This window comes from Varroa destructor, unplaced genomic scaffold (genome assembly GCF_002443255.2).
Source record: "Varroa destructor unplaced genomic scaffold, Vdes_3.0 BEIS01000002.1, whole genome shotgun sequence".
Taxonomy (NCBI): domain Eukaryota; kingdom Metazoa; phylum Arthropoda; class Arachnida; order Mesostigmata; family Varroidae; genus Varroa; species Varroa destructor.
Window position 1 is genome coordinate 11,820,534 of NW_019211455.1, and position 72,089 is coordinate 11,892,622.

A 72,089-nucleotide genomic window follows, 5' to 3' on the forward strand; every position below is an offset into this window, starting at 1 on the left:
ATAAACAATGAATATTGCTTGATCTTGATATATATACAAAAGCGTTAATGAAAAACCGTTTGTGATTCCGGCAAGACTATGCTCGATTAATCAGTAGTTGGTAGTGGAAAATGAAACGGTTCGATGCCTACTACTTCCATAAACCTAATTGTGCTCGGCTAACCTAAAAAATCGTTTAAGCTGGTGCATATACGTATGAATCAATCACGTATACCTTTAGGGTATATTCTGAAGGGGAATTTAGACCTGTATATCATTTTCGGCCATAGCCGATCACTTTTGCATTCACGAAAAGCATTTAATCGTCTGCAAAGCTGGATTTTGTTTGATTTAACATTAACGAATTAGCATTGGCATGTCAGAAATACACCAGACACGCATACATACAAGGTTTTATGCACACACACACAACCTTAGATGTTCCTTGTGTGTGTATGTAGGCGTGCATTTATTTACAGTACATTTTAGCATTGTTCCCCCACGTACCCCTGTATTGTGCCCCGTCTTCGACCATCAAAGAAACGAACTGCCGATCACGGTGCGCGGGACTAAGCGTAATTGTTCATGAGCGTATCCTCCTCGTGCTCCAACACCTTTACGGCAACCGGTAGCAGCATTTAGACTTACCACTGGTCTGTTAACAATTGAGTCCATTGTCATATCATAATTCGCATCATTTTCTTCGGTCAGCACACGCACGAGACTACAGAAATATTAAAAAGGGGCCATATGAACGAAGTCGATCTTACGCTCGTATTGACGATAGTGATAGCATCGTATTGCTATAGCTGTCTCTTCTGAATGAAGTTGGCTAGCTTCGTTGACAGAATGGCTGAAATACATTCGTCCTCTCTTCAGCTTTAAATGACTTAGCCAGCCGTCGATGCCGACATAGCGAAGAAGAACGAACGAGATTTACGGCCTCAAAGAACGCTGGGGTGTTTGATTTCGATACAACGGGTGACCGGTATTATCCTATCGAAACGGTTGGTAGCCTTCCTATTTGTCTGTTGTGCCACTAATTGATTCGTATTCCGTGACTCACCTGATTCAGTGCATTGAATACGTGACCGACCTATTGAGTTCGATACACAATACCTCCCTGCATTCGGTGAAAGAGATAGTAATTGCGATAAAAAAAAAACAAGCCATTGCTTCTGTATCTCGCAAGCTCTCGCGTAAGCCTTTGTGGCAGTTACACGAAATGTTTTGACATTGAAAACCTGCATAGCAACAGAGCGTCGAACGGGATAAAACTAACACGAAGCGTTCGTAGTTCGATTCACTGCCGAATGAAAGCGACGCTTTATTGATAGTCGATTGAAGGAAACACGTAACCGCCAATCCTTCAAAAAGACAAAAACTACGATAGCAAACAATTTAGTGAAAACGGCGTTTTGGATGTCCTGTTTGAACAATACTTTGAAGCAAGTAATTAATACTATTCACCAATTTTTTTTCGCCAGTAATGCTAGAAGTATATTATACCACATATATAGGTAATATATACATATATAATAGGGATGTCATCGTTTGAACCATGATGACCACCGCGCCATTATCACCTGATCGAAGGATTATCCACTCAAGGATTCAAGGATAACTGTCAAATGCGTTCGAATGCCCATGTATGCAGCTAACATTTAGTTCTGCATCATCCGATCAACCCATTGAGGCGTGATGATACAACGCAACAGGACTAGTGCCTGCTGGGGTACAAATGTGTGATAGTGATAACGCTCATTTCATAATTAGACAGCAGTAACAGTAAATACATATATCGGAAACAGGAGGAAGGGCAGACCTTTGGGAGGATCCTGCGAATTAGACGTATGAACCTTGCTGCTGTAACCATTGACGCTACAATCATTCAACAACGGGGAGACCACGTGTGGTCGGTGGTCATTCGCATGGCGTCGTAGGACAATTGATGCCGTCAATCTCTGGCCTAACTAATCGCGATCATAAGGCTGCGTCTTCTGGATCCCCCTAGCTAACGGGGACCATGCACGGTATTACTTGACACACCCAGTTGTCGTTCGCTTATTACTAGCGCTAACTAGGCTGGCGCTCATCAGTTCCTTCATTTAAGTTTGTTATCCGTATCAGCCTGGCATTTCCCTTTACGTTCATTAACAGTACGAACCGTCGCAGCAATGCTGAGAAACGAGGAAAAAAGAAGAGTAAGAGCAAAAGCTTGACCAACAGAAGATTTCAGTGAGCATAAACATCTACGCGAGTACTACGTACGCTAGCAATACATGGTAAGTAGGCCTAGTTACTGGCCTGATTAAGCTGACATGCGTATTGCAGTGACGCTGTCAGCTGGCGGAGATTCCGCGTAGAGGGGGTAATAGGTATGACAAGTTGAACGTTATTCAAGGCAGCAAAGGGCAAAAAGACCTCGTACTCGAAGAAGGAAATACCGAGGCGCCCTACGACAAACAACGAATGGAAAGGGGCATTGTGCCGTTGCTGTAGCAGTAGAATGTTCGGACGTGGTAGTAGCTTAAAGCAGAACTCGGCCTTTGGTCGGACCGAACTTCTCGGTTTTTCGTTTCGGGATCCGTTCAGTCAACGATGGTCGGTCATTGAGGGAGTGGCCACGAGAGGCCGAATTCGGACGGACATCGTACTACAGCGAATGAACTACAGCTAGTCATCATACGGAACTTCATCTTGTCGAAAGGCGGCGATCGAGAATACACACGCTCGAAAAACAAAAGTGGCTTACAACCAACTGTTACCAAGAGGATAAATGGTGACAACAATAACTATAATAACAATAACAATTTGATTTGTCCAGTGGCGGCGGCATATGCTTCTGCCACTTGGCCCAGCTTGGGCTGACGTCTACTCAACTGTATATCGCTCTATAGTTACTATAACAATTAAACACTTCGTGTGTCTATGTCCTCCTCGAATTACTACGAAGTGTACATTACGACAAAGAGCATGATAAGTAAACGACTTTTTTCTGCTTAGTTAGTAATCGTCCATAGGAGTCTGAGCTCCGGATTCTGATGCTGGTGCTGCTACTATTGTTGCAACCGAATCTAACAGGACACGCTATCGCATCAGTCATTCTCTGTTTCTAGCAGACAGACTACATGTGCCTGTATGCCTGTCTGTCAGTTTATTGCAAACGAATTAGTGCCTCTTAACTCACCTGGCCACTTCCCCTGCTCATGCTGATTGCTGGACGTACTCTGGGTTTGGCATCCTCTTGAAGTTGACACGGGCACTGGCGCTTACCACGCATTCGGTCGATAACCGAATGAGGTTCTGTTGGCTGGGAGCCGACGGCGGCAAATCGCCGGATACGAGAAGGATGCGCAGTAAATGGTGATATAGTGATTCGAGTCTTTTTTTGTTTCTATCTTTTTTGTGACAAATCTCCGATCTTGTTTCGTTTTCTTCCTACGACGAGAAATTCGTACAATAGCAGCAACGCCAAGAGATATATATCAATGATAACGAGACCCCCACCAGGTTTTTGATCCGAGAGAGAAGGTAAACACGGCGACCAGAAAAAAAGTCCAGGAAACACTCGGTAAAGGGTCACTTGAATGTCAGCATAACAAAAGGAAAGACATTGCCAAAGGTTATGTTAACAAAAACCATTATTGTTAGTGCACTAGTGTCCTCTCGAATGATCGCTCAATTTCATCGCATCGATATATCCTGTTTTTGTTAGCCCATGTAAGAACCAGTACATTGATGTACAACGATGTCAATAGCAATAATGATCTAACGTAAGGTCGTCATAGTTGTAGATCGGAAGCAAAGTAAACAATAGGGTAGACAAGTTGGTATCTGTTGTTGATATTTTTTTTGGCTGAAATGTGTAATTTTTGTTGAGATCGATTAGAAAACTGACCTACTAAAAAAGCGTATTTTTTAATGTCCTGCTTGCTGGCACGGTATCTAACGAAAAAAATCTACCTACAGCGGCAATTTCCTTTTGTAGATTAGCTTAGAATAAACGATTCGATAAAGGGTAAAAATCTACAGAAGGAAAGCTGACGAAGAGACGCTAACACGGGTACGAATGAATTATATGGAACAACAGAATTACCATGTACACTGTTTTGTATAGTTTTTGACATAGGCATTGGATATTAATGGACAGATATTTAGCTCGTTTAGCAGTTCTGCACCGACGAGGTCATAATCTCCGACACAATCAACACATCTTCATTAGTTGACGATTCTTAAAAAGGGGTCAAAAGCGTTGTACGTTGCAAAAGTGACCAGGTATACTGGGTCGGATATTGCATGAGTGAGTAACTAAATTTTGCGGTAATATAAAAATACTTTTGTTTTGTTTCTACAGACAAATTAGTTCACTTCCTTTAGATAGCCTTAATAAATTAAGAGCATGGATTATAGCCATAGGCATCAGATCTTCAGGATAGTACGCAGGGATTGATGGGTGATAATACAACTATCAAATAAAGCGAAATTGGATAAAATCATTACTCAAGTCGGTGACTTTTATTGATCAGTTCAGCCTATCTTTACATCTATTCTGTTGGAAAGGCTTTCTGCTGACTGATAAGGCCATGTTTACTTTAGAAGCCTTATATCTGCACGTACCGGTAGCAAGTGAATTGAAACAGTGCTAACGTTATGTTAAGAGAAGAGGCGTTGAATTTCGAAGATGTTTCAAGGTCGTCCTATGTTATATTCTGTGAAAAGTTGAGCGGTGTCATTTCGACAGGTAGAAAATCAAGGTATCTTTGATTCCCGTACCCGTCCTTTTTGCATATTGCGCCAGGAACAGCGAGACGCGGAAAGAACGAAATTCTAAAAGTTCCTATTTACCGCGACCATCATTGACGAACGTTGTACATGAGAACGATCCAAGGAATTGTCGAACAGAGTTTGCCAACATGGCATAAGGTATGAATTACCTTACTAGCGTTAATAAGTTTATGTTATTGTTGAACAACGACGCACACGAATATTGGGTAGCAATCATGTTGCATATATAAAGTGTTCGATGCTTTCTTGTCGTTGAAAAATCCAGGTACCTTTTGTGCAACCGTTGAAATATATAGAGGAATTAGCTTTGGGCAGCCGCAAAAGTAACTTAATTGTTTCCTAACATCTGAATCCTAAGTAGGATCGTAAACTTTGTAGGAGTGACCTCCAATCCAGATGTATATATGCCTTCAAGTGTAGCTTATGCAGTTCAAACCTTTGACCCCCATCAATAGGCTGAATCGCAGCTACACACAGACATGCCTTACACGAATTAGCGGAAATCAAATGGAAATTTTTACACATAACAGTCACTCAACGCAATTTTCAAAGATTTATTGGGCTTCTTTATTCAAGCTGTTTTATACACGTCACTAGAATTACCAAACTTGTTCCCTTGACACCCAGTATAAGCAAAAATATAGATTTGATAAAATAAGTACGAAATCATTCTACTATTATTATCGATAAGATCGGTGGTGTGTAGTTCCACAACTCTGAATAAGCATACGTACGTAAAATACGTGGCTAACACTAATTTAACGATATGCCGTTAAAGCAGAAATTTTTTTTCTTAATACTTCGTTCATGACGTCAAAAAACCGCATTTTATAAACGGTTTCGAAATGAAATTGATGTCGGCTGGCGCTTTCTTCGGCATCAACTAAAAACAATAGATTTAGCATGCATCCAGACAGACGATTCGTGCCTATGCCTTTGGAAAGCTGCGTCGGTCAAACGGTATGTCAAAAGCCAAATTTAACGCGAGATGTTAGCCTGTTAAACATTTGAGAGCTTAATAATATCTTTAATCTATATGAAGGTGCCGTATAGAAGTTATTGACCAGGTCATGTAAGCTGCTTGCTGGCTGCGTCATGCAAATTCTGCCTGCCATGGCTATTATAAAATCATTAGCTGCTTTTTTATAAAGGCTGAAACTTCACAGCGCCGATAGGCTCGCAATAGGCAACATCGGCTATGGTAAAACGAAATAAATCGATTAAAAGTTGGGAGTGTCATGATATTTAGCATGGTCAAATACGGTGACTCGGTAAGCTGAAAGCTAGGAGTTATGAAATTTGGAAAAAAAATCACTGATTAGTGGCCGAGGATCGACCTCAAGCCTTCGCTATTGAAAGCCCAGGGACTGAGTCCACCCACAACGAGAAGATCCCGGACTTCGTGATATGCGCTTGTCGGTGTGCTTGGTTAATGAAGACATTGTATTTATATATTTATTAGTAGACGATAATCCACTAGTAAAGCATGGCTGATTGCCGAGCTGACGAGGATTACTATTCTCAGCTTCATCGAGACCACGTGGTTTCTATAAATTATTTAATTGAATATCCGTCCACAGCCACTTTTGGCCGCAGCAAGTATGAATTAGACTCTTTATCTCTACGTGCCCTCTCGTATGTGTATACTTCTTAGCTATCGAAATCTCGCCACAGGGAGCAGATCTCTCATGGGGTATTAGGGCAAAAAGTATTAAATAGTGCTCCATAAGATCGATAAAAGTAAAACGCACTTCTGCAGGCCTACTAGTTTTTTTTTTCTTTGTATAAGAGCAGTAAGCAACTGCAACGAGTGTCAAATCGTTTTACGAAATAAATTACGATCTTTTTGAGATTAGAATCTGAGTTTTGAGCGGCCTTCTTTTGGAAAAATCAAGTGTTGTTTTTTGCTGGGCCGGCATGCGTCTTGGTCAGGAATACAGTATATAATATGTACACTGAGACCGTTCAACAGTTGCGTCAATGAGCCTGCACAGACACACCCATGGATGTATGTATGCACATACATATATGTATATAGGTGTGTGTATATGTATGTAAAGCGGGTTTTGCACCCTACGGCAACATATGCAATGCGCATATTCGTTTTATATTTTGCTTATTATTCGAATAACTTCTGCTTTTTGCTTGTATCCTTTTTCAGCCATTCCCCCGTAATTAACTGATAGGTCCTTTGCAAGCAGGATCACAGATGTTTCTATCAGAGTCATCTCACAAGGTCTGATGGTAACAGGGCGAGAATTCAATCCAAACCCAATAGCCGCTGTAGTGACTATCAATTTAGCGCGTTCACCTAACTTGCCACGTAACGCAAGGCTGATTGTCGGCGGCGGTGGCAACCCGCGAAGAGAAGCCAAAAATTTCTATCCATTTTAAAGACTGCGACGTAACGTATTCTGGTGGCTGCAGAATACTCCACTCCTTCATTTCTGCTTCTTCTCTGGTTCGACTCTGTTCTGTTATCGGCCGGATTGTGCCTACTATTTTATTGGGAGCCACAGAAGACAGAGAGATACACAAATAAAGAAAGGAATTGATAGGGTCAGAGGGAGAGCAAAGAGTGGTCCGTTAGATACGATGGTGACCGGATCACTAACGTACAGTTTGTCATTGCCCGCCCGACGTTCTGGCTGCACCAGCTTCGCTGCTGCTGCTGCCGCCATCGTTGCCCATTGTTGTGTTTTCGTGGTTGCTGTCGTCTGCTACGTTGTCGCCGCGCAATGTCCTTTCTTCGTTAGCAATCAACTGAGTGAATGTCGCGAGTCTTTTCGTTCTACCACGAACGAACAAATGAGCCAGCGCACGCACAGGTAACGATGCCAAAAGCCCGTTACCGGCAAATGTAATGTGTGACTTTGCATCAGCCATAGTTTAGTGGGTATTTCGAGTGCATCACACATTTATCAGTGGTTTTGAAATAGATGCGGGTGTCATAACAGCGGCACCTGCAGTAGCCGCTGCCATGTCCAACTACATCTTCGCGCATCATTCATCGAAGAAATAGCGTCAACGCGGCGGCGATATCCTTCCTGTGGATTCCGGAATAACGTCAGCTCGCGTTGACTTTTGTTACTTCGTTTATACATACGACGTTGTGCAGTCGCGGGCTAAGCAAATGCACAGGCCAAAAGCGATCCAGACGCAGCACGCGCAGCGGAGCTCGGGCCAAGTCGTTGGAGGATCACCGTTACCAATACAGACACCGTCTCTACTGCAGGTGGGAGAATGGAGTTGCGATCTCTCGAATCTCGAGTAGAAAGTTTGTGGTTTGAAACAAGATGAATGATACCGAATCGTTAGGTAGGCGACACGCAAAGGAAGATGGCCTAAAGACTCAAGAAAAATACCTGACCTAGATAAGGCAGAGCGAAATAGTGCTGATTCGATTTTCTCGAGCCATAACCTCGGACGTGAACGCGTCCTAACAACGTCGTGGCTTAAAGGAGGGCTCAGTCTGCAAAGACTCTAGGACCGCTGAACGGCGTGGGCTAAGTGGTGTTGCACAAGTGTCGAATAGCTTTCTAATGGTATGATGACATGGGGCGAGTATGTAGGGATTCCATGTTGCTTCGGGACATGTAGTTAGTTAACTGGTGCTGCTAAGGCAATGTTAGAAAATATGCTGCCAAACGTTCGAACTGTATTTGGCTTTTGTTGGGATATATAGTTCGTTTCTGTAATGCTGACAAAAAGAGTGATTCAAGATTGTGTTTTCTATGTCGAGGGTGACAAATGATTGCCTTCAAAGAACGCTTTCTTAAGAAATGCAGCGCATAGCAACGTCTTGTAAAATTGGCTAACGATCGCATTGGATAAATATCACACAGTCATTGACTGTGGCCATTTTGTTCGATTCAATTTAGCAGCACTCGCTGCCTTTTGGCGCCATTATATATTAGCTCTGTGACATTTGCGAGCTGTTTCTTTTCTTATGTTTCACTGACTATACTACCTGCTTTTCTTCGTTGTGGTAACATTTGATAGTTTTCAAGTTATTACTGTTATTTAGCTATGCTATCTTCTGGTGATTCCTATCTTAGCGATGATGCTGATGCCAATTATTATAACGACTATGTTGGAGGAAAGCACGTTCAGCATTGTTTTTTCCGTGCCTGCCGATTCGTTCTAGTGCACAAATAATTACACCGTCACTCGCTCGCGTTTCGATCACAACATTTCTCAGCGTCCTCTTTTCGACTACAGACCACTCGATTTCTGCCATTGTCTCCAGTTAATAACGACTGTGGCCACTGCTCCTGCCGTTTTCGCTTCTCGTTATGTATGCATACAAGCGCGTCATCTATAGCGGAGCCCGCACGCGCCTGATGCGGCTTCGTCGACCTGTCGGTTCATCCGTACGTACTGTGGCCATCGCTACTGCTATCATAGCTACTATCATACTGTCTGAAGTTGGCGTACGTCAAAAAGGAAACAGAACGCTAATAGCGACAAACTTCGAAGCGGCCAAAGGTATGGCGGCAATAGCAGCAATCCGACGAACCGGTCAAATGCTCTGCACCACGATCTGATGAGCTGACACGTCTCGGTGATGGTGGCGATCGCGACCGTCTTCGGCAGCTATGGTGGTGGTCTGTGCGAATTTCTCGTGGCACGAGCCACGCTACAGACAAACATGGATACACAGACAGACAGGTAGGCAGGCAGGCAGGCAGGCAGGCACACATGTTCAAAAGCCTCCGAATGAAATCGAAGTAAAACGCGGACGAACATAAGAAAAAAGATGCTTTCGTTTCGAACTGCTAAAGCCGAAGTCTATGTAGTCCCCGACAGAGCTGTCTGTGTTGTCCATAATGTTCTATGTAGTCGATGTATAAAAACGTTTGACCAGATCACCGAAAGTTAGCAGGCCGAGGCAGAATGAAGCGAGAAATGAGCGAGAGTTCGCGTCAGTTTTTTTTTGGAGGGGGATAAATAGATAGAACGGCGTCGATAAATGACGTTGAGAGAGGGGGAAATTAGAAAAAGTAAGGGAGAGAACGGGAGTGACAGAGTGGTTTCGGGGAGCGAGAGAATGAAAGAATAAGGGTCTGTCTCAGACGGCCGCAAGTGTAAATTGATTTATTGTGCTACAAGTTCATTGAAATTTTCCGTGAATGGAAGATCGTTTATCTCATTGGTATTTATGCATAGAAGACGATGAGACGTTACGATGTCGGCGTACGGCGTGAAGGCGGAAAACGCAATCGAAATGTATAACATCGACTGGTTCATTTATAAGCATTCCTCTGACAGAAATACGCATACACTGAGTCAGGCACGGATGAGTATCACATGATAATCAAAATAATAATAATAACACACCTACTAATGCTACAGACAGAACGTTTGGCGCTTTACATTTCTATGATACCAATAGTTACCGCCACAAAACGAAGTGTCTCTGTGCCCGGGTTCGAACCCAGACCACCATATGTCCCTCGAAAAATTCGTGAAAACGTTTTTAGGTTCGCCGTCAGCAGTCAGGTCAGTTATCTTCCTTACAAAGAAAAGTACATTTTCGTCAAAGCTCGACTAATATCATGCATGTACTGACTAAGAAAAAAAAAAAAAATAGGAGAAGATATGTCGATTAATAGAGGTCAATTATAAGATGGAAGGAGACTATTGTCTTTTAGCGGTCACTGGAAGGACGTCATGGAATGATCTCAGGCTGTAAATTATTATTAACTTTCTTTATTAATTATTAACTTTCAAATGCTAGCTTTGCCCTCTGAAAAGAGTGTTACGTATATAACAGAATAACAAGCTACGTTAAGCATGTACGAAGATTAAAATTCCGATACGCTAAGTATTGAGACTTTATAGTTTTCTTAGCAGGTTGTTGACACTCTCAGTAGGTCAGGAAGATGACACACCTTATTCTGCCGTTTCCGGCTGCCTTCGGTCTCGCCTGACGAAAACCAATTGCCCTAATTTCCCGTTCATTCCCAGTAAAATTTAAAGTCATATATGTAATTGTGGATCGCTGAAATGTATGATGATATTAAATTTCACCTTAATAGTATTAAAGGAAAAAATGAGGACGTTTCTTAAGATCAGTCTTCGCCCCCCAGACGAGAGACTCCACCGCATATAATAAAGTACCTAAGTTGGGATCAAGCTGATTTGTAGAGCGCGATACCCACTCTGGTTATAACGATGATTCGTTCAGGGGCATAGCATATCAATGGTAGGCGAGTTTCTCAAAAATTATGTTACATGGACTAAAGAGGGTTTCGAAACGGCATTACCTGTTTTGAAAAGCAGCGTTTGCTACAGTGGAGGCTTCAGGAAACCTGAGTGCATTAAAAGTCAAAAGGTTTGCTTGTGGAGGGCTCTAAGTTACGCTGCGATGACGAACTTAGAACAGTTCATAGAAAAATCTGTATTCGACAAAGAAGCTGAGATCTAACCGCATGCAATGGTAAAAAATTGTATGAGACACCTATGATTAGAACAGTTTAACAACTATTACGGTTCATTTAGATATTGTTGGCGGTGGCAACATTTAGCAGTCAAAAGCCCTTATATTAGTCGCTTTTATATATTAACTTTTTAAAAGTAATCTATGGATTTACAAAATCTTTACTTGTTTATTACTTGAAATAATATAGCTATATACGTTGTATACGCATAGATAAAATCTGAGAGTACAGTGGCTGGTGATGTTGCTCTCGTGCTAGATATGTAAGTTAAGTATATTTTATATAGCCGATTGTAGAAATTTGCATAGTAATCAAATCCACCGCTAAATATCACCATTGGTTTAACGAAACGCTTGAGTTTCTATTTCAAGTTTGCAGTTTCGTTTTGCGTACGGAACCCTTATACAATGCCCTTTGGATTCAAATGTTGGCTGTGGCTTTGAGCTCATTCGGATAAGAATTAATTATAGCAATTCGATTTCGGCATGGATTTTATAAAAAAAAATATGGCTGGAAGTTTTAGCGGCTCATCTAGTTTCCAGGTACAGATAATACTCTTCCAGGTACGGATAATAATCCGGTCTATTATTGTATCTACTGGCAAAGATATATTAAGTCTCAGTCTCGTTTTTTGCTCCATAGGTAGAGCATGTCAAAGCAATTCTGACATACCGCTATTATTCGCTACGATCCACATGTTTTGTGGATGTGTGTGTGTTTTTTGCTTGCTCTGTAATCTAGCCGAGTTTACCTGTAAGGCATGGTCTATTACAATTTTTCCCCAGAACCGTCTCCACATCAGGCAAATTGGCCTCTTAAGCAACGAATGCAAGTCGGAACCGAAGTTTTCCTAGGCAGAAATATTTCTGCATTACAATATTATAATAACCGGATTAAGCCTACTTTGCACCATTTGCTTGTAGCCTGCGCGGAAACTCACAGGAAACCGCGTAGACACGAGGTCTTTTGACAGCGTGATGACATAGCATTAAGAGTCTTGTACTGTACAAGCGACATTTGCCATAATTGAAACCCCAGCAGTAGAGTCGCTTCGATGAATAAACAACCTATAAGCCCTAGATTCTTTGTTCTGTCGTTTCTGAAATACCTCTAGAGTGGCATCGTGGTTTTTGTACAAACACGCAATCACTGCGACATGCAATTGATGACCCGTGAGGAGGTTAGCAGGGTAGACATCCACCTTATTAGTATGTAATAAAGCATATAATTGTGTGGATAGGCAGTATTCTCGTCAATATCTGTCAGTAATGATGTTATCTGGCCACCTAGGTTAAAACCGGAATGGCATATGGATTTTTTTTATAATCCTTGATTTTTGCTATACCATTTATTTCGAGAAGCGTGTCTTTCTGAAGCTTTTCCTGGTAAATCTAAATGCGAGGTGTCCTTAAATAATCTACGGGTGATTATTACTTTTCTTATTCCACTAGAATAAGTTGTAACACATTTTGAAGCAACATTGGCTCAAAAGACAAGAGAGTTCCCTTTAGACCCTTCTGAGCTACGCTTCTGCAACAGACTAAGTCTAAGTAAAAGATCGTGTTCGTTTTCAGATATTTAGAAAAAGAAATTTTTTACAATTATACTGAAGCGCGTTCGTTGTCTTCATACGTCCTCGTTCAAAATGCTTCGCACGACTCCGTAGATCGATATATTGAATTATTTCGGTCCTTACAAAGAAACAGTTTCTTATAAAAGGCAACAGTGGCTAAACATAGTGTAAAAAACGAAGTTACATTTTCTTAGAGTTTCGGCACAAAATCGAACCAGGGCGGTTGCTTCGTAAACTCAAAGTGCCATTAGTTGACATGCATTTTTATTGCATAGATTAGAAACTATTAAGATTTTCAAGTAATTATCAGTGTTGGCATAAGTTTTGTCATAAATGTAAATGTACTTGACGCTTGAAAACGTATCGTGTTGGTCAGAGAGTTTGTTCATGTCAGTCATATGTGGCCTTGCTTGTTTAAACTGGAACTATATTCGCGGCACTAAGTTAAGTTTTATTTCAAAGCAAACCAGTTAGCAGTAACTAACGCGAAGTACGCAATTCTGGTTGCCTGTAGAGTACCTCCGTAATGTAATTCGATATGTTAACTTTTGAGTAAGCAGTTTGCCTAACATGCTTTTGAAAACTTGAAGACATCAAGAAGCTGCCACGTAAATGAAAAATAATCTACCTGTTTTTCCTTTTCTACAGTTTAGGAGACGTTTGATAAATCGAAAGAAAGCTCACCTTTTGAAAACGGTATGTAATTACTTTAACTGAATGATCAGAACAATGTGTATATATATATATATATATATATATACAAACAACAGATACATTTCCAAGTATTTGGTTTTAAAAGTAACGTTGCCACGAGGACATGTAGACTAGTAATCCTTCACTTGATTATGATCGGTAATAGTTATGGTAATAATATTAAACTAGGAATAATTGTTTCGTGCATTACTTCGACTATTTGCCAAACAAGAAGCAGAACTAGCATCACCAGAAGCAGCATTTATTTTTGAGGATAGATAAATATACTCTAATAGTATATTGTTAGTTTATATGATCATAATATCTAGAACGAAAGCCGTCGACATACTGGCTGACGTCTAATAAGTTGCATTTTTCAGTGTACTATTAAAGAACTGAAACGAACGCTTAAGTACACATCGGACAGATAAGAACAAATACGAGTCAATAACAACAAGTTGTAATAATATTCACGTCAAACAATCAATAGTCTACCGATCGCAATCTACCTACCGGCGAAAATACGTGTCTTCTGTGTCTCAAGCGCTTCATAAAGTCCTTCGACCCAACAGCCTTCAACCAGGCAAATAGATGAACACAATAGTTAGCTAGCGACGAACTAGACTTTTTTTTTGTGCTCTTATGATGCGTTACTGTTTGAAGGGCAGAACCTTTTTCGGACCCGAAATCTGACAGCAAAGAAATTATACATGTACTACGTGTATTATGCAACTATATACAATATTGTTTCAAGTAATACCTAAGTGCTATGAAATATCACAGTTATAGGGTGTCAATGTGAATGAATGAATGAATGAATGACAATCAACCCCTCCTCCTTGGCAGAAAATGCGCCCCAGTCTGAAAAAAGCATCATGCCAATAACAGCATCGTGTTGTTTCGCCATACATTCATCGACAACTACTGGGGTATGAACAGTTCTGATCTTGGATCCCCAGCCTTAAATTGCTTGCAGGAATTTTGTCGTTATAGGCCCTAGTCCTCCCAGAGTCTCGAACGCCACTGATAGAAGACGTACTTATTTTATTTAATTTGATTTGTCCCGCTAGGATGCTGGCGTACCCTAGCACTGTAGCGCCGCTGTCGGCATACGAAAAAACTAAAATGCTTACCACGGTGGCATGGTAATTAATCCAACGGCCTCATTCTGTGGTAACTGATAGATCAAGGCCGTCTCGATTCCCGCCCATAACTTCTATGCGAACCGAATAACCGACCCTCTCACGCAAAAAATCTGCTCGAATCTGAGGCTCAGGTGAGAACACCTATTTTACTGTTCTGCGGCAGGGAGTTTAACCTTCATGGCTCCGATTAACCTCGTTTTCGCTGCATGTAAGCTTAATGAACAGCTCTGGCAGCACCAAAATTGTTAGTTTCCCCAAGCCTCTGGATGCGAATTTGCGCAGTGGCTTCTTTGAAAATGAAGGCTCTGGTAGGAAGGCTTCGCCGAGAAAAGTGAAGCGATATTTCAACCTACTGCTGATACGGTAAACCGCAGCCTTAAAATGGAACTTCTGGGGAATCTTCATAAGAAATACGAATGCGAATCAAATGTACAATTTTGGGACACTATACGTTGCAGTGTTTCCGTGGAGGAGGAGGACAGACTACGTCAGTCGGAGGTGGACGGCGCAGTAGTTCATGTGTCATTAATTAGACTTTGAACTAGCAACTGCCTGCGCTAATTTTCACCACTTAACTTCACTTATTCTAAACCAATCAGCTTGCTGACTAAAGTAGAAATTCCCCATTAGTGATTGTTAATTTTATTAGGGTACTTTGGCAATACAAAGGGCTATTTACTTTTGCTCTTTGCAACACTTAAGACTAGGAAGCTCGAATACGTCTCGACCTGGACGGGTTACGTCAAAAGCGCCGCTAACAAGACGAGACTATGGACGCGAATAACAAACACCACCTGACTGATAATAACCTTATGATAATAGAACTTATAAGTAAGTTACCCCGCTGAGTTTAAACTTCTGATCTTTGTTGCTATAGCTTGTTACTGTAATGATAAAAAAAGATGAAGTTCAGCTAATTGATCGAGAAAGCTTGCTGCGTTTAAATAGTTCAGATATTGATCGTCATGTTTAATGGGGTTGAACCGGAAACCCAACAAAGACCATTTCAGAGAGCAAAAAGCCAATCCATCCGGTGTAAAATTGGTTCATATTTTCGACCTAGTATATTTTTTCAACGTGTGTATCGATCCGTTTTTACATTTTCATTAACTTTAGTCAATCGTCTCACGTAAACTGACAGGGATGAGTATATGTATTTCATGTGAATCTCCAAAGATCTTCTTGCAAAAAATTGTTTTACCAACTTAAGTATTGTTGATCACTGTCGCTTTATGTTTACTTGAAATAGATAACAGAGACAGTCTCGCTAATGATCGATGCTTTATCCATACGTAGACGTAATGTTCCCGCTTCGTTACTAACCAGAAGGGCGAAGAAGTAATTCGTAATAGAAATTTAGAATGCTCTGTTACTCAACTGTGAAGTTCTAACAGGCACCAATATTTCGAAAGTTCTTTAAACTAATGTGTATATAATACAAAGCTGCACAATTTATATGATTGATCCGCTGACATGATTTGCGCATTTGTAATGAAGCCTATCTCCACAGAACTGGAATCATGAACTAAGTCTGATTAGAATACACTGTTTTGATATTTTGTAAAAATAGTTTGTTTGTTTTTTTTTTAATAGAAAAAACACTGCTCCTTTAGCCCTGTTAATCTGGATGCCACTGTATCACAAAATAGAGAAGCAAACAGCATCGCATAATAAAAGGTCAATTTCAGTGGGAGAAGATAGAACTCTGTTAGAAGTATCTAGATAGGACGCGTTTCACGATGATATTTACGTAACATCGCTGCGTTTCTTGTAGCTGACATAGATGTTAAAAAAAATCGAAATTTCCTTTACTATCATATTATGCTTTGAACACTAGACTAACTCTAACAAAAAACGATGTCTAATTGAAAAATATATTGGCTTCTTGAAACTGGGTACATCGTGTAGTCGTTATTCCTTTATGGCATTTAGCTGAACTCTAAGGAAGTCCAAAGCGGTAATCCATAAATACTTGACGTAAAGATTGAAGGGGACATGTGTAGTTCTTTAAAGAAATATCACAGAACTGTTATAAGTGAAGTGTTTGGATCCGCATTGAAAGAAGACGTGCGTTGACAAGATAGTGAAAGCATCACACGGCTCCAGTGCAACCGCAAAATAAAAATTTGTAGATAGCGGCATAACAGCGATGCGTCCACGATCACGGAGCACTTGATACGAAAATGAAGAACAGCTTTCCCGCAGCTCGGAACGAACAGAATTGACACATGAGTGAGTGACACGATGTGTCATTCCTTTCACGAAACAACCAGGTAACTAGTCGGACATGAAATGTTCGTTTATTTTGAAAAGTTGCTATTCTGACAGCGATCAGCCGTGCTGGTACATTGGCATAGGATGCTTATTTAGGGCCTCGACGACTATCAGCACCTTCCAGCGATATCATTATACGGTGAATTTAACAATTTCGAAAAAGCTAAGGACTAGCTTAGGAAGAAATTCGAAAAACAGTAAAAGCCTTCTGCTCTCCCATAAATTAAGTGTTTCCAGTCTTACGTGCGACACTGCTGTCTATGGCCAATGTGAAGCTTAGACAACGTGTTTCTAAGATTAGTAGGCAAACCCGCTACCTTCGAACCTATCACATATGAACTTAGAAAGGTATTATAGTATTAAAAACGAATCTCAGTAGTAGAGAGACTAGGCTGGAACGTGTGTGTCTAGCAGACTTGAAGGCACTTCGTAAGGAGGTAGGATGTTGAAACCGGGTGCGGATTTACTTCGCTTCTCGCTGGGATGTACCAGCCGTCCGAAAGGTCGAAGTGAATTCGGATCATCAGCTGGACCTGCTTCGCGATCTATTTACCTTATGGTGTTCGTTATCGATAGAGTAAGGCGTTTCGATGGAACTTTTCTTGAATGTTCTGGTGCCAGTTGGTGAAAACAGATTCTAAAGAATTTTCTCGTCCATACGGAATTAAATAACACTAAAACTGATAAAGTTCAATAAATAAGCAATACGATACTAGGGCGGCTTACAATCATTAGTTTAGGACTTGTATGCCTAGATGCCCTTAGTCATTGCCTGTAAATTTCTTCCGGTGAGGCTTACCTGGAGTAACGTTGCTATATCGTCGACTTAATTATGCGCCAGCGGTGGTCGCAGATCTTTTGCGCACTACCGGCCGCATGATAATCACACTTGAATAATGATTATGCGCGCACTTGAGCTTGGCGTGGATATATCGCAGTTACAGGTCTGTCTGTAACGGCCGTTGCGTCTTCAGTGTTCCAATGAAATGAGATCACCATCGAGACGAAGCCACCCATTGTGTGCGTGTCTATGCGCAGGATCGTGATTCGACTATTTATTGATTGAACACATGTATATTCCTGCGGTCAGGTGAAGATGTGTGAAGCACTCCAACGCACCAATGGCCATCTAGTTAGACGCTCTTGGAAACCTTGTAGCGTATGTATGTCACATCTAATTGCCGCTACAATGGTCTGTTGGAGGAGGTTGTTGTGCGCTTGTGCATATCATAGAAATCTGTCGAATATACACATTGGCAATTTAATTAATTATCCTAGTAACGAGTAACTGGTATGAAAAATTTCATCGGGGGGTATTTTTTATTTGTGCCTAGTTGTCCAGATCGTGACAAGAATTATAGGTGTCTGTTGTAGCCCAACTAATTAAACTGTATCAGCATAATACTTGTTCAATCGGCGACGTACGTATGGTGAAGTGGGCCATAATAGCCAACATCAAAGCATTCCGAAGCTACAGCGAGATCAGTAGGTCATTGTAATTCCTGTTCCAATCCGATGTGGATAGGAGAGCAAGACTCTTTTATCTTAGGCTTAGTTATCATGTTTTTTTCAGTACAAGACAGCCCGTTAGAAATTTCGAATACAGTTGACATCTGCGAAACGAGAGGCGCTATCTCTCTAATTTACGCTGAAAGACGTGTTTGGAATTGTTACATCGGTTACTATTCTAGCTAAGCACTGTTTCAAGCGGTTGATGGCCCCCTGGCAACAAATAGATAGGCAAATTTTGCCCATCCTCGCTTTCGAGCCTACGTCGTTTCACAGACCCACATATTACTACTGCACAGTTGGGGAAACTTGTTACTATACCATGAGGAGCGTCTTGAATTCAACAAAAAAAACTAGCATATTGATAGGGGCTACCATTTCACCAGATTTTAATTAATCGAAATGTTATCTCGTAAAGTTATTGCCGTTCGTAGGATTCTATCTGTGGCTCAATCACTTTCAGTCCGGAGCTCTTTATTTTTAAACAGCAATATCTAAGCTTGTTTGATTTGTTGAAGCTGACCGTTCTATGTTGTTGTCTTCATCGATGACACTATATGTCCACGTACGAAACACGACAGTACGTTCTGTTTGTACATTTTCTAATAGTTAATGTATCAAATTATGCTTGAAAATTGGCCACATTTGGTTCCGTTCCTAATGAGATGCCTTGTCAATATACCCCCGTCTTAATTCTCGTCAGCTTCTTTAGTTAACAGTTTGAGTTTCCTTATTCCGTCTGGGTTTGACCTCTAATCCCTAAATCGAAAACATTGGATAGATCAGACCTCTTCCCCTTGTTTCTTTTCCTGAAGCGTTTTAAATCGTTTTTCTAAAAAAGAAGCGTTCATTAATTTGAGGCCGTTTAAATCGGACGTTTTTACGTTATAACAGTACAATATTTTCGTCGCGTCGCTGTTCATAACTGTGTTTTACGTGTGATTTTGATAAGCCGGTATCGTCGCTAATAAGATAAGGAAAAATAAACCTTCTGCAACCTAGTAATTTCCTGCAAATGCCCTGCTGTTCTGCCGTTTTGGCGAAATCAAGTGGAAATCAAAGTTATGCTGATTATGAACTTTAATCAGCACTTTCAACTTACTAACTAAAGTCGATATTCGTGTATGCCACTTTTCGAATATCTCAGTGATTAATTGATTGTTATTAACTATTTCGTTACATCCGCATTATTTATCTATGTTTTCTATTTAATTGCATATGCATATTTAGTATTGGGCCTGAGGAAGAAATCACCCTCCACGTTGCTTGCTCTTCTGCTGTTCCCGTAAATTACGTAAAGGCATGTTGCATCCAATAGATGCGTGCGAGTTCCCCTGTCAGCCTATATAATGCCAATAGCCAAAACACTGTAACATGGATTGTCATGCCCACGTAAGCCTATTGCTGTCACGTGTCTGGGCACCACGTCGATTGTTAATTACCCGCATAAAAATCTTCGCACGCTGACATGATGTATTTTCAGTCTGCACCGAAACGGAGAAATGCACCAACGTATACCAATAAACGAAAATCTGTAAAAATGTATGATTTAGGATCCAATGATTTGGTGCAATCTAGCCGAATAAAAATTAACTGGAGGGAAAAAATCAGGTAGGTTTATGGAGTTCCGCTGTGGCTAATATGTTTACTTGCCAAATGACCCTGATTCGAAGCCGGATGTATACATACGTCCCTTGGCGATGGGAGCCAGCCGCCTGAAGAAGTGCCTAACGACCTGAGTATCGCACGCAAAACACGAAAAATAGGCAGGTTTATGGGTGCCTTTAAAATGGGTGCCTACTTAAACTGGTCGTAATCTAAGTAAATTGTCGTATCCTCTCGACTAAAGGGTATAAAGCTTTCGAAGAATCTGCTTTTTAAGAATCACGTTTTCCAGCATTTATGCCTATAGTTCGCTTCAAAGCGACAAGGAACCATTTACATGTTCTGTCAGATAGAAGCATAGGGAAGCAAGGCCTAGTCACAATTTTATATATGTAAACTCCGACTAGACAGAAACTAGTCGGCGGTACCATTATCGACAGAAACAACTGTAATAATAATAGAATTTAACCAAAATGTATTACGTAAACAAAGCGAACAGTTGTCTTCGTAGACAACCGTAATGGCAACGTCAATCTAAAAGAGATCGGCACTGGCGCTGCGAAGGAGTTGCCGCGGACTCACTAATGCATACGTTCAAACCAATAACAACAAGTGGATAACTATAGCAGCACTATCAAGAACAGAGATATCAACAAGATCCAATATCCGTCTGCAAATTTCAGACTGATATAGTCTACGACCCTGTCAGTCCTGCCAGGGCCCTCATATTGGTGATTCTTATAGCTGCAGCTGCGAGCGACCATTGAACAACAGACACAGCGTAGATGAAGTATTAATTTTATCGCAAAACCGTCCAAATCTTACTATTATTTATAACAATGCATATTACAATATCGGCTGCAGATACCAATACTACTTACTACTAAGTCTCTTATCAGTCCGCACTGTCCTGGATCAGGACATCACTCGCTTCCAATCTGCCTATCGATAGTTGTCGAATCGTTGAAGTGGCCCATAATAATGCCGACAGGTCGCTATCGGATTGACGGCTAACGATGCATCGATGAATGAACTACTCATTGTATTTGTATTGTAATTGAATGGACGAGTTAAACGCTTGAGGGTATAATATATGTATGTGTATATGGGTGCACGTATGTGCACGGCTTATGCACTAAATAGCTCAACATGTGATACATTATCGGTGGTAAATAGAAGAGTCATGCTTCGTGCGTGGTCATTGTAGTTTCGAGTCGATGGTGTGTCTGGGGCAAAGATGTACGTGCACAGCGTCTCGGTTGCATTGCGGATGACCTGTTTCACGCCAAGTGTACGCAACGCGTATCACTAGCGTCTTTAGAAAATTTCGGGAAACCTGGTGGTCGTGTGATTTCCGTTGATAAATAGCCACTGCTGCATTGCGAAGAAACACTTTAATATAATACAAGCGAATACTAAATATGAAACGTTTAATAATTACTGCATAGGCGCGTGTTTTGTTTTGCTTGTTTACATGTAAAAATTTTCAATACCATCATAAGATCGCGAGTAAAACGAAGAGCGCGAGCAGTTCATTTATGCCACGCATGTGCTAACGAATTTCCGTATCAGCCAAAGAAAGAAACGGCGCCCTAACATATTAGATCACTAGTCCTCAAACGGCCTATACTCCGTAGATAGCAGGCCCTCGGCAACCTCTATCTAGCTCTGGATAGCTTTATAGGTAGTCAGTGAAACGCTTTATACCAGATATACCAGCACCGTAGTGCAACAGAAATTAGTACTTTATTTAAATGTAATTTTTGTGCTTATTTAAATTTTTTGTTCATTCATTGTCCGAACATACCAAATGACAATGGCAGTTATGAGCTCCTAGGTGAAGTATGCTGTGCATGAACAGTGAGATTCTGTAGTTATCGGCAATACGAACACAATGCAAAAGACCTAACTTTAAGGAACCGCAGCCCATAAAAAGTCTGCACCGTAACGTGCAAGGGAACTCTTGCACGTTGTTTTCATGAAAGCATCTCCGTTGCGTTGCAATAGTCGTCGTCATACCGTAACGGACGCTATCGAGTTGTGCGTGAAAGGCCTGTGAGCGAGAAAAAGAGATGTTGCCACTTTTGTCCAAACAACTACTAATTACCCTGGCCGTCATCCCTTAATAAGGGACCGCTACACAGGGAAAGCTATTATCGCTGCAGTGCCGAATACCCAAACAGCAGCCGATGGCTAAATCGCAGTGTGTCTCCGTATAGGGGGACCTATCAATGAAGACGAACGGCTGAACTCAGATGTCAATGATTGACCATTACGTCACAGCGGCGGCAGTGGCGACACGTGTGAGTGTTCAGCAAATCTCTCTATGGGGGAACAGCATCAAGACGCTGATGGCAGATATAGTAGACGGGCAAACCGGGCAAGTAAGCCGTAATTATCATGTATCACCGCGACACCGAAAATATCCCGTACAGTAGATATTCTAGCGAACATTAGTGGTAGACAGAAGCGATGGACACGAAGTCTTCTAATGATGATAAAACCTACTCAAATCTTTGTAGAATCTGTTATTAGTCGTGTCATCACTTGGTCGCCATAAACTTGTTTTTCATCACCTCCTCGACAAAAAAACGGCGCGCACGATCCGGTGGATGGGCCTGTGTTTGCTTTTTTAGCACCTTATGGGTACAGCAACGTGTCTGTAGGAGACGAACTTGCCGGATTTCCTATGCTTCCTTGTTTTCCAACAGTATACATACAAAACGATGACGATTATTTATAGCCTAATAGTTAAATGCTATGAACGTTGACAAAATTCTCGACATACACAATGTCCATAATCGAGTACCGAATAAAACAGGTGTGTGGAAGCATACCTAATTGTCTTCAATTTGACTAAAACGACTAATTGTTTTTTATTAACGTCCGAAACCGTTATTTAGAGTTTTCTTTTGTCGACAGGGCACTATTTAGTTGACGGCGGTATATCTTATTATTGCATTTAACGCCTATATGTATGTATATATATATATATATATACATATAAAAAATGTGTGTGCGTCTGTGTGGCTGTTTCGTTAATACGTGTGTTGTTCATTGCTTGGTCTGTAAATATGCGATCTACGCGTTTTGCCAGCTGATGCAATTATTTCGAACGCAGTACGATCCCGCCCCCCCCCAGTGAAGCCAGTATTTATATAATTAAATGGAGTAGCTAGTCGATGCTACGCACAGGAAAAACTACAAGGAACAGAATCAGACCGCTGTCGCAGTGGGATATCGTTCATGGCTAATTACAAACCGCAGACAAACCACAATCTATAATCTAGTAATAAGCACATTCTTGCTCTGTCTTTATTCTAGAGACAAACACTTGCTGTAACTATTCTTCTACGCTGCCAGTTGCTCCTAACCTGTCTCGTCGCTCAAATTTCGCCGCGGAGGGTCAAAAATCATTGATCTCATCTCCCCCCACCCCTCACCCCAGTGAGCAATGTGGCTGTACCATCGTCCTCTGATGTTAATCCGTATTAAACTATACAAGGCTATAAGTTACACTTCCGTCGTTGTAGGAAGTGTATAGGATCCACCTAGCAACTGATAGGGTGTGATTTCTCTGTAAATATGAAAATAATTGCGGTGATAATGGTTGATTTTGTATGATTTGGCTATAAACAAGTAGGTTGCAGATGATCGGTATCGTACAAGTGTTTTGGTGCTAACAGAAAGCAGTGGCGAACGCTCACATCGGCATTAGCTGGATCTTCTTGTCGAATCTTCGTTACATCTGTGTCACATGCGTGTACGAAGCATGTCTTCGGGTGTGGCTGTCGCTGCTAAATTGCCTCCGTATGGTCCACACAATCGGCTTGCTGATACTATACGCCTGCTCAAGCTAGTTATATATCTTGGGTCCACCCTGCCGAGTACCGAGACGGTAACCAGCGTTCTTGTCGACTTAAGAGTTGATGGGTTCATGGCGCGATCCACTGACCGTTCGTCTAGCCAGAATACTGCCGCGTAACGTGTATGGACAAAATCGAAGTTAGGGGCCTCTCTCCGATGCCCCAAGAATAGCAACGAAATATAAGGCCTCCTCCAAAGCTAGCTAATGTTGGTGCCAGCCATTTGGATTTTTGGCATGTTGAACGCTGAGAATGTACTTTCTTTGCTAAATGTGCGGTTAAAATAATTTCATTCGGCCCACTCTGTTCGGTGAGCGCTCATGCTTACCTGAAAAAAAAATACTATACATTCAGCTCGTGCTATAATGCCCATTAACTGTTAGCAACTAAGGGGACCTGTCGCAGACGTCCGCTCGCAACAACCCTGTTGTTGACTATTGCTACGTAGACGTTATCGTTCACTATCACGTCGAACTAATGCTGTTCCATGTGCTTTCTCCTCATGCGTGCTGTGCACTCATAGTTTGATTAACTCTCTCCGAGTGACGAGTTTGCGACCCCCTGATCAGGAACATACGACATTGATAGGCATTTAGTAAATCATTGATACTGTTTGGTAGGTCTGCTGGCCGATGGCCGAAGCTCGATGTTCGATTGAAGAGTCTGAGTGGTACCTTCAGCTGTTCCAACAGCCGACCAATCGCTTCGATTATCGTCTACGTTGCCGAGATGCCACGACTACCAAAGAATGGACGGAATCGACGTTAAGTGACGTCAGCGGTGCGAGGGCGAGGACCCCAGCGATCAACTGCGCAGCCTCAGGGCGAAATAACGGCGAAGCCAGAAGAGCACAGGTGCATACGGAATGTGGGGCACCACGACGCCGACGTCGGCAACGATACCCGCTGCAGCAGCAGCAGCAGCAGCGTCAGCGCTTTATGAAGGCGATGGGCAGCGGCGCTGTAAAGCGTCGAATGAGCAACGAAACCAGAGCGGATTGGGACATATCAGTAGATGAACATGCGTTTGTCTGTGTGGTATGTATGCGTAAATACTGTTAGGTGACGGCGCTTACTGGCCTTTGAATTTGATGAAGTTCTGGGCTGGGGAGAACGGCGTCTGGCCAGAACTACGTATAGCATAATAGCAATGTCCCACACGTCGTTCCTGACGTCTTTGAACCCCAATCTGCAGTTCGCGTCGAGCATACGCTTTCCGCCCTCAAAAGCGTCAATGTACACGGGTGCACGCCTCTACAAAGCTAACGGATTTACGAACTGTTAGGCAGCGAATGCACATAGCGAGGAGTGTGTTTCCTTGCAAAGTACTAGATAGACACTAACGGACAATAATAATAACTATGATGGACAAATATGAGATTCTGGAGATTATCCATTATCTCCAGAATCTCATAATTTGCTCTCATGAATCCTAGGCGCTGGGAATATGAGTCAAATAACAGACCACTTACCTACCATCTATTGTAGGAATAGTACACATTTATAAAGCAAGCGATTTATGAAGGCCCACTAAATATAGAAACTTAACAAATATTTGATGGTGTTGACATGGTATCTACCTCAGATGATAGCCACCGGAGAGTTATTGATCGAAGGAAAGGGAAGGAGATGGTGTAAAGGTCGTAACAAAAAAACCGGACCTGACGGGTCGATAGAGTCCTGAAGTTTTAGCGAAAAAATCTTTTTTGACTAACCCTCAAAAAACATGTGATATACCTAATTATAATTGTAAAGTTATATATATATAACTTTATTTTGTAATGAAAAACGCTTTTCCCCGTACACTCTTTTCGCTTCAATTAATTAAGCTTGCAGCGTACGCCAGAATTTTTCGTATAATAAAGAACGGAATCTCTCTGTATTAAATTACAAGTCAGGCAACCCTTCGATTGGCCGTTAACGGTCATCATTTTTTTACTGACGAATTTTTCATGATGCCACACATTAATTGATTCGAACTGCTTAAGTAAAAATTAATTAGAATTAAATTGACTTTTATTATGTTGCTGTACGCCACTGCTGGGTTGTCACGGAAGCATGGCCACGATGACAACGATAATGGCTCGGATTCACCCAATATAATACTTCAGTTACTAGAGGTAAGGCTGAACCAACTTACTCCGAATTTCCCCCATTTAACGACACGTCTTCTGCTCGAAATGAATCATTGACACTCTATGAGTCAAAACATAAGCGTACGCTGACAAGATTGGGTTCCTGGTGACTGGGTGTCGCTGTATCCTTTTATCAACACCCTTTACAATTTGGCAATCTATGAAAATAAATGATTCCGATGATTACATAATATTATTAGCGTCGCCTCATTATCATCGTCGGCGTTATGGAGGATGATTATGGAGCTAGAATCCATTTTCTTTTTGTATTTTTGTCTCGAGCATTCTTTTTGAATGAAGGAGACCTTCATCAATCAGAAACTTGCTTCTTGAGATATTTTTCTAGACTTGAAATTTCTACGGAGGACGCCGTATACACGGAGACAAAAAATCACCATGTGCCATTAGTTCCATCAGTATGACTGAGTGATTCTATCACATTTTATATTCAGGAACAGAACACGTTATCAATGGATGCTGGCCGCTTATTCAAACCGCATCAGGGAACCTTTTGAATGGATGATTACAACGTCGACCTGAAATTCAAAATAAAGTGGAGTTCTGGCTTGAAGAATCGTAAGACCATTGGTTTTACTTCAAATTGCAATGTTATTGTGTTTTATTGAGACACAACAGCCTTTCTCATTCCGCTGTTTTAGAGGATTCCGGAGGAATGATGTTTAGTCAACATGAACATACTTACATTACCTATAAATTTCAGAGCTATCAGCAAATTTATAATATTTTAATTGTTGTTCACTATATTTTTCGTTTACACTAACGTGAGATTGAACTGCAGTAAGTTTCGCACGAATTTGTGTCATTTTCTAACTTTTTCTATTATATTGAGTAGACCTAGCGGGCGAATTGCTTGGAGACCGCGTTGTGGAAGGTAGCTCGCACGAAAACGACCTTAACGTAACCGTGGCATGGACCAGCAGATCGGTATAATGAAGACCCATCGATGAATGTGTCAATATGGCGTCTCTGTGCGCACTTGTCGAATGTCTGCCTTTTGGCCGTGTGCTTTGCGCATGGAAAATGTTTAGAATAATAGTACAATGATAATTGCTACTTAAAAGTAATCATGTTTAGCAATCAAGGAGAACTTGGGTGGAGCAACGAGCCGGCACAGAAGCGAGAAAAGGGTAAGGACAAGCCGATCGATAGCGCGACCGTAAAAAGTTTGCAGTGCAAATTGCCTTCGAACTATTCCGGCCCCTTGAGCACGGCGCCAAGTACTAGTAGAGTGGCATGCCAATAGAATCTCTGCTACTACTAGAGAAGGTTCTGTTACGGAAGAAAATAATGCAGCGTGCATCGCTATTCCCCATATTGACGAGAACCTATCCGACTGGAAACGGTTATAGAAAGGAAGAAGGGATCAAGCAAAAACATCCAGAGTGTGGTTAATGCACAGCCTGCAGGAACTGCTGCTAACGGTTAAATGGTAAACGTTGGAGTCGGGAACTCGCGTCTTCCTTCGGTTAGCTCTCGTTCTATCCATACGTGGACACCATGCCCGTGTCAGCTGGACAATATCCGAGTCCCACCGCCGTCAAGGGAATCTATGAACAAGCTAGAGTAGTCTTACTACTTTTGTATCGGTTACAGAATAACTTACAGAAGCACAATGAACGCTACAGAAATTGTCGCGGCAGAACTATTATGATAGGGTAAAATCTGTGAGAGTTCATACATAAGTGAGAATGGTTAAAATTTGGATGAGGGTTATGTGCATGAACACTGGACCACGAAAGCAGTGGAAACACAAGAGTTTGCAGAAAAGCAGTCTTATTTTTTAAGACGTTAGACAATTTCTGTGATATGGTCGTCCAAGAATCTTAAGATACTTTGGGAAATACAATGAAGTGTGGTAGTGAATTTAATGAATTTTTGCTAAGGTCTGTCGGTCATCTGTAGGACGGTACGTTATATTCTAGCCGTTCATCTCACCAGAGCTGAAGGTTGAACCTGAAAAGTTCAATTTTGTGAATCCATAAAAGTACACACATATACATTCAAATATCGTTGTATTGTATATGTTGAAATATCGTTGTCCATTGAGTGATCGTCATTCAAGCGATTATCGTTACCATTCAACAAAACAAGCAGCACTAAACAAGTATTAGATTGAGGAATGCATTTAGTGTTAAAACTTTTATTTAATGCTAAACTTGAATTCCGACACTCAATGAATTCCTGCAACATATATGTCCTAAACTTCCATACATAATGTTCCTAAACTTGTGGAAGTTTTTAAATTCTAGAGGCCTATTATTCGTAACTCGGTGGTCTGTGTACAAGCTACAAGGACAATGATACTTGCTGACAAGTATCATTGCCAGGCACCATCAAGCCGGATGCAGCTAATTCAACTAGAGCGGGCCTTACTGGGCTAATCGGCCAAAATGCGTACGATGTCCGAATAAGCACGCTAATGTTTGCTTCTATTCGCACGTCTGTGTCGGTGCAATGTTTGTGATGCATTCGATGAGCCCAATTGCAGCTTCATCCAATCGGGTTCCCTTCACAGTAACCGTTTCTCTTTTAATTAACGATATCTTACGATTTCGTCTGCTTGGTCGTCTGCTACGATGCAGTGATCTATCTTCTTGCATTTCACTATTTATCCGGCTTTCTTGTACTTCCAAAGCAGCGAGTATTCCATTGAGTGAGCGCACACTATCGGTTATCCTGGAGCATTCGAACGCCACAGCTGCGGCATCAAAGTGGCGGAACTATGCAGAAAGGACGAAAAAAAAACGAAGAGCAGTTAAAATGTCTCCGTTTCTATTTTTCGTCCTTTTCGTCTCCTTTATCGGTCTGCTAGTGGGGAAGGCGCCCAGGCGTCAAAACGACGACCGTGACCGGCAGGAGTAGTTTTTGGCTTTCGTCGACCTGGATGTCGGATCGGCGATCCGACTTTGATCGTTGGCGTAATGATTCTGCGAACGAAAATGACGACCCAAGAAACGAAAAAGTCTGTATGACAGACATAACTGATACTGTTGTTGTTTATGATGCCAAGTATAATCTCAACACAAAAATGAGAACCCCGAATGAGTAACAAAAAGAGACTAAAGAAGAAAGAGTAATAAAGAGACTAAAAAGATATGCAGTATAAACATGGCCGAAAACAGAGTACTAATCATAGTAATGAGGATTGTTGACATCATAGGCTGCATCAAATCGATGACGTGTTTCGATCATTGATTTTGTCGCTATTTTTGCTGTTTTGCCGCTGACCTAGTGAGGTATGTAGACAGAACACGAAGTGTGTAGTATACGCCGATCGAATACCTTTGTCGACGACGTTCTCTAACGTTGACTTTTAGCTTCAAAGGAAATGTCAGTGAAGGTCGATGGCGATTCGGTCGAGTGACAGAGCTCTCTCGGCGAACGAGAAACTTTTAGAATTAATAAATTATCGCAAGAGGCAAAAAACGAACAACTCAAGTTAGAATCGAAGTATCGATTGCAAACAGGATAAAAAAAAGTATTAATTGGTCCGCAGCATAAGTAGATTTTGTTTTGGGACGTTTACGAACATACATCTTCGGGGTGGATCTGTAGATATTCGGTGATCTCTGACAGCTAATTGTAAAATATGTAACATTCTGTTTACGGATCCTTTAATAACAGAGGTGCTAGACTGTTTTTCGGAAGAAGTTCGAAACGAAGATAGGGATGTCTTACAGAGGTCAATGATTTCGATACGCGCTATTTTGAAAAGAGACGTGCGTAACACCGGGTGTAAATTCTGCCCGATTGAACTGCCGGCGACGCACCAACGTTCAAGGCGTCAAAGAGGCCTTCGTAAAATGTAGTGAACAACAAGTTTATGTTGAAGCGGTGGCAAAAATTAATTATTCTGAGTTACTTAACTAAGAATTTGAAGTTAAAAATCTCAATCGGTATTCCGTCGTTTTTTGACCAGCTAACGGTTCCATAAACAGATATGCGGACGCTTGATACCTTAATTGTACGACGATAACTAGAATCGTCTATTATAGTATGGGATTCAGCCCAGCTTGTGTACTCTGCTGCTTCGCAACAGCAACAAGAATCTTATTAAGCCACTGAGTTCATAACTGAAACTTTTATTATTATTATTATTAAATGCAGATTTTTCTAGCAACATGTGGAAATGAAGGAATCTGAATACGGGGGCATTTATATGAATGTCCGTGTTACAGTTGCATCATCGTGGTTTCAATTGTCTGCTCAATAGTCTATGATGAGAGATGAAAATCTACGGTAATCGATCTGTATGTGGTGTAGACCCACGACGTAGGCTTACTTGTGTAATAAATATTAGGTTGTCTGAGGCTGCCAAGGTTGTTGGGAATGTCTTAACCTTTGATGACGCGTCTCGTACCCTTAAACGCTTTGTAAATGTTTATCAGATTTTGTTTGTTATAGTTGAAAAGTTATTAATAGAACCCGTTAAATAGCCTCGAGCAGCCTGTATATACACAATGTACTCCAAAACGTAACCTGGGTTGGGTAATAACCGTTGACCATGTTAGATATTGATCTGATATGTCGAAAGGTTAACAATCTGAGCCCGCTGAATTTGATATTGTAGGATTCTCACACACCGAGACGCTTTGCTATTGATGGCCTTATCGAGAAAGTTACTATATTTTATATTCGCTCTGTATCAGTAGATATTTAGAGTAAATAGTTTAATGTTTGTACCAGGTTTTTCTATGGTGATATTGCCAATGTAGCGTCATCTGTAACTCGCATTTAATTTGTACTTACTAGCTAATATTTACAATAGTGCCACTGCTGTGGTCCATCTTGTATTCGCTATGATACTGTCTTACGCCATTGTATATCTTGTCCATCTTCTTTTTCGCACATGTATCACGCATAGAGGCGACCACAGTAAACTATCACCGAAAAGCTGTTTGTTTTTTTTTGTTGCTGCAGTACAATGATATGACAAATCCCTGCTTGGATTTACCTTGGTTAGTATCGTCGTTTCGTCCGTCTGGGAATGCTGCTATAAAACACCTGTGATAGCCATAGTGATTTCTGCCGTTTTATTCTGTGTATGTTATGCTTCTTGTTATTGTTTTGTTGTTTTTGCTATTGCGTCGTTATTACTGCTGTCGATAGAATCGCTCGAGCTGGTCCTCGCTTGTTGTTATTGTTGCCTGGTGCTGTTGCCTGTTATATATTGTAGCCACTCCTTATTTGTGCTTCATCGATCCATTTCTACGTTGACGGAGATCTTCACTGGCGTTCCCCTCTCTCCAACCAGTGGCCTATGGCGGTCGTTTGGTTCGAAGTCGTTCCACATCATCACCGTTACCAGTACAATCAATCTCCACCACCATCACTCCGATCATTACCATTTAGCCAAGATCACTTCAGCGTGCGCGAGTTAGCATTTGCCGCTGTCTGCCTGATTGCATGTGCGTGTGAGTCCATTTGGCCGATGTGCTGCTATACGCGATCAGCAGCCGATTCATGACGGAGCGCTTGTTCTCCGACACCCGTCACTGTCGGACATTGCTTGAACTCGCGACATTGGCTCCGCCACGCGTTTTTTACGTACGGTTACAGGCCATAGCAACAGCTGCACTAACGGCAGATATCGACCGCATTGGTTGTATGAATCGCTCCTATGTCGTCCGTCAAACACACGCGCGTTGACAGAACGCCAGCCAACCCTGATACGCTGTAGTAGATCGTCGATCTCAGTAAGTTGACCTTACTTTAGTGACGATCCCGTTTGGCAGCCAGTTCTCGTGGCACGAGCATTAGCAGAAGCAGCAACAGTCACAGTGACAACGCTAGTCAAGGAATTGGGCTGCCATTGCACAAAGTGGTCCTACTTCACACATGCTTGGCCGGGGCTAGGTCACTGAAATGCTAGCAATAGCCGCTGTAGTGTAATCCACCCTGGCCGGACGCGCATCCTAAACATCGGGGTCATTTTTACCTACAGCCGTTGCTACTACAATGACGTTTTTATAAAGTTTGCCTAGCTGAAAGGGCGGGACAGAGGTGGACGAAGGCAGTTCTTAAGTCCAGTAAGTCGCTAGTCGCAAGAAAGTGACTAATGGCCGAAAGGCGCGTGTCTGCATATTGTAAAGACCTTCTAGTCCTTTCGTGCCGAAGGCACACAATAGCTGTTCAGTGTGGCGTATGGTTGGTACCGCATGCTATAACAGCATAAACGTGAGTACAATATAGCAAAATGATGTATAACTTAGCTTCAAGATCAATGGGCACTGTTATATTAATTAGCATCGCACTTCGAACGGTGATAGTGGTTAAAGCTGTTTTAAGTTGGACGTTATTAAGTACTTATAAACTTGACTAATCAAGTAAATTAAGAAGTGTGTTTACCTTGAATGCTTTAAGCGGTTGCCATTGAATATCAGTATGATTAAGCTTAATTCTGTTGTACGTTCGATAAAGTGGGCCGGCCCAGTTGCATTTTAGTAAACCTTTAGCAAATTATAATGTGCATTTAATTAGTATATTTATTAAATTCAATATAAATTTCAATGTTACAGAATTTGTGTATATTGCGCAAATAAAACCACCGGCCGCTTCATTTCGCAACCGTCGAACGGGATAGCCGGAATAATAAGCTTTGACAGTATAGATACTAACGCGATTGTTGCAAATCACAAATATCTTCGTGCCGTTGACCGCTAATAAGAAATCCATAATAAAATACACTGAAATAACGTATAAAATGCACGTTGTAAGGTTTTTCAAAAAAAAAAAAAACAAAAATCATTCGTAACCACTCGGTGCACCGTAAACCGCATTTATCGCTTCACTGAATGATGGCCTGGCTGCATTCCTTTTCGTTCACAGCTGTACGTAGCACGGTCTCGTAGGCACACTATCGCACGCACGTCCAGCAACGAGATTGTCAATACTAGAGCCGTCTGCATCCAGTCAGTTAGCAGCTTGGCTTTATCTGATTTCTAGTAATATAAATTTTTTGCCCCGTCATGCCAGTTACTGCACTGGCAAAAAATCTAACTTCTGCTCAACTCATATAGAAGTTTCACTACATAAATTTTCAGTATAGGTTCATATGCAAAACTATATATAGAGCCAACAGCTAACAAAGCTACCCTAAGCGAAACTGGCCCCCTCTATAGCAGATAAGGATCCATATATAATGACTGGTTTAACGAATGCATCATTCGCATAATGAGCGATTGACTAAACGTTTCGATAAACTATTTCCATACATGCCCCACCCACCCACCCCTCGAGCCCCATAAAAAACGCTGAAATGCCCAAGAGATTTGTTCAGTCATTTATATTTATATACATATATCTGCAATCGATATTTGAGTTAGTACAGCATCAATTGGAATTAGACGTAGCCATATCGGCGGTCGTGTAAACGTTGTGATCTCGCTTCGTTTAAGCATTTCTACGTTAAGTAACACCCGGAAGACACTTTATAGAAGATAGTGAGCTCGTTTCTGTAAACGGAGATTTAACGAGCAAGTCTGCCTTCCTCATTGATTATTGTCGCCGAACTGATTCAGACGTAATCGCCTAGTTTCAATTTATCAAGTGTTGGGTTTATTACATGCTACCCTGGCAGACGCCTCGAAGACAGCTGAAGACCGTATTAATCAATTTAATCTAAAAAAACTCAACCTCTGAATGGGATAAAAGGGTAGTTTTAGAGAAAAAGAAAACTGTCTATTGGCCCCTCGTTTCGATTCAGCACTCCGAACTAATAATAGTCGCCCTTATGGGTTCGATAGTGCTCTCTATGTCGAAACTAGACGAGAACGAGCCACGTTCTTGAGTTATTTCCGTTTCGGCCAGTCTTACGACATTCGCCGTACTTCTTACGTTACGATTACAATTTATAGAGAACTCTCTATCTATTATCTATATTACAGTCACTCATGATGTGACAATTATCATTTAGTTTCGATTTCGAAAACAATGGCTATGTTTTACTAGTAACACTATGGCGCGAGCCGTCTAATCGACAGCCGCTACGTGAGAAATGGCTAAGGGTACATTTCATCGAAAGGTTCGTTGCGTGACGTTCCTTTCTGGATCAACCACCTATTAGATGCCTCTACTATACCTCACTATAACATGATAGCAATACTAATAACATGTATCATGGTCGTTACCGGCATTAATACCACAGACCGCGAAGTACATACACGCACGCGTATATGAGTCGAATAGTAGAGAAGTATATGGTTTTTGCGGAACACCCCACATAACATAATCATAATAACAATGAGCTACCAAAGACAAGGCAAAGATGACAAAACATCAAAGGACAACGTTGATGTCATGCTTCAGTAGTGCTAACGATTGGTATCAACCGTACTACCTATCTTGGTGCTATCGTAAACGCCGTACGCGCCCGAAGGCCCCGGTCGCCATCATTGACACCGAGCCCCGTTCTCTTTGTACTTCTCGTCTGTGGCTGATACTTCGTACGACAGTGCACAAAGCTGGCATCGATAATCCGATCGAACAATGCATATTCTGATATTCAATACAAATAGCTGTTAAATGCAGCCCTGCACCGGGCCGTATCATATCGTATAAAAGGTGTTTATGTAGAACGCTTAATATCTGTCCACACCGAACCGTTCTTGTTATACAGCGACGGTGCCACGTGCACCGTGTGGCCAATGTTCACCCGCTGTCGTTCTTCTGAATTGAAGCTTCCTTTCCAGACATTTATATCGACTTAACATTGGTGTACCTCGTGTGTTCCGCCAATAGTAACCTCATGTTGCCTAGTGATGATATCGTCGTTGATTGGTTATCGATTGTATCGCTCTAAACCGTCGCTGCCACTCAAATCTTCGCTGGTCGAAGACAACAGCGCATAACTCAGATGGACCGCGTAGATAGCTACCTCTAGCAAGAAAGTACTGCCCACTTTCTCCATTCGTCGAAGACGAGGGAACCCCAGCGGCGGAGATGGGCAGGCGTGTGAACAATGGACAGTTAGCGGCTGCAACAACAAAAGAGAATGTTACTGCAACCCTTTTCCCGTTCCTGTTTACTTCTACCGACGTTGCTCGCCTTTCCGTATTTAGCCTGCGATCTGTCTCGATCAGCGGGACGGCCCTACGTTTTGCCTTGGGATACGGCCCGTAGGAGCAGGCATGTCTCTGGATAAACTAATTATGTATGTTCGTATATATGTTTTCGAAATCGGGTTTTGCTCGAGTGAATTGGATAGAATGAAGTTCGGGGTACTTTCTCTATAGGGGCAAGCTAGTTAGATGTAACATCCAAGTAAGGTGATGCACGGTGCACTGAATAGTGTCAGATAGAAATTTCAATTACGGAAAATTCGATCTAGGAGCATGCAGTGTAACAGTACCTAATTAAAGCTGAATTTCAATTCCTACATCGGTACTTATAGTGGTACATTATAAAATTTACAAGGCATGCATTTATATATTTTTTTTTATCTTTCTCAAGCTTGAAAAGATTCATTAAACACAGTCGGCCAGTCAATCAAACGGTCGCATTTTCAGTCAGCTAAAATACAAAATGTCGATTCCAGGTCTGGAGAGTTATATATTCCATCTTACCATATATATATATATATATATATATCAATAAATCTTTGTGAGGACTCTTCTGTTCTCTAAAGGCAGCGCTGTCTCGCCTGCCTCATGCAGGTCAGGAACGGTTTGGTTTTTCGAGAACTCTTTATACGACTCGCAGTTAAATTGAGTCCCTGGAAAATGTCCTTTAGGTTTAAAAAATTCTTACGAAGGTTTTTGTTTAGTATTGCAGCTAAGCGAGATAAGCAAGGTCTAGCTAGGATACATGTAAACACTCCTTCCAATAATTGCAGTGGCGGAGATGACTTAACGCACTGTGATTTTGTGCATTTGTGGTTTCTGTACAATATGAACCTATTTGAAAGTGCATCTAGCCCGTCGATGGTTAGTGAGGCACAAAATAAAGCGAACTACAATACGATGGGTTATAATGAAGCCTTACAACATTCTTCAACAACTGCTATCTAACCCTAATTATAGCTTTTGTTAAGCAAAGCAGTTCGCTTAGATCGTCACTTTTCCTTATTTTCATGATTCGAAATTGACCGGCTCCATTTCCGCGCCTCTTTAAGCGCGCTCTGCAATAGCAGTAGCCAGCTTGTCTAGCAGAAGCTGTCGCTGACATCTGCATCCGTGCACGGTATACAGTGTGATATGATCCATAAGTAAGTTGATTTCCTTTAATTAGCCGCACGATAGGCAGGTGCATGTAGGACATAATGGGTACCTGTTCCAGTAGCTTTTGCTGCTGCTCCTGTTGCTACTGCCATCACCATTTCAAGTCGCAAACTACTGCGCTAGGACGGGGTCGAGCGTCGTGCATGCGTGTACGACGGTCTCTCGTCGTAGTCGCCTGTTGCGCTCGATTACGTATTCAACTAGCGGTAACATCGATATGTACATCTGCACTTGTAGCACGATCAGCGTTCCCGCCGTTACCGTCGGGTTGTTAATGACTTGAATGAGCAATGAATAACGAGGTGGTTCCCCGTCCCCGGAACGGCACACCCCTCTCAGCGCCAGAGAGAGAGAGATATAGAGAAATAGCGCGAATATAAAAGCATTAAATGGCCGAATCGTGTCTCGTGGTTGTCGAAGTTGCTAGCGTTCGTCAAGAGCACACTTCTCGATGCAGTCTAATGAATCGCAGTTGTGATCCCGCTGAAAAGAGTGCGTGTGTGCGTCTGTCAATGTGTGCCAGGTCTGGTTCGAGATGCCTGGATCTGATGGGGCTTTGCGCTGTAAGCGTATGAACATTATTGTGCACGTACGCTAGAAGGAGACTGCGACCGAAGTCATGTAGTACCGAGTGTAATGGTAAGCGATGTACTGTTACTGTACGATGCATGAGCGAGTATGATAACGTGTGTGTCAGTTGGAACAGGTGAAGATGCAGAAACCGACAAAATAATGAAGTCGTTGAACTTCATTGATAATAAACGAATCAATACAACCTATTACATCGCTTGGTAACTTTAGGTATTGTGCTGCGATCACAATGAATAATGTTCGTACGTCTGAGATATTGTTAGCGTGTGCATATATTAAGAGTAAATACAGTGTGTATTTATTTCCGCGTTTAGAAATTGCCAGCCTTCATCTTATATCACATGTACATACATTACGGAAGAGTATGGCTATGTGAGCTATGATAAAGCAGTTCCTAGCTTGTTTTAGCTTCTATGAACATACATTTACTCGAAGCCAATTGGGATCGTTTCCAAAACTTGACATTTTGTTTGGCATCAAATTCGGCCACGTGTGTCGGGAGCTGAAGTCAACAGGATACTTCAATCGCTTATGTCAGCTACGCGTTTTTAGGTGCATACTCGTCCTAAATTAATACTAAGCATATATGGACATAAACTAAAATAGAAATGGTTTAAAGGGAGATCCTGTGGCCTGACAATGAATGCTTTTGTATAGTAAGCATACCTGAGTTCACTTTTGTTTTTTTTTTTTGCTTTCTGTCACAAATTATGAAGTGTTTATTAGGTCGTCAGCTAGGCGGTCCAAGGCACTATGTGGTTATCAGGTTTCGTTTAGATGACCCTAAAACAACCAGTACCTAGTTAAAAGAATTAGTTTCAATTATACAAACCAGACTGACGTTCTCGGAAAAAGCACATGTACTAGATATCACTCCAGAACCAGTTTTATTAATTTCGTACGTCTTTTAATTGCGCCAAACGATAGCAACTTTCAAAGCTAGTATGGCTGTATGATATTCCTACAATTAGTGCCGCTGTTTCCTGGTCCGCTTTCCCTTTTCTCGGGATTTTGTGTAGTACCAATCGTCGTCTATAACGCTGACACGTCATTTTTTTCTAGAAATGCATCTAGCTCATAACGTTTCTTCCCATTACAGCTTGGCTCGCTTGAATTCAAAGACGGTGTCTCGAAGAATCCACTCAGCGAAGCTCGCCCTTCGTCCTAGCCGGGTCGAGTTTACCTATTAGAGTATCTAAGGGGCCCGTCGCACCCTCGACGAATCGAAAGGTGTCCTCGAAGTGGCCTTGACCTCGTCACCTCTTTTTCTAATTTGATAATTCCCATAGAATAAACGAGGTCGAAGGGGCAGCAATCTACATTCTTGAGTCGCATGCCTAAATTCACCCGAGTGAGTAACGCTTGCGGCAGCATTAGAAGAGCTCTAACGAATAAGCGGACAACGAAAAAAGCTCTGCGAGTCTCGTCTTGTGAGGTTCAAGGTCTTGACCTATATAGCTATTGAACTCTATGCGAAATATAATTGAGAACCCGCCAAAGAGCTGTATATCAGACAAAAATAAAATTAAAAAGTTGCAATAAATAATTTGTAAATTTAGTTTACGTTGGTCTGTCATCTCGTATTAGTTGCCTAAGTCGCGTTTACCTTTACCGCATATTTTCTATATTATACAGTTATATATATATATATATATATATATATATTATCATCTAATCTTACTGGAATAGAAAAAATTCGCTCATGAATTCCCACTGGGTGTACAAAGGTCAAACCGAGCGCACACTGGATCACTTGCTTATATATATATATATAACTGAACCAAAAAAGAATGCTGGTTTGGCTTTAAGCAAGTGATCCAGTGTGTGCTCGGTTTGACCTTTGTACACACAGTGGGAATTCATGAGTGAATTTTTTTCTATTCCAGTAAGATTAGATGATAATTAACATCACTGCAACTAGTATTGTAATAGCCGTTATTTGACGGCAAGGAAAAATAAGATCGTCCTTGAAAAAGTTGGGGCAGCTTTTCTCAACAAGCACCCCTCCCCTCTCTCAAAACAAAAAGTATCGGCAGAATAATTTCATCGCCCAAATACCACCCTCTCAAAATCCTCTAGGGGTTTTGGATGCTTCAATAGATTCCCCTATAAATCAGCGTACTTATTTAGCTGTCTTATCTTACCCACTCTTCATTAGAGTATAAATATTCTTTAACCACCTATTTTTTTTCGTGCTTCGGTTAATTCGTGATGTCTGCGGCACAATTGTCGCCATAATATTCTATTCTTCGCATAGAATAGCATAGAACTTGATCATCACACTAGCGATTATTATGATGCTGGCCTAGACCAATCCCTCTAATGCGTAAAGTTCGTGGTAGTTTTTCCGGCCTTATGTCTCACGTACTTCGCCACTTCGTGGCCATTACCTCCATAATGATATTGCTGCAATTAACTGAATATATTATACGATCTATTTGACCGGCGTACGAATTACGGTGGATTGAAAAATTAAAAGGATCAGCACACAACGAGAGAGAATTAGAGAGCGCAATGTAGCGGTGACTCTATTTTGACATGACTCGTGGATGGCGCTCACAGGCGATGATCGCCACCCCGATAAAAAACAACGAAGTGCAACTGCTGCTGCTGCTGCTGCTGCTGCGGCTGCCGCTTTTCTAGCTTCAGGAGGCGTCACCGCACTTTACAATTTAACGGACTTCGCTGTTCATCGGGCCACTGTCCCGGACATTTTGCGTTCCGTCGCCATTATCACCGTACGTCTACGCTGCGCCAATGAGAGGAGAGGCCGCCGAAGTGCACCGTGGCGCCCTCTAGGTATCCGCTGGAGAAACTTCTGGGCCGTTTTTTACAATGTAATATTTATGTGATTGGATTCGACACGCGCGCAGGCAGAGGTAGTGAATGCACATTGGTTGCTTCAGGTGAAGCGGCGATTGTACATACAGTATTTTACTATGCAATTAGTATAGGTGTCATTGAATAATTTAGATCCGTACATGATATGCGAGCGTTAGCGGGTAAGATGGTTAGGTATGCAGATAGAGTTTGGTAGCGGTCAGATAGTTGGTATAGAACGCCAATAGATGCGTATCCGTTAGGTTTCCCCGAAATTTCGCTCAGAGACTCCTCGTTGTCGTTGGTTGAGCACTCACTCCTTCAGGCACCCCAGAACAAAACAAATTCCGAGTTTACTGGGCAAACACTCCACCGCTGAGTTCTATCATTGGGATGGATTACTGGAAATTCTACAGGTTTGACTAGAATTATGGAATCAATCACGCCATGGATGTCAAAGGAAGAACTACTATTATTCGTATGTCTATAGAAAAATTTTCCAAGTTAGAGAAATTTTATCGTAACATAGTCACGGAAATCAGCCTACTCTGTTTTATTTTCCGTTGTCGTTACCTGTTACACAATCTAGATTTCTTAATCGAGCAATTTATCTCATCCGTTCGCTAAACCGAAACAGACTGCAAGTGTGCACCCTAACTTTGCCAGTATCGAGCACGTTTCACCTAACCTTCCATTTTGCCTTAGCAAATCGGTTGAGCTATAAACCAATGTACAGTAAAACTTGTGCGAGCGTATTACGTTCACAACGCTAAATACCATTTTGTGTTTTATTTGTGAGTCCGTCGGCGAACATTGGTTGGACTTTTCATGCGAGCACAATGTTTCATTGGTTTAGTGGTGGTGGCTCGGTATTTTTGACACGTTGTTACCAGCGTGCATGGACGATCTGGTCAAAATTTTAGAAACGCGCTCCACTGTCTGTAGATGATTCGAGACCAGTCAATTCCAGTTAAAAGCTTTTTCCTCTATAGTATCTGGGCGCTCGTTGTTGCTTACCCATAAAGTCAAGATCACAAAAAAAGAACGCACACAGATCACTAAGCGTACGATAAGATGCTAAAAACGCCGAAATAAAGAACATAGGAGACTATGTTTAATACGTAGCAGTTAAAAACAATAGTTCTAGTTCAGAAGTTATTTAATTATAGAATCCAACGGCTTCGCCTAAAGCATCCCAACAGATTTCTATTCATGGCAAAATATGTACATATTTATATCATTGCCTTATGATGGTTTTTCCTTCTTATTCCAAGGTCACTCTTGCTATTGTTAGTCGACTAAAAAGTACGCTATACTGATAGACTTCTCTATATCGTTGATAATTATCATGTACAATACGAAAAGCACTCTTTCGTCCGGCTTCACCGATATTCGATGCTTTTCGCGAGTGGTCGTACGGTGTTCAGCTGGGTGTCGCGCAATGCGCTACGACATTACCACCCACGCCCTATCTTTTTGGGTACGGCCAAGATTAGGACAAAATTCTGGCATTCCGACTTCAAGCTACAATGTTATCAAGATCCCATCGCTGGCTAAAAATTGCACGCTTTAAGAATCTTTTATATGGAAATTGGCTATCGACACTGTGATCAAAGCTTGGACGAAAACTCCCTCGCCAGTAGCCAATTTTAAGGGCTATCTCATGTGTTAGCTGGTGTCGTATGTGGACATTTATTATGTACATGGTAATAATGAAGCTAGAAATCAATGGAAAACCAATTCTGATTAGAGCATCGCATATGTATATTGCGCCCATCCCCGCTACAGTTTTTGTCAGCTCTCTAGACACATAAACTTTGCCTCAGACTGTCTTCAAATAGTCTTATTTTATAGATCATCCGTCTGTTAATTATCTCAGGGATCGCGCTTATTGCTATAATCTAATCTTCCTGTATGCCCCATGAGCTGCATCTGATTGGCAAGCGTGACGATCAAGTGCGCAAGAACTACTAACCCTTTAATCTCCAATTTGGATACGGCTTTTGTTTCGCCAGTCCCTTTCCAGCTGATGATTCGGTCTACATCATTAACCAATGTCCCGTTTTTCTTCGGCACTCTGTCGCTTGAAGTCATTGTCACTGGATGTCTTACTCAAACCGAGTTCATCACCAGATCGTCATTGTCGTACATCAGACACATCGATGTAGGGCTTTTGTCCGCCGCGGGCTGCCAGCTGATTCTGTCGCTTGATGAGGTCGCAGGATCGTCAACAAAAGCGTTGACGGCGACATACATTTGAAGTCTGCAAAGTTATCTAGTGGGTCTATCGGGTCGGACCCAGTAACCGCAGATTGTCATCGAGTCGACGAAGTCCAGTCAGCTGCTGTTCCCGCTGCTATTGCAAACAATAGCTGGCCATTACCGCCCCTTAGCCCCGTGTTCTACCGACATCTTGAAACCGTTTCATGCTCCGACCGTTTGATCTTAGCATTTGTATCATCGGCACCACGCATACAAATAACCACGGTTGAGCTCTGCTCGTCTTTCACATTGAAGTCGATAGCTCTAGTCAAGAAGCTAACAGGTATAAACTTCTACTTGCGAACTGTAACATTTGATGTTCTGACCACGGACGCCATGGAGCTGTTGGTAGTACAATGATTTATCTGCTCTGCGCTTGTATGTCTGTGTTTGTTTGAACGTGTGGCTATCCGCTTGTCTTTAGTTGATCCGACTGCAATTGTGTATTATCATACAAGTAGATAGCGCTATACTAAACACGCACGCACGCGGTCCAGGTCGTCGTCGTCGTCAATAGCGAATTGGCCTCTTTGAACGGAACCGAACGCGACAAAATGGTGATTTAGATATCAATTTGTGGGCCAGCGGTTAACTATAGTATCTGCCTAGTTGTTTGAAGACCGCCTCGTAGCTTCAACTTGGAGTCGCTTTTCATGAAATGCTTTCGCGGCGGTTCTGGATACACCACGTCCTGCGTAACCAGCCGTTTTTTCGGCTGAGTCGCGGGTCCTCAACGGGTCGCTTTATAGCGGCGGCGCGTCGTCGAAGTGGCGGCTTACCACAGCTGATTTAGCGCTTGTTTGGATGGGGCTGCGCCCTCGTCATTCCAAATCCGTTGGAGTAAACGTACAATCGTCTCAGCGCCACGAATCGACAGCTAACCAACATGGACATATTGTCGAAGGCTGGCAGACACACTCACGAGGCGGCTGAAGAAAAGCGACACAAAGTGACCCATAGCTATAACAAAGCTTCATTTCACTATCTTAAGCCCTGAGCACCTTTTTTTAAGCGAGCACGCGTAGACGACGCGCTTTGAAACGCAACCGTCAATGTGACCTTTAAACGCGTTCGATGGCATTCCTAAACGACGAACATAATACAACTTACAGTTGATTACAATGCACAGGCTAAAACGCTGGTAGAACTTATCTCTTTCACAAGTTCAGTTATCAAGCAGAATCATATTTGAACTGCTCTTGTCAATAAGTTTCTGCCCAGTGTTTGTGGAATTAGCAATATAAGAAGTCTACATTAAATCTTTTATTAACCAGCTAAATGTTATAATCTGAGTAAAATATGGAAAAAAAAAATTTGTCCTATAGATGCGTTTGAGGTACCGTTCGTACTGACCATGCGCGCACAACAGGAATGCACTTCATCAACCATCAGCAAATTTGGTACTTTTACAACAATAGCTTGGTTGTGCATGAGAACCCCAGGGATATCGAATATTCCCCGAGGGCGTCTGTGCGGCTCCATTATAATTTCAATATGGGTTGACACGGGATGCAGACATTGTTCATCACAGCCTATGATAGCCTGCTATTGTTTCTTCCGAGGTATTCGGTAGACGCTTTAGCCATAAACGCCGCTCGAGTCAGGGCCTGACCAATGATTAGCCCATATTCAATCGACCGGATCGAGACGGCGTCAAATTGGCCAACGTCGAAAGCAGACCCCATTGTCGGATCAAGGGGTGGATGAATATCGTCCGAGCTAGAGCCGATTGAAATAATATAACATTACCCAAGAAAAATAAAGCCTCTTGACATTAGATTAACCTGGAATAAAGTCTAGAAGTTAATGACATCTCCTTATTATTATTGCCATAATTAATGTATAGATTCATTTGACTTTTAGCAATTTTCGGCTAGGACAGTTGCGTATTTGTTGTCCTAGTGTCGTTGTTTTGTGGCGATTTGTATGGTTGCGAACACGTACCGTTTACCGCGTTTCTTCGCTATCTATCTAAAATCAGGGGGTATCTGTGCGCGCGTACGATCGAGACCCCACTTTGGAAATAATAACGTTCTTTTTGCGATTCAGTAGAAACAAAGACGTTTATAATTTGCTTCCAACCGAATAGCTCGTATCAATCTAACTTGCGTTCGTGTTCGGAGACGAAAAGGTACACACAGGCCAGTGGTAATCATTATGGTTCCACTGTAGTATTGATTGTATCATTATGAAATGGCTAGAGAAGACATGTCTGACCAGACAGACAGGTTTCTTTAGCCATTGAGGTGAATGCCTCAGACATTTACTGGTTTAAGATGTACAATTTGTAAAGTTACGCCGTCTGCGAAATGTTAACTCATAATAGTGGTATTTTAGTTTTTCTTGTGTCGCACCCACAAGTAGCTCTGGAAGTAGACATAGTCCAAGGAAAATTCCCTTGCGATGTGGCAGATTCTCAAATATACAGTATCAAAGGATAGATGAGGGTTCTTACTTCACAGCTTTATACCTTGGCCCTTCGATTTAGAGCGTTCACTGCAGTTACACAAAAACCATTTTAGCATCTGCTTTTGTATATGCACAGAGTAATTTAAAAGGTAAGGTCGGCTATTTCGTGGCTGTGTTCCGACCGGAGTTCTACTCCGCATGTGTAAAGGACAATCTACTAGTTAACATCCTATCTTCTCTATAATACTCCTATTTGTCTTCTCATGCACATACAAACAACAGATTGTATAGGAAGAAAAACAGAAACTATTTCTGTGATTGCTATCTGCCTAATGGTATCGTCTTTCGTATGTAAACTACACTTCTGCGCCATGAGCTGAATAAGGGTTGCATTAATTACATGGTATAAACGTTTACCTATTTAAGCTCAAAATTAAAGCTAGTAACCTGAATGACGTAGACCTCTTTAAAGTTCCTTTTGGTACGATTAGAATATCATGTTCGCTTATCATAAGTGAAAATGTTAGTTGAAGACTAAGGCTAACACAGCCTGCAAAATTTCGCGTGTCAAAAAAAAAGGACAAAGGGTACATTGACTATTTCAAACGCACCCTTCAGACCAGCATATTAATCTTCACTGCTACACTCATCGAATTTTTTCCGCGCCGAACAGTCCAGCTTTCTTCCGTTGATCGAACATAATATGTGACGAATTTAGAAAGCCGTTATTTGCCCACGTGCATATTAGCCGGTTATATCGTGTAAGCTAAATACTGTTCGTCGTAAACTTTTTCTATTTCGCCATATTTCCAAATATGTTTTGTAAATCTTCTTACAAGAGGGTTTATTTACCAGAGTGTAAATGTTTTTGTGTGCGGGCCCACTATATCCTATGAAGATTATGGTTTACTTGCAGTAGCTACTTACTTTATTAGGAATAATAATAACTATTCTTACAAAAATCAATGATAATACTGCTTACTATGGCGATGGTCGTATAAACAAACATTGTATGCTCTTTCAACTCGTATTTTCACTGGAAACAACGCAACGAAACACTGCAGTGTTTTTTTTTTTGCATCCTGTGGCATTGCGACGTGGGCAGCGAGAAAAAATTTACTGTCCTTGATGTGCGGTAACTTTGACCGCCATCAAATTCATCTAGGCGCTACAAATTGTGTTGCCCTTGTTTCTTCATCCATCAGCTTGTCCGTCTATTTTTCTAGACAAGATTCGTGCCAAACATCCACGTGAAAGAGAAGGACGCATGCTCGAAGTGATGAAAAAAGAAGTGGATCGATGTCATGCGTCTATACTTGCCGTTAAGTTACCTCTGCTCGTTTGTGTTACGAGCAACAATCTCGTGCTGGCTGCCGTTGTTTTGGTTATTTAATTTTGCTCTGTCATGGAACGTATCTCGTAGACAGGCGACGCAGTCCCTGGTAACTTCCACCGCCGCGCTTTACGTGTATTTAACTTTGCCAGCGTGCACCTAACTCAGCTACAGGAACCGGTAATTGACGTTGTTACCGCTGTTGACGCCGCTGTAGATACACGGCTGTACGTCAACACGTTTCCAACGGATTTTTTTCTCCTTTCGGCTATATTATGACGTAACTGCATGGACAACAACGCAAGAAAATTCTAGCAAGTATATGTGACAATAGCAATCCACTGCTAATCGGTAGCTTGCGACCTCACTGTTTCACGGTCGATAGCTTTCTAAGACTGGTCGCATGCGGCATGTACATGCATGATCTTTCAACATACAAAATGTGTATGTGACTGCAACGGGGGACTAAGGAAGCCGTGCGTGCGGATGTGACGCTTACGTGATGAATGCACAGACTGTATTTTCATCGATTGAAGGAACGTCCCGATCGGCGTCAGTAATAACGAGCGATACAGGTTGGTAGTTGTGTATTGCCTATATATGTGCCTGTACTGCTGCTATCACTATTGTTCTAATACGGCGTTCATATAAATCATGTTGTGGATCTGATTAAGCGCCTCAGTAAGCTGGTAAAGGGGACCACGGTTGCATCAATTGATCGCGTAATGGCGTTTGTGCCTTGTGGCGAATTCGAGGTCTGGTTGTTGACGGCGCCGTGCGTTGTAGAACCGCGACGAGATCGACTGATGGCCGATCGTAACGAAGCGGAGATAAGTCATGGAGACGCGAGATTGTCTCCGTACTTCGGTGATAAACACCTGCGAAATGAATCAAGGATAAGTACATAAGATCAACCTGAGGAGTACCGTAGTCAGGTGCAGTATGTTGCAGATATAATACGCTAGATGATAACGGTCGTTGATATCTTGGCAGACCTTCAGTCTTCGGGAACATTGGTGGTCATTTTCTATCATCGGTGTTTCATTATTAATTAACAAAGGTTAAGATTAATACGTAGATATCATAATACTTCCTGTATTCAGCGAAAATGAAGATACATACACAATCTAACAAAATTTTAAAAAACTATACACTGCCACGCCAAAATCTGACATTAAACAACAAAGTAAAAAAGTGGGGATCCATCTGTTTAGAACAAAAAAATCTAGCTGAGGTGCCTCTTTTAAAGAGAAATTTACATGAAGACAATTTCACTATGGTTTTCAGAGATAACCGCTGTGTCTCTAAGTGCGAGCGTCGTACACAGAACGAAAGCATTGGGGCTGAAGAGCCGATTCGGTGCATCGGCGACATTACGTCTAGTGCGTATTGATTTTTTGATGCCAATTTTTTGGTATCTGCACTATTTCACAACTTTGAGCTCTCGGGGTATTTTTCGACTTCATTATTATTATTATTGTTATTATGGAAGCAGCTAGGCCTATGCATAGAACTTGAAAACCACTCCACTTTCAGCATTTGCCCCAAGCCCATCGTTGATGTAAATCCTTTAGAGCTATGCAAAGGTTACCCGTTCGCACTCGTCATCGGTAATTCAAAATGGCGATATATGAGCAATTAATCCTTTACAATATGCGTCGCACTAATGAACAAACATGTATTTGTTGAAGATACGAGCGACAACGGCTATTTTACCACTGTATCATACTAAACGCAAAAAATATATACGTCATCGCAATCTCCGTGCATGCTGATGCACCCCTCTAGGCTAGTCCTAATTCTCACTGATCACATAAAACGAAGTAAAATTCGCAATACGTACCGTTAGATCCATATTTCGATGAGATTCTGGTACGCGGCATCTCCATTTGACGTTTACTATAGGTACATAATACATTGTACATATAATAGGTAGATCAAGCAGTTTAACGGCGTAATTGCAGAGCTCGTTTTGATAGAGGTCGACTTCACGTTGTCCTAGTAAAGAAGCGTGCTTGCTAAGATAGGAGGAAGCAAAGGCTTCGTGATGGTTCGGTGTTTCTATGTTCACAAACATATATGTATCAGAATCAGGTATTGCTTTCACTACAGAGTAAAAAAAAAAAATCTAGACAAGGAATTCGTAAAGAGTGAATGAGCTCGATGACTAATTGTAATGATTGTCAGTACCCTGACGTGATGAATTTCACGTTTGAAAATTTCGCGAACGTGCCTTCTACTGAGAGGTTTTCGAATATGCGCTTGTTCTGTCGAGGTCGCAGGCGCGGCCGTTGCCACCGCTCCCTTCTGAGGACACATCTGAAAAGGTAACTGGCAAGACTGTTCATTTCTGATGACTGAGCGAGCATCTTTCATGGGCGGGAAAATTGTCCACTCGACCCAATTTAGTTGCTCTAGTCAATCGTATAGAAACGAAACCCATTCTTGCTTGTAGAATACCACACTATCAACTACGTTTAGAGTCGTATGCTACTGCTGCTGTATTGCAATGACTACATCGAATTCTCTCTCTTGCGCATCTGCTCTCGTTTCGATACACAGGCGAACGCTACATACTGACACGGAATAAATGGCTCGTGAGATCATGGTCCGGCTTTGTCCACTGCGGTGGTACGTTACTATCGAGATATTATTTATACGTTGGCAATTACAGTCGTTGCTATATGTACGTACATCGTGCGCTGAATGGCCAGTGGAAACCACAATGCAGAGACCCTCTGATCAGACGCCGGATAACAGAACAGAGAACGTTGCTTCCACCGAACGAAATAGGGGTACGGGACCAACTGTAGCTCGTTCGCTGCATATCATCATTTGTCGTTTAAATGCGGGTAGACACTTATGCAGTAATAGTCATTCGATTTCTTCGACGTGTCCATATCTCACCGTTCCTCTATGGCCGTGTTACGCGTCTGAGCTCCGTATGGTAAGGAATGACAGGCTACGTATTGCCATGGTTTTTACCGCCGATAATGTTGATCGATTTAATTCGATCGGTCAGGCCATTTTAATTAACTCTCGCTGGTTAGTTGCAACGCTGTTATTGTTTATAGCTTACGCATATATTATAAAACCCGTTTGCCTAATGCTGGCGCAACGTAACGTCTGCTACACGTATATATGTACGGAGGAAGAGAGATAGCTACCTGCAGGTAATCCGTTTCAGCAATGACTGATAACGAGCGATTCGTCGTCATTGGTTTATTGAGCTAATGCGTATGGGGCAGCAGCAGTGATTACGAAAATTAAATTATCGCTGACAATAATTATTTGTACTTTTTTCCACATGAGCGTTCTATCGTTATTGAGATTACCGCTACTGCTATGGCTTCGTTCCTTACCGCTTTTCTGAAATTGGTCGCTTTCGTTATCGTTGTGGGCGTCCGAGCCGAGTGACGACAGGGAAGGTGGACTATATACAAACCGGGTGAAATCAGACTTGCTGATGATTCTGTCGAGTCCGCTGCCGTCAACCTGCCAGACAGCCACGGGCGGATCAAGCAATCTAATTGTGCCACCAAGATAGTCGGTGATGGTTTTCGTCTGAGGTTCGTGATCGCCACGCCCCAATATAAAGCATTACAAAACGCATTTCGTAGCCGCGTCACATTACACGCGAAAAGACCCGGCTGAACAACCCTAGCTAACCGTTGGCCACAGGTGAGTCGATCGGTACGGTGGGATGCGATTAGCGGGTTTTCAACGGGGACTGAACTTCAGTGGACGCTAGTAGACGAATTGTATCAGATCTTCTTAGGAGATTTATTTACGCCAACTTCCTTCGATAATTACGTGCAAACCTTGCTGCTAGTCAGAAAAAGAAGTTGCGTACTGCGCCACGCGCTGAGAAAAACTCGGTCCTCTACGATTTCAAATAAGGGAATGAACGGTAAGAAAGCTTTCGCGAGGACTCTCTAGTCGTCTATTGTTGCGGTGCACTGCTATGATACTAGGCATCGAAATTCACTATGAGCTGCCAATCCAGCTGCGGGAAAAAGTTATCTGATCGTATTTGGGAGCGTGGGAAAGGTAGACACCTGAAGTTGCAATTACATAGAATAGCCGACAAGTATCTTTCGGACGGCTAAATAACTGGCAATATTTTACTGTAAACTGTGTCACAATATGAAACGTCGATAACGTTTCGCGCGTCTTGTTCAAGAGGCAACCCATGGCCTAGATTAGGAACGGTCCGATCGGTATGAATAAGGGTAACCCATATTGATTGTACGTTCAAACCGTTCCCGCTTTTCAATTCGCGTTAGTAATTGTTTAGCGACGAAGAACAAGCTGCCATATTGGATTAATCGACTGAAAAAAATATTGCTTTAAATTGAAAATTTCAGCAGCTGCGTACGTTAAGGACGTCACTACCTTATTTCTCGATTACGCTGATCTAGGAACACGTATTAATAAGGTACGCTAAAAGTCGATGAAAAGATCATACGCTCCTCCTTGTCCTTGACTTTCTTTCAACTAGCTCCAACATCGACAAAGTAATGTTGTCCTCTGGTAAACTTTTCTGACTCATTAAGCTATGTACTAGGTATACATATATTGCAAGAAAAAGTTTAACTTGGAAAACATTATTTTAAGCACTTCTTTGAACTCTTGTCCTTCCAGCGAGCCAGCGGCTGAGATGGCCCAGCATAGTATATACTGGTTTTAGTCCTTAACGCCCGTCTAATCGATCTAATCTAGCGCACTTCGGCCTTAGCGGCCCGCGTAGTATATATATATATATATATATATATATATAGTAACGTATAGACAGTGTCCATGAACATGGCATCCAAGACAGATCACCTTGTATTCCTCGCTCATTTACGAGACGTGCATCTAACACGTACGTGCAAGTTGATTAGGTTTGTCACGATTTCTGACATGATTGAACGGTGTACAACAATTTCCCGATTCTGCATTGTAGCAAGCATACATCTATATGGCGTTAAGCATCGAAGCAAGGCCTTGAATACTAGGAATACGCTGCAACTGCATCCTTTATCTAAACGCGCACCCTCCAATAGGCTGACCAAATAGTTTAATGCAAATTCAGGTAAAACTTTTTTCTATAACACTTCACTATTTCACGAGCGTTATAAGAATATCGGGAATACTTGAGTTTTATTCGAATAATAGGTTAATAATAATAATAATAATAAAAACCAATTATAAGTACAATATAGAAAAATAAGAACATTATTAGGTCTTGTACCGAGATCGCACATCGGCGACCCTATTATATTTTCATCGCTACAGACAGAGCTGGATAAGTGCCATAAAATTTTAACTTGGACCTCAGAGTTCAGTTCTTCATCATGCTGGTTCTCGGTGAGGAATTCATCGCTCGCCTGTAGACTACTTCTTAGTAATGTGAAGTAAGCAACCAGATATGATAGTGCGGTGTGAATAGTATACTAGAATATTGGGTTAATTATATATAATTCACTGCTACATTAACCCAGGAGTGGCCTGGTGGTGGAACGACGCTATATTTTGATCTTAATTGGGTCTGATCCATCCAAATACTTAATCCCTGACGTCCAAGGACTTTTCCAAGAAGCGCTTAGTGATCAAAGTAGGTGAACTTTCATGATGCAAAGTTACCATAGAACTTTGTTGTAGGCACACTAAGCCGGACTCTTTTTTAACAGGCTTAGGAAGTCTTTCAAAACGGTTCAAATAGATTCCACTAGAAACATCGCAATGCAGTACGAAACTGGTTCTCTCTGGAATATTTGTTCGATACCGCGGATTCGTACAGGCCTCACATTTTTTTTTAAGGTCCAGCCATCATACATATGTTCCAACCTACAGAAAGGTGATCTTAGAAGGAGAGCGAGTACATTATGTCTGAGCAACGCATGTCCACCTAGTACGAGACAGTCCTAGATGGACATTACCTGGACGAATTGTATAGTACAATCGTATTCGTTCATTTAAAAATCTAGCTAATATCTCGAAAAAGCTTCTTAAAATTCACAGGAACTGCCAAAAAGTACACTTGCATACGGTAAATAGTTTACTGTTGGTTTTATGGGATCGCCGAAGTGATTTATATCGAGTCTTTAGCGTGTACCCTGATGAATTTGTAGTGTTTCCTAAGACCGTACTGGGTATCACCTCGGGTTCGGTGTTACGAAAGCGTTTTTCCACCTGACTTTCAACAGCAAATGATATAATTGGCACATGAAGATATATATAACTGACAGATTCATTACAGGGTTTTGTCCAGTGTAGACGAAATCAGAGCCCACGATCTAGGGCAACATACCCAGACGCCGTAAGATCTATAACACTACAGGGACCAATTTTGAAGACCATTAGCAATGGAATGCATGACGATGATAACGATGACGATATTCGCGCTGGCCAAAAATAATACGCGGTAAGTTGGAAATTAGGGAGAGAAACGGTAACTTTTAGGATCATGTAGATAAAGGGACCCCATCAAAGCGTGCATTATTTATTGTTGTGCGGTAAAAAAAAAAGATGCAATTCTCGCAAGGCAAAAAGCCTATAGCGTTCGGTATAATGCTTAAAATGTACCTAATAACATATTAAAATATTACCATCATTAACATTATCTTACGACACAAACGTAATCAGTATACATGACAGCATTTGCCACACCCTACGCTTTGTTCGTTGACAACTGCAAAATGGTAAATAATACGGCTATAGAAAATTCTGGTAATGAGCCTAGTACGGCCGAATGCTTTTCAAAGAAACAAATACATTTGACAGGACAAATTCTGTAATCACGTACTGACTACATAGACATCCCTCAACTAAGGAGTATTCAATACACCATCAAAGCTACCTGAAACGTACAATTTCTCTACTGGGGGTGTGAAAGTGTAACGGGACAGTGGTTTATGTTAGGACAAAAGGACTCATATCCGCCAGTTCGACCATTTTTCTATGAAGCATAAATCTATGTGGTAATTTTTTTCGATTGTGAATCAACAGGTATTTAACTTAACCTAAAAATGCCTTTCAGGCATTTTTAGGTTAAGTTAAGTTGAGTGAATCGCACACTTCAACGTTCTTTGGTAACGATATAGATAAAGATATGAACTTGACTCTTTGTCTATAAGAAGCCCAAAACTGGTCTGCGCTTGGTACATTTATGGCCAACTTTTAGCGTGGCTATGCTGCCGACTTTCCGAGGCTCATTAGCATATTTTCAACATTATCTAAACTGAATCAACATTACCACCGTAAGATGTCTAGGGTGGAAGGCATGTATTGCCAACGTTTACTCTTCTTAGTCAACCCTTAAGTACATTTTCTGTTATTGTAAAGAAAGAAAAAAATAGGCAGTATCTGTTTAACAAAGCCTAAACGTTATGTTAAGATTTCTAAGCTCCTTTTAAACTCTATTTCAGAGGAACTTCTAATACCAATTCGTTTCGTTTAGCCGGCGCTAACGTGATTATCTACGTAGCACCCCCTGAGCTGTCTTCAGTTTTGTGCTTGATTGAACGTCTGGCACATGAGACAATTGAATGTCGTTCAGTATAAAAATATTCTTTTACAAATATGGTGATCAGCTGAAAGTCTTCCGAAGACTTGTCTAGGCCTGAAGCCATGTGCTTTAGAGGATAGCGACAGACATGCATTTGTCGTGACTCCACTTATCAGTGAATACGAATGCGTGAAAGAAGGTGAACAGGACCTCCGTGAAAGCTGCTTGGAAATTTACGCTAAAATACGATTCCAGCATAAACCTATTCATACGTTGCTTCGATATTTGTATTTGATCACAAGCGAACTGTAGATAAGGTTAGGATATTTTCGAAATATAAGGACATGTTTATTTGTAACTTTGCGTAACCTCCAGTATATAAAAAGTTGGTTTCTAATAGAAACAATACAACTAGACCTATTAAATGAAATGAATTAGAAATATAAATAAAACTATTCCAGTAGGAGCTTGGGCGTTGATTCATCGTTAAACGCCGATGTTAAATTTGGGCGTCGTGATATATATCACTGCCGGCTCTGCTCGAACAATGAGGCCGTATTTCCATATAGGAGACTACTCCTTTATTAAGTGCTTGTTTGAATCTAGTTGATTGAAAATAGCTATTAGTAATAATCGTAATACCGATTTATCCTGCATGATTTTTTAAGTTTAAATTAAGATTTCTTAAACAAATGATCATATCCTAGGCCTAGAAATATTTGCATAAAGATAAAGCTCTGCCGTTCTGTCCGGAAATAGCTGGACGCGTATGTGACTTTAGCGAACGACTCAGTATACTTCTTTACCTAGAATAACTTAGCAGGGATCAAAAAGTAGACAATTTATTAGCTAAGTTATCTGCTGGCGTTTCGGTAGGTGCTTGAAATAACCATCGTTAACCATAACACGGGTATAAGGGTGAGATTTTATATAAAATCTTTGATGCTTGACACACAACTATCATGTGTTTTTATTTGGGTGATTTTGCAGAAGAAGTGGCTGAATGAACAGCTTGTTCTGTGTGTGCGCGTATCTTAAAATTTTCAGTCAGAACTTTAACTTGCACACAATTATACTTGCCTTTTTCTAGATAAACATCGGCGTTGAATTGTAACATTAACTTTAGTGTTCCGCTCTTTTATTGGCAGAATGTTTCTTTTTCTTTTTCTTGCTCAAAATAACCTAAGATTTCGAAACGCAAAGAAATGAATAGACAGAAGTTAGAGAGCAAATCTGAAACATTACACTTCACAAGACGATGTTTGCCAGCTAGAAATGAACTTCATTTTGAAGGCAACACGCACCTATATGTACAGGTATACGTGTGTGTTGTCTTGCAAAGTTGAACATCCAAGAAAAGAAGGAAAAGGGAAAAAAGGCGGGTGGGAAGGATGATCTAAGTTTGAACTTCGGAGAGTTTACTGCAAATTGAAATGACAGTCACAGTAGCGTTTCCCTATTAGCCTAGCGTTTTATGAGAATAGGTAATAACATGCCTACGAAATCAGCATTGTTGTATCGTCGAGATTACATACACTCAGATACAGCGGCAGCCGCGCCTACGGCGAGCATATCCCGAAGGTCTAGAAACAGAAAGTGAGGGGAATAACCGGGTCAGAGTTAACGGTAGTTCTAACGTGTAACTGAAACCAAACGCTACGTGGCGCGGCGTGCCTTATTCGTGAACCAACGAGAGAGTAATAATGATATCGTAGTTTTTGAAAAAAAACCTTGGCCTCAATGCACAGTTACCTACCAAGTCACCGAACAAGATTCAACCACACATAGCTAATCTTCATCGAGTCGTCGGCACTAATCTGGCGACTGGGGTTCCACATTGCCATTAACATAGATCAACGTTTCTATCATCGCAATACCTTTTTCGCCCTGGACCTTGTCAACATCCTGGAGTCACCTTAGGGCCCACTTGTTTGTAGTATTAGAATCGTTAGTACCGTGGGTACTGATGACCAAGGCTGACCGTTTTCTGTCTCAGTGATTCAGCCCATCGATCTGATCGAAAAGATAAAGCTGTCAACTGCTACATGGGAAACCAACATAAAGCCACAAGATAAATTCTTCTGACCATTAGATGCAGCAACAGGTTGCAGGGCTAGCTAATTTTACGGAATCGGTCGAATAAAGGGGGAAAATCAAAATTAAAAAATATAGCTAGACTTAAGGAAAAACGCATACTGATTTCTGCAAGCGGTCTAATTTAGTGGTGGATTTCGTCAGATCAGTCAGTCTGCTGCAATCGGACCACCGAAGTCCCACAGCTGAGTAGCACTAGAAATAAAAATATATAATAATTAATTTTATTAACGAATCATTAAGTAAAGTAGAAAACTACAAAAAGATCAATTGTTCATATAACTAAGACATAACATTAGAATGTGTTTAATAGCCAATAAAGAAATGACAGAAAATATGATCGGCCTCGCAACAGTGATTGATCTTTGCGTTCAAGCGTCGCCCGACTGGACGAGACAGACAGCTTAAGGTGCTTCTTAATAGAATATCAGACAGGTACTTACCGGAACAGATAATCCGTGTGTAAACCTTGGCTCTAGCTAAGGGCAAATTTATCTAGTTACGTCTTAAAGAAATTCTGTCGAGTAAGTGTTCGCAAAAGGCTACCCATTTTCCACATAAGAAGAGCAGCGCATAGATCACACGCGATCTCGGAGGCTGAAACCGTATCAGCAGAGCAAATATAGTTGTTCAGTATCTTACTTACTTACAGTAAGTTACTTAGTATATTAGTCAGTGACACGTTTTCATAAGACGATAGACGTTGTTTCAATGCAATTCAATCGACAGCGTTGAATATAAAATATACTTCAAACTCGTTACGCCATGTTCCAACCGTTGGAAGAATCTCCATCTTCATTTATTACGACGGATAGGATAGACTTTTGCATAAAGAGTGTGTTTGGCGCATAAACGACCTCCAAGTATAAGTATCTGAAAATAGATACTTCGTTCAGCATTGATATTGATAGCTCTATATATGCATTTAGCCAGTCTGCCTTATTAAACCTGGAATAGGACACATAATAAAATATAGAATTTACTCCTTTTTGAGTATAAACACTACAGACAAATATTGTAACCCAAGCATACTACATTACAGGGAACGAAACAGAAAACTATTGCGTAATAGTAATAGTTCAACTCTCGTTCATATCAAAGTATTTTTTGTTTACATATTCTACAGACTTCAGATGAACGCACAAAACGCGTTTGTACTATGTTTTCGGCCTTAAAGATGAGTGATTTCAGGCTACACTGTACTTACTACGTTCTTACCATTCTAGCCCTTTTTGAGAACGTAATGGAAGATTACGCACAATCGTGCCCAAAGGAGTAATGTCTACCTAGCGTGACCCGATTAGTGTACATACGACCAATAACGGGCGGCCTTTTTTTCGCCGAGACTACAGCCCACAAGTTCTCAGTTCCTCTAATATACTTTACTCCTATAATTGACTAATAGTACCACAAACTACTAGTGGAGTACATTTATTGAGAAAATAATCGGTTCACATAACTATTTAAGAGTACTGGATCACCCGATCCTTCACGGCTCTCGCAATGCGGAACTTTTTTGCGCGGGTTGTCGATTGTACTAATTCACTTCTGCTCAGCACAGCTGAAGCATAACTGCACGACCCAATGGTCACATTATATCCACAGGCAATTTAGACAATGGGCATGGAAGCCATCGTTGCGATACCGCATTGGTTGTTCTTGTTACGGGACATCATGATATAACCGTAAATGCCCCAGTCTTTTCCCCACGAGTTCTTAACCAACCAAAAATCCTTGCTCTGAAACTGCCTCCCATAGCCAACAACAAGAACGCCATGATCGAGCTCGGTGGAACTGCACCAGGGAACGTTATACACACCGCCGCGGTAAAATTGAAATAGCTTCGAAGATGCATCGATCGCAACGGAGACTGGTCCCTTCGTACCCACGACTTGACGAAGCGCTTCCTCATCGCCAGGTTGCACATTAAAGTAAGCTTTAATGGTAGCACCAATCTGCAGGGCGCAAAAATAGAACACAGAATTAAAACAAACACAAACATCCGTATTGGATACAGTTATTAATAGTGTGGATGTAATAACTAACATTTTTTTAGCGAGTCCTATTTCAACCATATAGCCTGGCTCTTTGGTCACTGTGAGCTTCGAAATTGTATAAAAACGTTAATAGTAAGCTATTTTAACTGCCATTTTTCTAAATTTTCAGTAAAATTGTTTGGACTAATTAAGAAATGCGTTATGAGCTTCAGACACATGTAAATTCACGATTTCACGGTTTTCACCTACCGATTTGGCATCGTAATGGCATATGCCTTGCCTAGAAATGTACGGATAAGCGGCCTCTGTATCGATACCTTTATTCTCCTTAACGTACTGAAATGCCTTATCCATCCAGCCACCATTGCACCCATTGTTACCTTCCGGCGTTGAACAATCGACCAAGTTCTGCTCAGACAGAGATACTAACTTTCCAGTGGACCTTCGATTTCGACCGTGGATGGATTTAATACAAATAGAGTCAGGATAGGTAAAAATACATAAGATAATTCTCAACCCTTACAAATATACTTCGATGTTTATCGACTTAATGACTGTAAGCTTATTTACTCTCGATCCGTGCAAATGTACACTGCATGACGTATGCAAAATGGTAGAATATATTGAATGAAAGCGTTTATGTCTTGCACCATCTATACCTAAAAGAGTTTGATTTAAACAAATCTTCAGCACTGACCTAAAGTGCTGTCCCTCCAGCGAACCAACAGCTGAGAAGGCCCAGCATGAGCCACATTGGCCTTGGTCCTTGACATCCGTCACGTATCCCTTGTCGCGCCAATCGATCTTGTCCGGCACCTCCTTGCCGCCGCCGCCGCCGCTCCTGATAAACGTGTAATCCGCTTTCGACTGCGCTCCCTCGGGTACGCGGTACCCGAGATAGATCCTTTTGTACTCCTTGTTTGTCTGTCATAGCCCAAGGAATTTTTGTTGTCATGAGAGCTGAACAAGTTGTGAGACCTTTATGACATACAACCGAGCATTAATGTGGAATATCTTAAGAGTGTCGGGAAAAAAAAACCTTTCTGGCTTCAGTCAAGGATGAGTTACCAATAAAAGCAATTGAGCAAGAAGCAAGAGAAGATAATTGCTTCTACGAAAAAAACTGTATGGGTCTCCTAATCGAGCTGATACGATCTACTATCCAATTTGGCAGCTGAAGGCACAGCCGTCTGATCTTTACCAGATCGCCGAACTGATTCATGCCGAGCGTGAAGTTGAAGTGCTTTGGGTCAGCGTTGTGCATCGCAATAAATCTGTAACTTTGTTCGAAGATCATTCTCCGCATAAGCTCATCGTGAACATTGGCGTAACTCCTGTTGTACTTGACCTACGATAATAGATAACATACGAATGGAATTTTTAATACATAGTACATTATCTCATATCTGTCATTGTAATGTTGTTTATTGTAGTTTTTTTTTTGAGTACTTTGCCAATGAAAGTGATTTAGTATTTTTTTAGAACTTGTGTAGAGGTAAAATGCTAATTATATAATAGAGATAACGTCAAACGAGATAGCAGCCACGTATGTCCTAATCATTATTACTACACAATGAGGATAACATTGAACAACGGGCAGCTATTTATTCTTTAATCTCTGCAGCCTAATACCTTCTCCACAATATCGTTCGTTCCACAAGCCTTGTCGTGCAGCAGGACGCATTGAAAACATAACACAATTTTCACACTTATGACATGTCAGAGCGGACGATGCTGGTGACTGCCCCAATGTTCCCTAGCGATGAAGAGGTGCCATTTCTAAACGTGGAAAATCAGCACACTTATTGCTGTCGGTTTACCGTGCTCCTTAAGGGGTCGCCTCGGGTCGCAGGGCAAGCTCGGCCCCAGTGACCGTTGGTGGGCAAAGGCAGACGATAATAGTCAACACCGCTAATTTTTCGGAATGAGGAAAAACTAATGACAGCCGAGAGCGACATCGGACGCGAGGCAAAAATCTAGTAAATAATCGAAACTACAGAGTAATTGATATGGCTGTCTTTACGGTGAAAATCTAAATTGTGGATTTATTACCTGCAACGTGTGTGCGGCAAGAATTTAAGACCTTAGATCTTAGGTTCTCCCTATAGGACACTTCCAAAAAAAGAAGGTTCTCTATGACATACCGCTATAATTAGAAAATAAGGTAAATTGCTTTGCAGATGCTTTCTTTTCTGTAACTCAGTTCCATGGCGCGATTTGGAATGAATAAGGCCTGACTAGAATGTGCAATCGTCCTTCTTTCTTCATTTAGACACGCACGTTTTCTGTATCCCATGTTCCTTGAAATGCACACTGTATGTGCAGTGTGCATGTAGCAGCCGGTTGGTAATAATCAACGGCCAACTATTCACTCTACACAATTTTCTATTACTTTTATTGATCTTACATATTCATTTGAATCAGAAAGGTTCCGGAACTGAAAAAATATCAAACAGTTTAGCTTAATCATAGCTGAGTCGAACGCTATACGCTCATACCCAAGTTACCAGTTCCAACTACAGTTGACAGGAGCTAGAATTAAGTTAATCAATGTTTCATTGCAATCTCATAGCCGTATATAAAATAATTGTTAATATGTAAAGTGTCTATATATAAGTTATGGAAAGATCTATTTTTATGGATCGACGCGTCTCATTCATTATCACCGAACGAAAGCTGATTCGGCCTTGCAGCGCGCTGTCTAACAAGATCTCAATGGATGCACTGTTGTTAGTCTTGATAAATTAACCATTAGATATGGAGTTTAGGCCAGGCAAAGTCATGGTATTTGTTATGACACAACGATATACTTTAATAGATGGCGTAATATAATTCATATTATAATAGTTTATACAAAGCACGTATTGATACCATGTCTGTAAATAATCGTTTTATCATGACATATCGTCCTGAGACGTGTTATGATAAAACGATCATGTCGGGCTGGAAAGCTCAGCAAGTTTTCGATGTGAAGATACAAGTTGGAAGGTTTTAAATCGCGCACCGACTTCGTGAAGGGCTGTTGAACGTGTTTCTATTTCGGCCTGTTGCAGATCGAAAAAAACTCTTCGTTTAATTGGTCAGTGTAGACGATTGTTAGTCCGGCTATGACACGAAGGTGTATTACGGATATGCCAAAAGCTAAATTTAAGAAAAGAGTTTTTCAAAGGGCGACTTCAGATACAATTATCGCCGGCAGGTAACTTCATTGCCAGCCGAGCAGCCGGAAACGATTATATCGAAGATCTAGAATTGACCTAGACATTCGTCAAGTAGTTAATTTTCGATGTAGGGATTGATCTACTAATATTGTCTACGTACATAATTTAAAACCAACGAATACCCTTCAAGTCTGTTTTGTTCTATTTTGAGCTCCATACAAACGAACTTGAACAGATCAGATCAGATCAGATCAGATCAGATGTTTTCGAACTAACCTAGTGTGTAGGTCTAAGGTTTATTCGAGTGGTATTTAGGCTCCACAACCCTTTCAGTTTCGATGTACTTTGGTAATTATTAAAAAAAACGTAATAGCACAATATTTTATAAATGGATGCGCACCTTGAAGTCTTCCCAAGGTTTATCTAAACGCGGATCTGGCTGTCTTATCGCTATAGCCAATGCAGCAACGCAGAGGACCAGCAAATATACCTTCATCCCGGCTTGACCTGTTGTTAAACAGAAGGCAATTTCGGAATGCTCCTTATATTAGTTTAAACTATATTTTTTGATGGGTCTAGCAATGACTAGTTGGTGGATATGGATCTAGTTTCTTGTAATCTGACCTCAGTCTTCAACAACTCTTTTAAGATAATATTGTTTCACTTACGTTGTTCAGTAGTCCGACATTAAAGTTTGATGTATTCGAAGGATCTAGCTCTTTCGACACACACTGAGTATCTGTGTAATGTATATACTTATGGAGCTATAGTCGCGCGACGAATGGTTCCAGGTCGCGCTTCAGGTCAACAAGCTGTTTCCTAAACGAAGCGCTACCTGAAGGCAACATAACTATAAGAAGTAATGGCAAAAAATTGGAACAATGCACCATAATCGTGTTTCGAAAACTGCTAAATTGGCGGTGAATAGAAATCAAATGATGACGATCCTGCTGCTCTTCAACTATTCTTTTGCGAAACCTGTAAGAGGTCCTGTTAGACCTATCATTCATCAACAGTTAGATAGGCCATATCACGGGAGCATATAACTTATTTGACAACATTAGTTAACTAATTGCTACGATACGCATTTACAGCAGGACACATAACACACAATGCAAACACCGAGAGCCTGCGTGAGTTCAGTAGTTTCTTACACGACACCTTACCTCATTGAAAACAAGAACGCATACAATCTAGCTACTTCAAGTGATTGTCCAGCCTAGACCGCAAACGTTCGATGAGGTAATAGTTAGTTTACAAATCGCCTGATTGTCTGTCTCACTTAACCGGATTCGAGGATGTTGGCGTCGATTTTTGTCACTGATGTAGATACCCTGATAGTTGCCGTTCCTCATTAGTAGTAGGTTAAACATTAATTTCAAGCAAAAAATTCGACATACGTGTAAAATAGCGACGATAATTATCAAAAAAAAAAAAAAAAAACACTACCACCAGGCGTTTTTCAACCCTAGATAAAACCAATCGAACGAATCATCACATCAAACTTTACCGATTTCGACTCACGGAAGCTGTTTGGTATTATTGTTAGCAGGTACAAGTTGTACCTGTAGCTGTAACAACGTAAAACTGGCAGGTTTTAGAGTCGACGCCGATGAGAACGTAACGGCGGCCGCGGCGATGGCGTTTAGCGACAACTGCTTGAATGGAAACAGCCCGAGGAATCGACGCCGATGGATTTTGCGCTTGGACAACCTTTATATAAACTCGAAATCTCCAACGAGAACGACTTGCTAGACAGCGCTCTTTTGTGCCAACGTTGGAAATGGAAAGCAAGTGGGTTTATTTACAATTCCGGACAGGACTCTGGCGATGATATGCCGATAATGATGCAGTTCGGTCATAGTCCTGTTTCTAATTAAGTCCAGCTGGTTCGTCGATGTTATCTCAGGAAGAGTGTCGATTTCACGTCAGCCCACGTTAACGGACAAAAGAAACGAGACGGATGAACGCCCCGATGGTATGTAAATGTGTTGCTGTGTCATTTAGCTACGAAAAAGTTAACCTGTTCTCACTAATCACAGTAACTATATGTAAACATGTTTATTGCGCGACTGGATGACCACTAGATGGGGTCCTCAGTTCAGGTCATAAACGGTCCGATAATACCAGAAACGTTCCATACGCCATCCCTCGCATTGAAGACAACATCATTCAAGACTTGTGGGGTCTTTACTATCGGAAAGATTAGAACGGCATCAAATATTTCACGCAAAGTTCCGAAGCGGCAGTCTTTTTGTTGCATGAATCCTGGCTTACTGTCTTCTGTCGAGACAGGCATGGGATACCATATGTTATGATTCAATTAGCAATGTTCTGTATCAATTTTTTAATGTATGTATATATATATATATATAGGGGTGGGGATTTTTTTATACGTTGTTCCTAAAACAACGTTCGACAAAGTAGCTCAATACTATAGCACTTTTAGTACTGTAGTACTAAACGTGTGGCGATTATGTCTATTCAACATAACCGTTCATTTTAATTGAATCTGTAAGATGTAAGGGTTTGAAACGGCCATCAAATATACAAGCTGCGGACAATCTAAAAACGACCGTTTGAATTTATCTGGCCGACTCGGTCGGCAGTTGATATTTCGCTTTTAAAACTGTCGTTAATTTCTCTATAAAATATCGGGTCCTTTGGATCTAAACTGTCTCACTCAGACTGTCTCCTGCAGACCTTTTGGCAGCTTTTTGGACCGTAGATTTTGAGTCCCACGTGATATTCGATGAACTTCCAAAAACAACATCCTGTTTTTCGTTATGACGAGTTTCCTGTTCTGAGATCAAAAATAGCGAATAGATGCACTCCCAATATATATATATATATATATATATATATATATATGGACCTTATTTAAAAATTCTCCACGTTCTGCTATTCATTTCGATGCCCAGCTTCTCATAATGTCGTGCGGTGACGTAAGGTCACTAGCAATTAGCAAGCTACACGGTTCCCGTTCCTGTCGCACAACTTCGGCAGAATTACGTAGCGCGTCGGAGACGGCGTACGACAAATCAGGTCAATTAACTGATAGCTATGTAACCGCTACGATATAGATACCTGACTTCGACTCAACAGAACACTAGTCCCAGCCTTAGAGGCCCGCTCCGGCGAGTTCAGATGGATCCAGTCAAAAACACTGGATGGGAAGCTGATCGAAGCAATGAAGTTATTTTGCGATATATACCTTGTAGAGCAGACTTTTCCTGCCAAACGTTGTTTTAGTAATAACCAGTGATAGTTTGTCGATGATGTTAAGACTACGCGGATCGTTTTGCTGCTCTTAGATCTCTCTTTTTAATTAAAACTTGGTATAAAAATAGCAAGTTGTTCGAGAGTAATGTTCATGTAAATACGGGTACACGATTGCATCCGGAGCCGCCGTTCGTACGCGCGTTATGCCTATTGTAGATTTCCGTATATTTAGTTCATTCGATGATACATTACGACAGATTTCCACTAAGTTGGTTGTTCGGTCCAAGTTGCGCATTAGGATATAGGCTGGATAAGAGGAAGGAAAACTGTGCGGTAATAAAAACGTCAGAAAACAACACACTGTTGCTTTCGGAGACATCTACATAGTCCCTGTGTATCTAGCAAATCATCCCGAGCAACAACAATAGTGAATCTTCAACTAGCGATCACCATGTTAACTAAATCACTATTAACTATTTACTGCCGCACTTCTCAATTAGCAGACGCTGTCCTCTTCTCTAGGTTTTTTTTTTGTGCTTACAAGGTTCGATCTCTGTCAATATTTAATTTACTACAATTTATAGTGACTCTTAAGCAATGGCGCTAGTCCTGCCGCTCTTGGTCTTGTTAGGCCTGCATGCTCCGCGACCCTATACGGTATATAGTTACCTGCTTTCCGTAAGGCACACGTCTGCTTTCTCTCGCAAGTCAACTCTCCTTTCGCATTGGTACTAACGAGTGCTGCAAAGGCCTGCCCCTTGCAGGAATGCGCCCCCGACCATCGTTCCCCTTGGGGCAATCTGGTCTGCTGTATTCCCAGTTTGCTATTCGGACGCGTGGGCGGCCTTCAGGTATCGGTTGCTTTTACACGCTGGCCAGTCGCACGCTTCGTTGAAAGACTAGGCCGCTGGTGAGTGGGATTTAGCAAGTCCTGTCCGAATCAGAAGCTGCTTATTGTTTACATTCTGGCCGTATATAGTGCGGGACTGAGCCGTTGGTTGTAGACTGATAACCCTTTGGTTGGAGGGTAAACTCTATGGGCGTCCGAACAACCTACTTATTATGTATGTCCTATGCAGAGTCCATAAAGCATTGGCTTGTCACCCGTCCGGTCTTCCTTTTTGGTCAAGATATACCATGCAGATTAGGGCGTATCCATTTAACTAGCGCTCTTCGGGTTGAATTTCTTTTTTATGTTTAGAGGGGCAGATTACTTCAAGGAAGTTCCTACACGATGTTGCAAAAAAGTCTAGTCTTTTATTACTTGTGAAGTAGTTAGATCTCGACTAGTTTAAATCACGGCTGTCCTTTCTGCTTTTCTATAAAAGCTTAGCCAGCTAGGAGAACATTTTGCTAATAATTAAATTTATTGGCGTTAGGCTTCAGAAGGTTTAGGTACGATGAATTATTAGCTATGCTCACTGCGGTTGTTGTTGTTTAGCGTTAGCAATAGGGTCGAGACGGGCCAGCACTAATGGCTGGTCCAAGCTATTTCTATATTATCATTTTACCTTGAGTTGAATGGCTGAACTAAGTCAGCACGTGTATTCGTCATGATGAGAGAATGGCGTAAAATACGCTGTCGTATAGGGTAGGTTTTGAAAAAATCTCTTTCCCCTTAAGTCCGATAATTCGATTCGCCCCCGCCTCCTCTTCCTCTTCTTCTTCTTCTTGTTTTTCATCAATTTTTGCTGTATGGCTTGATTTGTTTGAGTAAATCATCCCGTTCGTAAGCAGGTAACATACGAATGAAGACATCGTGCCACTATGTTAAGTTTAAGAATTATGATAATTTAGCGAAGCACAATGTACGGTGCGCCAGTCGATATATATATATAAAGGACTTTGCCACGGTATGCACTTTTCTTGGGTATTTAAAATATACACTCTTGGATTGTACTATACATGATAACAGAACCGAACATTAGTAGCTTGGAAAATAAAGCATACTTTGATAAAAGTATGTTAATTAGATCCAAATTCAGATAGTATCTTCGGCTACAATCATCTAATTTTTGCTTAGCTCATACACAACCGCAAACCAAGAAGCGTGGCATAAATCACTTGTCACTCAGATATATAATTATCAATGACGACTTTCATCTCGACGGTTTATTGATTGCTTTGGATAGCGGTTCATCCACTTTTCGCAAAACTTTCCGTATCATAGGTGAGCTTTAGGCCAGTCGTCCTGTCCTGATTAGATCGATTCTTAATGAAGTCGCTATGATACCCGCCTCGTGTCCTACTCGTATGTAGTATATGTATCAATATAAACCTGCTATTTTGGCATGGTATGACAATTTCGATATTTTCCAAGGTTTCGTCCCTGCGAGGTTCTTACTGCGACAACTTCGACCTTTTAAGAGTACACAGCGAAAGTTGCCATGTCAGTAACCTGAGATAGGGCCATTTTGAAATCAGTTACTACCGAAGTGTATTAATGGCGGCGCCCCTTAATCACGATCTGACTTGTCGAATTCAGTGGGTTCCTTAGTGCTTCGGTAACAATCGGGACCCACAGTTTTATCAGGCCTGATTACGGCGTCTATTGAGCTAGTGCTACCTGGGTATACAGCAGGAATGAGTGTACCTCGCCGAAACAACATATAGAAGCTGGTTCATCGACCCTATAAGCATTTCAGTTTCTTTAAATACCTGAATCTGCTTTTTTTGTACGACCTGCAAGAAACTGTTATTACTGAACTAACAATTGACACCTATATAGTTAATAGCTAATATTTCTTAGTACTGTGACATTCAAACGATTCCTTCAGTAAAGTAGGCAAGGGCTACCGTTAGCGCACGTTACAAACGATGACGGTCGGATTTTGTTTCCGCTACGGCAGGTGTCCTTCTTATTTTTTTTCAACTACAGGAAAGAACCTACACATCGTTGTAAATATTCAACAACGAGTACAGACCATATACGACTGAACACAAACTAGGAGCCACGTCTAATATCATATTTTTATCTTTTTCTTTTTGCTGCAGAATAAATTTCCGGGATCACCTTCTCTTCGGTATCATATCGATGAGATGCTCCACTGAAAGGGATTTTTTCTCCTACTAATCTTGCTTAACCAATATATATAACAGAAATATATGTTAAATATGATCGGATATTAATAATCACATTGTAAATGTGCTCAAGAGACGCACTCAATGTATCATTGTTAGGTTTCTTTGTACAAAATAGCGCAACTCATCTAAAGCACTAAACAAGGCCGAGGTTACAGCTGGCTTAAAAACTACACTTACCTACGTATAACTAGAATATTCCCCCAAGTTAGATAAGAGTTACTCGTTTAAAAAAATGCATAGTTGTAAATGATCGTGTACCACCTGGCCTTTCGCGAAACAACCAAACATTTAACCGTTTTCGTCAGACGGAGCGATCCTGGTAAGGTCACTCACGATCCGACCACTGTCACTATCTACCACTTCCGTGCCAATGTCGAGGCTCAAAACGCCGACCGTACCTTCTTTTTTTCTATTTAACTATGTAGTAGCGCTAATTAAGCTGACTTGTTATTGTTCAATTAAACTAGACTTGATCAGACTACTCATCATTCGTAAAGCGTTTCGACATGTTAGACAAAAGAGTTGAATAGACGCCTTTTAGCATTTTCTTTAGTTGATGTCCAACTGTCCCCTTCAAGATTAAGGCTTCTATCTTGCTGTCTAGCATCATTTTAAGGACGTATCGGTCAGTGCAGGGATTTTTAATACTGACAATCTCGAGGCACGCAAAGGGATAGTGACCCTAATGAGCCTCAGCCATGGAGAAGTAGATAGAATTTAATTTAGCATAGACAACTAGGAAAGCTGAACTATCCTATGTAAAAATTGGTATTTCGGTCGATTTTATGTTGATGCATGGCAGGAGGTCACGTCGCCAACTTTCTAGCTCAAATATGAATCTTTCCTGAAAACATACTTGAATATACAAATTAAATGTTTTGTTTAATGACAACTTATTATTACTATTATTATTTTCATTAATGTTTGCTTTCAGTGCTCGGTGCAGAGTAACGTTGTGGGCTTATAGCGGCAGGCAAAAACCAGAAGCAGCGCCTACTTTCAGGCTCCAAGTCTCATCTCATTTGCAGGTACTACTGGCAGGTAGTATTCTGTATTTTCATTCGAAGTAATTACTGTATTAGTAGTACTCAGACATACGGCTCAATCCAAGACTTGTTTCATCATTAAATAAAACGTATATTTTGACCATTCAGCCATGGTTCGATTACTGAAGAAAACTTTAAGGTAAGGAAGTAGTCTGCCTTTAGGTTATCTTCCTAAGCCGGTAGATAAACGTGACGCACAAGCAAAGCGCTTTAGCATTCCCCTTGACTGACATATTGTGAAATTGAAGATAAACTGGATCTTTGGCGGTCAATTCGATCGTTTGTCATACTTCGCTACGAGATTAGCGGTATTTCGAATTCCGAAGAGGGCATTCCTTCAAACTCCATCGTACTGCTGTGTGCAGAGAAGCTACAGTAAGGGGCACCATTGGAAAAGTCCTCGTGCATTCCAGGCCAACCGCGTCAGCATATCAAGTGCTGACACTTGGTCTAGGTACCCTTGCTCCTCCTGAGTTGTTTAGGCTGTTCCAAAACCTAAGAAAGCCAATCACGTCCGCCAACTTCGAGATAAGAAATATCAGGTGGACGCCACTGTTCGGTTCTGACACGCTTACAACCTCGCTTACAAAAGACTCTGCTGGTAGGAGTAAGACAAGATTTAAACATTGCTGTTCGCTTACGAAACCGGGAACTTATGGCACTAGTAGGGACTGGAGTCTACTACTCCCGCTAAACCCTCTTGCAGTCTGTTTTCGCATAGAGAGTTTAATCAGCCAATGTCACTCATAGGGGCATTTGATAGTCTAGCGGAATTTTGGGATTGATTTAAACCATCGATCTGTGCTCGGGAAACATGGGATCTTCGAAAACCTGCCGGGCAAACTGGTGCCTTTGGCGTTTGTTCATGTTATGTCAAATTTAGTTCCAATGAGTTCACGAACATTCCGCCCGCGAAAGTAGAAAATTCCCAGTAGTTATCCAACGGTACACAAGCCCACCTGCAGCTGGCTTCACAGCAAACATTGTCGTCCGAATTGTCATGCACAGTTCCCACCGGCTACAAATTCCCTAACAAGTTACAGCAACAGAATGAGCTCAAGGATGTTGAGAAATTCGCCACTGGATCTCCGTAATTACGTCTCCTGCTTTCCTTTGTTACCGAACGGAGAAAAATTCCCTGTAGATGTAGCTATTTGAATCTTAGGGAAAAGACATAACTGTGAAGCGATAAGCCTTGGATTTGAGCTCAAGCATGGGCCTATACTAGATGGTGCTTCGAAGGGCTCAGTCTCTAAAGTCCGAGATTCCGTAGAATGCACACAAGAATGGGGATTAACTTCTGCTTGACGTAAGTATCTCCAAATACGACGAATCCGGCAGCTGTAACAACAAGCAGCCAAAACCTGTTGTCAGCATGAGAAAGCCTAACTTCGAGTGAATCGAAGCCTATAACACCTATGACAACTAACGTCTGATGCCTGATTATACCATACGTACGCGTAGGTAATTCCGTAATTCGTGCGTGGGTTGACTTCTCGTTGCCGTTTTCTACGAACGGAGATGTGTGTCAGACGAGAGAGTTTTAGGGGGTGGGGAAAAAGCGAGAACCGAGAACAACAGGGGTATCGCTTTGTACAGCCGACCAACCCGATTCACGTTGTGTGTTTACTAGAAAAACAAACGCTGCTTACCATGGATAACGCGGGGACAAGTAGGCAAATAGCGGGGGTCTTATAGAAAGTCGGGGGCGGCGAAGGGAAAGAGGCGGTACAGTAGGTCCAACCTGCTATAAGCTGTCGGCGTTCCGATTATAACTTTCCTTTTATCATGCTATTTCTATCTTTATCTCTCTCTCTCTCCCTCGTCTCTGTGTTAAACCTTACGATGATGACAAAAAATTATCTTGACCGATTCGTGTGAATGATTTACCGTTGCTATACTACATCTCATTGGGAATGATTCGATTTATGCTAGGAGATAATGGTGGGCATCACCGTGTGTAACACGTGATGATCGTGACGCTGGCGGCGACAATAATGGATCTGCTGGGAAAGAGATCGTTACTTCGTAAGGGATGCCCTAAGGGACAGGAAAGGTTGCATGTCCGTCATAATTATCCACCTAACCGTCTTGTAACTGTCGTTTGTGCCCAGCTTTATTACATATATTTCATTAAGACTGTGAATGCAAGGAGTAAGGTAACAAACAATTTCTTACCTATGGAGTTAGTGCTATCGAGTTCTGCTGCTTCGCTGGTTGCGTATTTCATAAACATTTTTTTAATTAAAAATTAATTTATTTTACTATTTCTAACTTGAGTCAAGCAATGCTCAAAAGTAAAATCTCTTCTTTTTTTTTGGTTCTTACGGCCTTTATCAACGCGCCGTCAAGGTATGAGAAAAGATAGTTATTGCACGTCTAAGGATCTAACTCTTATTGCTGCACCTTTTGTTGGAAAATTGCATGCGTCTATGTGCGTGCCTATATCTGTGCAGGTCTCTGTCTTGATGTACATAGATATAGAGCCCTTTTTGTTTCGGTTGGAGCCAATAGATGGCCGAACGAAAAGTTCTCTCTCGGGCGAATCGGTACAAGGTCTTCCGAAAACCTGCTGTTACCTTTTGAGCTTGAATCACGCCTCTGTTCGTTCGCTGGTTGACCCTTGGCGAACTGTCATATGCTTATACAAAACCTTTGCCGGTGCAGCAGTGTCTACTAGTCTTCGTGAAGCCTTTCACGCCTTAAATGTCTGAACCCTTATTTAGCCAGCTCCGGTAAGTATTGGTACGGGAGCTTGACGGATGGGCGAGATCTCACTTGGTCTGAACTGCTCGGCTACTGCTGCGCTTCTCCTACAAACAAGCACACTGGCGCCTTTGCCTTCTTTTGTCCATAGACTTGTTGCTTTGGTAGGCATTTTTCCGAGTGAGTCAGCAGAAGCTCCCCGTCTAGGCCAAGTGTAACGTATCGGCATAGCAAAGTTGGCTGAAAGAGACCATCTTTGGTGACGCAATCTCTGACCCTTGCAGAGGACAAAGACGATATCTATGATGAGAACAAGAATCCGCCTTTATTCTGCAACATCAGCTTAGGCCACGTGGTAAAAAGGACTATAAACGCCGGCCGCTTCCGCCTTTGCAACTGATTTTCGATACAACAACAGCTTGGATAACAGGCTTCACTGGTGCATGTTATCAATCAGCGTTACGTCCTTTGATGTTGGCCATATGTATGCAGCTTCGAAGCACACTACGAGTCATGTAGCAGTGATGTTGATGCTAACAACCAAGCTCCTTACTAAATTCATTGCTAAGTACCACATCATTAGATGGATCTATGTCTTTCTCGGCGTGCTGCACGTTCACCGCCATGTAATTCGTTTTAAGGTCCACGAGTCGAATAAATGGTCGTGAGCGAGTTCTGCGGTTGATCCAACGACCTGTGGACCGCTTTGGTAAGGTTGTTGTTATGAAGAAGCTATGTTGTCGAAGCAGAGCGAACGTTGATGAGGCTTTTGCATCTGACAAGTTGAATGTATTAGTAAATAAAAATATATGCTGAAGTTAATTGAATTGTTAACAAAGAAACGACAATGTGTTTGTGATTATTACATTAAGAAATAAATGGTAAACTTTCTATTATTTTAGATTCGTTTAACTAATACCCTTATGTATGCTAAGCTTGGATATTATTGTCTTTACTCAGCAGTGGAGAGGAGTTCTGTTGGGTTAAAATTGGTTGAGTCGCGGGATCTACTTACGAAGATATGAAGAGCGCGACTTCCTTGCCTTGCCCACGGGCTACTTGTAATCGAAGCAACTACGACAGGTAAATCGCAGACCATTGCCTGCCTTCATAATTTACGCTAATTATTAATACTATCGAGAAATTATATGCTGCATGAAGCCTGAACAGTTCCAAATGTCACATATTGTTATTCAAGCACCTTACTCAGACCTGGTACCGCCGAATGGCCTTAACAGCTACTTATTATAGGTCCATAAACCAAATTCATAGTTGTATCTGTTTCAGATCGGTTCAGATGGACCACCAACAGTTGCAGAGGTTATGCCGGCTAGGGTGAGTTCTAGATATTTAAAATCTAGCAAGTTTGAAAGCAAGGCTTTTTAAAATAACCTTGCGGAGATATTACAAAGAAAAGGCTTTCTTCGTTACGTTGTCAACGTACGGAACTACAAGTGATCGAAATAAAACTAGTGTAGTAAATCGAAAATAGAGAAAACCTAGCAAGGTTTCGGCTTTCTAAAGTTCGGTTCCTCTACTCCTTATTTCGAATAATTGCACCGTTCTACAGTTGTTACTATAAGAAGCCATTTCGTGTTTTGTCTAGGTGATCATGCTTGTAGCGG

The 72,089-nt window shown here is 41.5% G+C and overlaps 2 protein-coding genes across 19 annotated transcripts; one reads left to right on the forward strand and one right to left on the reverse strand.

Moving 5' to 3' along the window:
* Positions 1 to 7,496: 7,496 nt before the first annotated feature.
* Positions 7,497 to 53,420, forward strand: LOC111244090 (uncharacterized). Of its 10 annotated transcripts, XM_086982071.1 has the most exons (6): positions 7,497 to 13,082; positions 13,432 to 13,479; positions 13,857 to 16,894; positions 24,496 to 24,912; positions 25,932 to 25,994; positions 37,938 to 38,376. In XM_086982071.1, the coding sequence occupies exons 4-6, from the start codon at positions 24,508 to 24,510 to the stop codon at positions 38,004 to 38,006; spliced, it is 537 nt and encodes a 178-aa protein (XP_086838197.1). In that variant the 5' UTR covers positions 7,497 to 13,082; positions 13,432 to 13,479; positions 13,857 to 16,894; positions 24,496 to 24,507; the 3' UTR covers positions 38,007 to 38,376. The 10 variants fall into 10 exon arrangements, 5 of the variants coding, with proteins under 5 accessions (XP_086838197.1, XP_086838195.1, XP_086838196.1 ...); XR_015322521.1 differs by lacking the exons at positions 13,432 to 13,479; positions 13,857 to 16,894; positions 37,938 to 38,376 and adding exons at positions 26,462 to 26,585; positions 26,863 to 27,915 and having other exon boundaries at positions 7,497 to 8,002; XM_086982069.1 differs by having other exon boundaries at positions 7,497 to 13,479.
* A 3,243-nt stretch (positions 53,421 to 56,663) lies between these two features.
* LOC111244088 (digestive cysteine proteinase 2-like) lies at positions 56,664 to 62,147 on the reverse strand. 9 transcript variants are annotated; one of them, XM_022790706.2, is made up of 8 exons: positions 61,917 to 62,131; positions 61,573 to 61,740; positions 61,075 to 61,241; positions 60,807 to 60,913; positions 58,447 to 58,593; positions 57,943 to 58,169; positions 57,495 to 57,687; positions 56,664 to 57,203 (listed from the first exon to the last, which is right to left on the reverse strand). In XM_022790706.2, the coding sequence occupies exons 4-8, from the start codon at positions 60,900 to 60,902 to the stop codon at positions 56,859 to 56,861; spliced, it is 1,008 nt and encodes a 335-aa protein (XP_022646441.1). In that variant the 5' UTR covers positions 60,903 to 60,913; positions 61,075 to 61,241; positions 61,573 to 61,740; positions 61,917 to 62,131; the 3' UTR covers positions 56,664 to 56,858. The 9 variants fall into 9 exon arrangements, with proteins under 9 accessions (XP_022646441.1, XP_022646443.1, XP_022646442.1 ...); XM_022790708.2 differs by lacking the exon at positions 61,075 to 61,241 and having other exon boundaries at positions 61,917 to 62,132; XM_022790707.2 differs by lacking the exon at positions 61,573 to 61,740.
* Positions 62,148 to 72,089: the final 9,942 nt, after the last annotated feature.

What these genes read in the sequence shown, in the direction of transcription:
- LOC111244090 (XM_086982068.1), top strand. Translation starts at nt 7,901, where the DNA reads ATGCACAGGCCAAAAGCGATCCAGACGCAGCACGCGCAGCGGAGCTCG. An exon ending in AGACACCGTCTCTACTGCAG is followed by an intron (nt 8,003 to 24,495) that starts GTGGGAGAATGG and finishes ACTGTTTGGTAG; the next exon opens with GTCTGCTGGCCGATGGCCGA. An exon ending in AACATGCGTTTGTCTGTGTG is followed by an intron (nt 24,913 to 25,931) that starts GTATGTATGCGT and finishes TTGTCACGGAAG; the next exon opens with CATGGCCACGATGACAACGA.
- LOC111244088 (XM_022790709.2), bottom strand. Translation starts at nt 60,902, where the DNA reads ATGAAGGTATATTTGCTGGTCCTCTGCGTTGCTGCATTGGCTATAGCG. An exon ending in AACCTTGGGAAGACTTCAAG is followed by an intron (nt 58,594 to 60,806) that starts GTGCGCATCCAT and finishes CTATTATCGTAG; the next exon opens with GTCAAGTACAACAGGAGTTA. An exon ending in GCCATTACGATGCCAAATCG is followed by an intron (nt 57,204 to 57,494) that starts GTAGGTGAAAAC and finishes TGCGCCCTGCAG; the next exon opens with ATTGGTGCTACCATTAAAGC.